The sequence below is a fragment of the Silene latifolia genome, chromosome Y (assembly GCF_048544455.1).
Source record: "Silene latifolia isolate original U9 population chromosome Y, ASM4854445v1, whole genome shotgun sequence".
Lineage (NCBI taxonomy): Eukaryota > Viridiplantae > Streptophyta > Magnoliopsida > Caryophyllales > Caryophyllaceae > Silene > Silene latifolia.
Window position 1 is genome coordinate 39999805 of NC_133538.1, and position 63396 is coordinate 40063200.

General features: G+C 39.0%; 1 protein-coding gene and 1 non-coding gene across 2 annotated transcripts; one reads left to right on the forward strand and one right to left on the reverse strand.

Annotated features, from left to right (window-relative positions):
• Positions 1-46543: 46543 nt before the first annotated feature.
• On the reverse strand, positions 46544-46651 carry LOC141636151 (small nucleolar RNA R71). Its single transcript, XR_012540783.1, has one exon. It is a non-coding gene; the product is annotated as a small nucleolar RNA R71 (small nucleolar RNA).
• A 1494-nt stretch (positions 46652-48145) lies between these two features.
• On the forward strand, positions 48146-60676 carry LOC141627897 (uncharacterized). The gene is made up of 5 exons (XM_074441098.1): positions 48146-48242; positions 48338-49023; positions 49493-49639; positions 59532-60213; positions 60360-60676. Exons 1-5 carry the CDS (start codon positions 48146-48148, stop codon positions 60674-60676), a joined length of 1929 nt encoding a protein of 642 aa, XP_074297199.1.
• The last annotated feature ends 2720 nt before the right edge of the window (positions 60677-63396 follow it).

Below are 63396 nucleotides of genomic sequence, written 5' to 3' on the forward strand. Positions count from 1 at the left end.
TGACTACTTCTCCAAGTGGATAGAAGGCTGAATCATACGAGCAAGTCAAGGAGAAAGATGTCATAGCATTCATCAAACATAATATCATATGTAGATATGGCATCCCCTCCGAAATAGTATGCGACAATGGCACACAATTTGTGGGAAAAAGAACAAAGACCTTACATGCCCAATGGAACATCAATCTGGTAACATCCACGCCAGGATATCCAAAAGCCAACGGTCAGCGAATCCGGTAATAAAGTGGTGATCACCGCATAAAGAAAAAGTGGAAAGAAGAAAAGGTAGATGGGTGAAGAGCTCCCCTGGTCCTTTGGGCTGACAAACCACGCCTAAAACATCCACCGCCAAACCCCTACTCCTTGGTCTATGGATGTGAAGCGATATACTGGTGAGGTGGACATTCCATCGGCCCGATGTAGCTGAACACAACAACAAACAACATACCTCTAATGGAGGATAGCCTGGACTTAACAGAAGAGCTAAGAGATGCAGCAAGCATCGATTAGCGAAGATACCAACAAAGAGTTGCAAGAAGCTACAACAAAACTGTCAAAGCCAGGGTGTTCGGGTAGGAGACCTCGTTCTCGGAAAGTATTCCAAAACACAAAAGAGAAGAATCTTTGGCAAATTGGCCCCAACCTGGGAAGGCCCCTATCTGATTGATTCAATAGTCGGCCAGGGAGCTTATAGACTACAAACCCTGGATTTGAGAAATGATCCCAAGAGCTTGGAATATTACACACTTAAAACTATTTCACATATAGAATATATTTGCACAATCCAGGTATAACTTTTTACTTTAAACACTTCTTGCCTGAAAACTACATGTATAATACTTGCAATTATATGAATAAATGCCGTATATGATTTCTTCAAATTATGTGCCCAAGTACTTACCTATACTCTCATATTTACTTAGTAAAATCTTCAACACTTGTTTTACATATTGCATCTTAGTTAAAAACAAATCTTAAAGATTGGGGGCCACCCCCACCAAATATCCAACTGATATCCAAAATTCAGTTGCAAAACAGGCCTTTAAATATTGAGCTCAACATAACATACAAACCTGGAAAATCTATTCCTAGACTGTATGACATAAATGGGTCATAAGCCCTCCCAGGCAGGCAAGGGACATAAGCCCTCCAGGCACAGGCAACAACCCCACCCATAACACATTAAACGGCCGATCGATCGAATAATCGGCCTGATCGATCGAAAAAATTGCTTTGATCCGATCGTATAATCGGCGAGATCCGATGACACGTCCAACATCACAAAAGTACTTTGTCAAAACACCAAAAGAAGCAAAACAAAGACCAAATATTTATTCACCCAAAATAATTGGCCCTACCTAATAACCATCCATTCCGGGGACATCCCCCTGGATGAGCCAAAAAAGTTTATGATATACTCTAAATATTCATTCCAGGGACATTTCCCCTGGATAGACCAAAACCCAAAAGAAAAAACTAAGCTATTTTTGAGCGATGAATCGACTCACAACCATCCACCATCTCCCGATCACCGGACTTTGCCTTGGAAGGAGGAGAATCCACTTCTTCTTCTTGACCCATGTTGGCCAAGTCAGGATACTGAGCATCCAAAGCTGTCTCATCTCGGTCCGGATTCCAATCAGCCCGGTCGGTTCTCGGGTCCCTCATAGCATCAACCCGACCTTTCCCGAAGAAGTGCTTGAGCCGCATCACCAACCTCGCCTCCACTAACTCCTTTTCAGCAGCAAGCTCCTCATTCTTTTTCAACTGATCCCGCATTGCCTTCTTCTCGGCCTCCAACTCCGGCCGACAGCCTTCTCGATTTTTCGCAGACCCACCTCACAAACTATAGCACCCTGGTTGACTCCTTAGTCATTGCCAACCGAGATTGGAGCACTACTTCATTACCCCCTGGATGTGTGCGGGTCACGGTTTAGCCTATCCACTTTTCTTCCAAATTGGTAATCTTGGCACTGGGCGTCCCTAAGGCGACAAGCGTGCTTGACCAAAGATCCAACCCCTGCGTACATACAAAATCAATTAGGCAAATACAAGGTAAAACAAAAAGCACATAAACAATTAAAAAATATCCCTCTACAACTAACCTCTCTAGCACTGGGAAGCGAGTTCAGCGGCCCTTGTTACAAGAGAAGTCAGAATAGAAACCACCCTGGTAGACGAATCAAGGGTACTAGCGGACAATAGTTGGTCGCTCATCTTTGCAAAAACTCATCTATCCGAGCCCGGCATCATCCATGTCATCAATCCTAGCAGCACTTGCCTTATACTCCCCGAGTGGTGAGCCGGGATAGGTCTGTTTCCCTCCTTCCTCCTCTTCCGAGAATATCATCCTCCCTCTTTCTTTTTTGAGCACAGGACGACCTCCGTGACACTATCACAGGCGGATCTTGAGGAGGCTGGACATCGAAATCGGGATATCCAAAGTCTTGTCACTCCCACTAGTTTCTGGCTCTTGGACTCGCCAAAGAATCCTAGCCACCCCAGCCTTCAAATCCTTTGCAGAAAAGCTAGCCAGCCTAGCAGAAGACCTAAACACTGGATATATAAAAAAAAATATATATACGTAAATATCAAACCAAAAAGCAACGGGAAGACAACACCAACATAAAAGCAAGCGAAGACGTACGGGAAAGAGCGGTAGAACTAGGCTTGCCTTTGGGTACTTTAACCCCGTCGGCTTGGTCTTCATATACCGGGCAACAATTCCCCCCAAGCAAGGCGGCCGTGCCCTCTCTTCCTCAGGAATGGCAAGGAAAGCATCTATCCTTGCAATAGCCTCTTCATCTAGAGGATCGTGATTCCAATCAGGAGCTACAAACATTACAGAAACAAAATATACAGGTAAGACTTATGTACCTCACTCTCATTCAATATAACTACAAAATAAAAGTACGGAAACCTACCACTCTCCAAAGGAGGATATCTCGAGTAATCAAAGCTTTGATCCCGAGTCTCGATCCGGATAAACGGGAAAGTCTTTGCCCAACTCTTGTCGTCTCCAGAATCCAGGTTAGTAATTAATGGAGTCATCTTTGACTTAATTCTCAAATTAAAACGACCAACAGAAGGATTTTTAAAATGATATATTGCCTTAATATCATTGAGAGTAATCACAAGATTGTGTTTAGCGCATAAATTTTCTATGGAATGAACAAGTTTCCAAACCATCGGCATAATCTGAAAAGGTGACACTTCCATAGCACGGATGGTGTCAATCATTAAGGGAGTAAAAGGTAACTTACACCGCTTTGAATGCCCATTCGAAAATACAGAACCAACCAGGTGATACCCATTAGCCCTAATCGGACAAGACTCGAGGAATCCATACCTCGGTCGATTCAGGAATTATTTTCTTCTCCCTTAGTATCTTGTCATAATTTGTTTTCAACAAGTTCTCTTCGGAAAGTAAGGATCCAAAGATTGAAGGGCGGTGAAAACGAATCCTGGTACTTAAAAGCAACAACGCGAAAGCGAGGATCAATCTCCATCACTTCTTCTTCCTGGACGTTTACGAGTTCGGGCTCAACAGCAGCAGCGCTTTTCTGGATGCGGGACGTTTTTTGCTCCCATATCTTTAAATGTTTGATTTATTATTGAAATAGTCGAGAAAATACAAAATAGCGAACAGGGGTTACTGAAGAAGGGAAGAATTTGAGAAGAATTTCGGAAGAATTTCGGAAGAATATGCAAAGAAAGAAAGAGGAGGAAATTTGATGAAAAATAACCTTGCCCTAAATACCGTATTTATAGGAGATGAATAACGGCATGAAAAACCTAGGGATTGCAAAACTCTCAAAGATGACATCACCTAGCCGTTATAGTGTTCAACGGTAACTAGGAGTCTAAGAGTCATTGATTAAGTGTAAGTCTCTTAAATATTTAACCCGAAATTTGACATCTCACCCCTGGCCGGATCCAAAGACGGGTAAAATGTCAAGGGGCAATTGTTAGGCCCGTTTAGCCTGGTCGACCATAACCTGCCTGACTCGGCAAAAGGCGATTGATCAAGACAGGAACCGGACAAATCTGACTACTATTTAGCTGCTGAAGAATATTATGGCAAGAAGACTACTAAATCCTGGAAAGGAAGCCTGATAGTCAGTATATTATAGCTTGGCGGAGTACTAAATACACTGGATTAAGCGGATAAACGAAATGCGATTGTATAAGCCAGATAACCATGCCCTATTCTCAAGGAAGACCAAGTCCAAACCTAAAACTATTTAATCCATGAATCTGGACGGAAAGAGGAGAAAAGGCTAAGGATTGGTTGAGTTGAGAACGGGTCAAGCGAACTAATAGGAAGCGTGCCCTATTATTCCGGCAACAACTCCTATCTTTGGGGAGAACGTTATACATTTATAAACGTTATTCATTGTAACGTTGGAAGGGCAGTAGAGTACTATAAATAGGAGAATTTAACAATTGTAAAGGACATGGATTGTGAGCTAATTTTATCGATACTTTATCTTTTTACTCTTGAGCATTCAGATATTCATACAACATTGTACCCGGTCTATCAAAATAATATAAACGTTATTCTTTATACTTACTTCATCATTCATTTACACCATTCCAATCTTATAGAACTAGATACCCTGATCACTATATAACTAAGCCGGATCCCTTCAGGAAAATCCTGCTAAAACACAGAGTATTCAAAGAAGGAGACCTGGTATTAAGGAAAGTTTTCCCCAACACCAAAGAAAAGAATGCAGGCAAACTAGCCCCTACATGGGAAGGCCCGTACTTAATTGATTCAATAGTGGGACAAGGAGCTTACAGGCTACAAACTTTGGAAGGAGAAATGATCCCCAGATCTTGGAACATTCTCCACTTAAAACTATTTCATATCTGAGAAGCAGGTAAAACTACTCACCCTATATACATGTGCTAAGTTTCATACCTGCTATGTGCTAAATTACTTGCCTATCATTCTTAATTTCACCTAAAACTTTATTTCAAATCCTGAAAACTTGTTTTACGCCTTCTTTTCACTTATTATATGTTATACTTTAGGCTTAAACAAATGTTCAGGATTGAGGGCCACTCCACCCAACCCGAACAAAGATTTCTAAAAATGCTCTAATTTGGCACCTGCCTGCCTGACCCGAAAAATAAACTGAGCTCAGTACATAAAAAGACAAGTACAAAGGTGGAATAGACCATAGTACTTGTCAAAAAGCCCTCCTGACAGGCTGAGGGCCATAAGCCCTCCTGACCGGCAACCACCCTCATTCTTAAAAGCCCTCCCGACAGCGAAAAAGCCACCATTCCCCATAAACACCGGAATGAGGGCCATAAGCCCTCCTGACAGGCATTATTCTAACAAAAATATCACATGAATATACAGGTACAAATTCCATCGAAACAAAGAAAAGAAAATCAAGAAGGAAAGGACATATATATTCAAACCTACCCGAGAATACATCCTTCCTGGCAAAAAGAACACACCGTTCATTCGGGCCAAGCCAACAAAACCAAAACAAATCCTAAATCATTTGTTCAGGGAACACCCCCCCTGAATAGGCCAAAACAACACAAACAAAAAACAAAAAATATTTCAAACTAGCCCACCTTGGACACGATGAGCAGAGCCAATCCCCTCATCAATGACCTCTTCTTCTTCATCTCCATCCCCTTCAACATCACTATTTTTCCCTTTAGATGGAGGAGAGTCCACCTCCTCATCAGCATGCAACTTACAAAGCTCAGGATACGTGGTATTGAGATCAGCCAATTCCTGATCAGGATTCCAAAAAGGCCTGACTTCAGCAGGCTCTTTCATAGCATCCACACGACCCTTGCCAAAGAAATACAGGGCAGCATCTTTATACCTGGCCTGAACCTCGTCCCTCTCCACAGCCAATTCTTCATTTACTTTTAACTGCTCCTGCATAGCCTGCTTTTCAGCCTTCAATTCCTCCTGGGCAATATCAAACTTGGCCTGAAGAGCTTTCAAGGCATCCTGAGCAGATTTCAGCTTAGCAGACTCCACCAGCAACCGAGCCTTCCCTGCCTCATTATCCTCCTTCAACGAATGATTCTCAGCCTTGGACACCTCCAAATCAGCTTTAAACTTGTCAATCTTTTTTCAAGATTTGTACCTCCCAATCCAAGGCATTTTTAGACCATGGACTGATTCCGGTTGACAGCACTCCTCAAAGACATCATTAACATTCTAAAAACAAAAGAAAATGCCCATCTAAGCCACAAAAGAAAGAAAACACACACAAAAACCCACAACAAACAAAGACAAAAAATATATACCTCCTGAAGCATGGTAACCAGGTTGGCAGCATAATCCCTGGAACGATACATAGCAGCCAAAGCACGAGCAGAAGCCTCCTCTGCCTGGTACTTAAAATAAGGATCATCAACCACAAAAGCCTGAGCCTGAATTTGATCCTTAGCAAACTGGACCTCATCCATACGAGCCCTGACTCCCCTGACCTCATGAACTCCTCCCAAAGACTCATCCACTCTCTTCCTCTTCTCAGGACGATCACTTTCATCCACAACCTTTTCAGGCGATACCAACTGAGCTCCCTGCACAGATTCCTGAATTTGAACAGCACTATCACTCCCCGTTGCCTCACTGCTCTTTGACTTCTCCCCTGTAATTTGAGAAACCCCTGCCTTCACCAAAGACAGACCAAAACTAGCAATCCTGGCAGAAGCCCTGGTAGCTGCACGACGAGTTTCTAAAATCAGCAATAAAAGCATGGATCCAATACAGGAAAACAGAATGACAAAACAAGCAAGAGAACTTACTCCCTGATGAAGATGCCCCTGGAACCTTAGTGCTCTTCACAGGCTTATAAGTGCTCAACTTAGCCTTCTTAAAACGAGGCATAGCAGCTTGCCCCAGACAGGCAGGCCAAGCCCTCTCCTCTTCAGGCAACGCCATAAACGCTGCTATCCGGTCAGCCGATCCTCAAAGATCGGGATTATTCACCCAATCATTTACTAAAAGAAAACATGGGCAAAGTAAGTAAACTCTCCAAAAAATACTATTACCAAACCAAAAATTATGCAGGAAAGAAAGATTACCTCCTTCAACAACTGGATAATTGAGATAGTCCAGTCGGGGGCAATTGAATCACCTTGATAAACATATAAGTTTGAGCCCGACCTTTATCATCCCCCTGAATCAAAATTGGTGATCGGGTGAGCCATCTTTGACCGACCCGAAAAATTGAACCTCCCAAAGAGAATGACTCTTCAGATGATAAACATTCTTAAAATCATCCAGAGTAATAACCAACTTATGCTTAGAACATAAATGCTCAATAGAATGGACAATCTTCCAAACCATTGGCATGAGTTGAAACGGAGGAACCCTAATAGCCCTAACCACCTCAGCCATAAAAGGAGAAAGGGGAAGTTGACCACCACCCCTGAAAGCCCACTCAAAAATACAGAACCAACCCGGGCTACTCCAATTAGCCCTGATAGGACCATTCTCAGGAATCCAAACCTCAGCCCCATGAGGAATGAGACCCCTGCCCTTGATATAATGCTCAAAAGCAGGTTTCAGTTGATTAGCCTCATGGAAAGAGACTGCTAAAGCCTTATTAGGAGAATACTCAACCCCCTTATAAGACATGGACAGAATCTCTGGAGGAGGAACAACCTCCACCACGTCATCCTCGGGAATGACTTCGGGGACCCCCTCAACCTCGGAAGCCATTTCAACTTCAACAGAACTTTTTCAATCTCGGCGAGAGCCTTTGAAGTGCTGCCGCCCTTCTCCCCCACCAGCCATATATTATTTTTTCTAAAAGATGAAATTTTGCAAAGGAAGAATTTTTTAGAAAGAGAAAGAAGAAAGTTAGAGATTGGAATGTGAAGACATACACGAAACAAACAAGATATTTATAGCCGCAAAACCATAACGGCTAGGAAAGCAAGTGGTTAAGATCAATCATGACTCTCCTAGGGTTTTGTGAACCTACCCTATTTATGGCAAGTAACCGTTACAAGAAGTTGAAGCAAACTCAAATTCTGAATCCGATAGAAAGTCCCCGCACACAAATCACTTGCACGCCCAAATTTTTATCTCCTCATTCCTGGCCGGACCCAATAAAGGAATAAGAAGATAAGGGGCAATTGTTGGGCCCTAAATTATCCCGCCTGACCTGATATAGGCCAGGCAATGCCCAAAGACAACTTCCAGGCTCTAGAGATCTAAAACCAGGCATTACTCCAAGATTGACACATTAAGCGGAGTTGATTAAAGACAGGCGAAAATAACCAAGCACTGAAAAGATAAAGCACCAGGCCATTGCGAGGCAACAAACAAGCGATCTCATATGTTCCCTACAAAAAAGGAAGACCAATTCCGGAAGGCAAAAATATAGGGAGCAACAAAGCAACGGCTAAGAAAGAAGCAACCATCTCCGGGTAAATAGGGGACATTCCCTATTTACCAGGAAAACCTAAACGGCACAAAGGGATTGAAAGCAACCACCTATAAATAGAAAGTGGGGGAAGACAAGAAGGATGATCGGAGATACCATCACTTTTACTCATATATTTTGTATTCTTAAGCAATATATTCGCACATCACGCCGATACAACAATACTCACGGGCTATCCAATCATAGTAACAATCACTCCTGGCTTGGTGCCCGTGGTTTTTTCCCTTATTCCCAGGGTTTTTCCACGTATAAAATCCTTGTGTCATTATTTATTAGTTTGTTTTACATTTAATTACACCAATCAGGCAAGTTATTCGAGTTAGATCACCCTACATATAAATCCCTGGCAGGACGCTCTAGATCACTGAAAATCCTGCTAAAACAGTATACATTTTATTTCATTTATTTAAGAAATATTAATATGCGTAAGTTTTTTAAAATAAAAGAATCACCTATATGAAAAACGTAGGCATCTTATCTTATACAAGCTTTTTTACATTATTTTACATTAAAATACGAGAATCAACCCAACTATATATTATTTTATTATCTTAATGTTTTATATTATTTTATATTAATTAAGTGAAAAATATAAAGGTAGACATGTGGTATTCCCGAGATAATTCATGTACAGAGTATGCATTTTGCATACACACTTCATATGTATTTCCAAGATACATATTCAACATAAATTATAAACATCGTTATCTTGAGTGCATTCAAAGTATTAAAAGACTATTGCACTACTTAATTACTCCGTAATGCTAAGTTCTATGGACATACTTGGTTTCTTAACCCAAGTGATATATATACGCACCTATTGATTCTATTGCACTATCTCCCTTTTTCTCACAACTTACTCATATGGAGTTTTATCAAAAGATCAACTGACTCACAGAGTATGTAATTTATTTTTGCTATTATCAAAAGATTTGTCAATCTGCAAATTAAAAAGTATGTTTTTTAATTGCTACATTTACATCAACCCTTTCGTCTCAATCATTTGTTTACCATTTTTATTTTTTGTGATGAGTATTTTAACCAAAGGTAAACAAATGATTGAGGCGGAGCCACAGAGAGGGTATTATTATTTTATCGATTACTTAGATTTGCAGAGTTTCTCATGCTCGCCAAACATGAAATATAGGCCCAAACTAAAACGTTCAACCGATGAGGATTACTCCGAGGTGAAAGCTCAAGTATCCATATGGAACGGATGTAAGATGTTGAACAAGTTATAGCGCAGTGGACGTCTCCATTTACGTTGTAAGAAAATAATACGAAGTACTCCGTAAATGGATAACCTTGAATCTTTCGTTCACAATTTCTTATTTTTATTTGCGTAAGAAATTGATTCTCCGACTGACAAAAGCGTTTCAAGAAATTATCTCGCTCGGATATTACGACATAGTGATAAAAAAATAATTCATATTCCAAAATCAATAGGCGGGATTTGTATACTCTAAATGCGGAAAGCAACTTACAAACATTTTCTTTGTTTCTCAATTTTAGCTGCAATTACCAATAACACTATGAGAACATTGGAAATCACAAATCAGTTTTGAAACCAATTTGTTACTCTTCGTTGTACAATGGACATTTGTAGTTTTGTTTCATTAAAGATAGCACAAATTCTCATTTGTGATAGGTGTGAACACGTCACAATTTATGACGGACCCAAAATATGACCAATAATGAGAAAATTTGATTATAGGTGGTTACATTTTATCTTAAAGTGGTAACATTTGTGCCGTCACAATTTGTGACCGTCACAATTTGTAACCGTTACAAGTAAGACGCTTTGTAAAGATAGAGATGAATATCAATAAATTCTAGAGAGATGAATATTGATGGCAAGCCTTCTTTGAGTACAAAGTAGTCATTCAATAGTTGGATCTTGAAAAAAAGGTAACGGATGTTGTAGACTGTAATAACATTGATACATAGACGAGTCCATTTTCTAGAGCAACCGGGGTGAGGGAAGAGATCAAGGGCGATGGGCGACGGCCATAACAACATGGATACCGTGATGAATTCCTAGGTTGTTTTTTGAAGAGAAATGGTTAAGAAAAAGGGGTTGATGAACTCCATGTCTTAATTTGGTTTAGATTATAATTAAGCTTTTTGCTAAACAGTAAACATGAACTTCAAAGTTCAAATCTCTTAGTGTTTCTTGCCAACATTCATTTAACTCAAAATGCAAGAAATTTTTCAATGAATATTAATTTTAAATAAGGTTTATTTTTCAAAAAGAAAGTTTTTTAAAACCAGGGAAATTCCTTTCATGATTAATATTTGTTGGAAAATATACAAATTTTATTTTGATAGAAAGAATTTTGATTAGTTATTCAAATGATGGTTTTATAAAAAGTAGGAGTTATGAATAAACTCTATCATTAGAGAGTAGTAGACTTACTACTACGAAAAAAACACCCACTTAAAAATGTGATAAATATTCACCATGCAATATCACATTTTAATGTTTGAATAAAAAATTAAAGTATAAAAACTGGTTGCCGAATTGTATATATACTATATTAATTATTATGAGTAACTATCATAGACACTTTAGTAGATAATTTATGTGTATAATAGTTTTTATTTCACATAGTAAAATTCACAGTCCAATAGTTAACATTTTAAATTATAAAATAAAAATAAGTGTCTCACCAAGGAATACACTTTAGCAATGAGAATTTTGTAAAAGTATATGTACTAAACGACACAAGTAGTACGAGAAATTTGATTTTTTAAATATGTACTTAGTATTTTTATTCATTATAAAATCAATAAAATTTTCAAATAGATAAATCATTAATTAGTAATAGACTAATAGCATATACAAACTTACCGTGCGAAGCACGGGATTTTACCTAGTTTATATATATACTCCTCTTACTCACGCTCTCATGGTAGCATCACACAATTCCATGATGCCTGTCTTTCATGTCCCCTAATTCTTGTTAAAGTTCAATCAACTTACCTTCATCCTTCTCTTTCCATTACTTCCAACAATCAAATTCTATTAGCCTATGTCATTATTTCTCATTCATTTCTTATCAAACTTCTCATCACACTTTTCACTCATACTCTCCACCAATAGATCCATCCACACAATGATTTATCCTTAATTCATTACATCTTCATCTAATAATTCTAGATACCCAAGCTTCACTTCATCCCGTGACCTCCCAAATGATTATACACTAGGCTCACCTTCTAGTAATAGAAATCTCCATAACAACTACTACCTATATATCCTTATCACGGCATCCCTCGATCTAAGCTCTCTAGACACCATTTTCATCTCCTTACCCAACATCGTCATAATCGTCTCTCTCCAGAAATCACCATATCTCCCAAATTACCATAATTTTCACATCCCTCATTTCAACTTTTGTTTCTAACATTCCTCGATTATAGATTACCGCTCTATCTTCACTTGACCATATACCATCATCACTACACCACTTAAGTCAAAGACCAAATTCACTCACCATAGCTCACAGAATATGCTCCTTATCTCAATAACTCGTCAACTTCAATTATTCTTTCCACTATCCATCACAATCCCGTATACTCATGTCCTCTCTACCCAACACATATCCTTCATAAGCCGGTATTCTCCACATCATAGTATCTAGTAACTTACGTAATAAGACCGTCACATACATAAATAATGCATCAAGACCCAAAACATACGTATGCACATAACCTACGACTCAAAAAATGTAAGAACATAGCCACCGACTCAAAATGACCGCCCAAAGAGGTACTCGGTCGAGTACATGGTGTACTCGGTCGAGTAACTATATTACTCGGTCGAGTTTTCGACTCCGAAGCCGACACAAATTGTCACAAAAGGATTACTCGGCCGAGTATTGGGAATACTCAACCGAGTATCCATTATTCGGTCGAGTATTACTTTACTCGGCCGAGTATCGACACAGTTCTCAGGAATGTCTAGTTTCCGTAAAACAATCATATCTCACTCGTTACTTGGTCATTTTGGGCGTGTGACCTATCGTTAGAATCATAAGAGGACAAGATATCACGTCCAATTAGAATCACAGAAATATCATTTCTAGAACTCGACTTATGACAGTTTTAAGACAACCCTTCCATAATCGGTTTTCATAGAAATCAATTTTTCTTAACAAAACAATTTAAACATGAATAAGACAAACAATAACAACTCAACACTTCTAAAACCAGTATTTAATTGTACTTTTATCATACCTACATGAAAACTAAACACGATATTCATATATATAGACGCATTACCTTAATCACATGCTACTACCAACAAACCAAACATTAACATCATCATGATCATATACACATACCCCACATCGCATTACATATACTCCAATAACTTCCATTCAACCCAAAAATATACTTCATCCAATATATACTTAAGGTACAAATACAACACAAAATACTTTCTCATTTCATCCAACAATTTCACAAAAATCACAGCTACCAGTACTACACACATGACTCGAAACATACAACAGTTCCCCAAGACTTCCACAAGTGACCGGCTCAAGATCATAGGGGCCTCAATACGGCTTTGGGACGTCTCCCAAGTCTTTGCGGTAACTCCAAACATCTCTCCCCAGGTTCATTTTATTTAGACTCCCTACATTCATTAGGTTCATTGGTTTAGGTTCCAGATTTGTTGCTCTGATACCACTTTATGACACCCCCACATACCAAGGTGCCTTACCAGGACCACCCTAACATGAGAGACCGTCACCATCTCGGTTTCCCGAGGTTAGTATATCAAATTTACCAATCTAAAACATAATTATTAAAGTATAAATGATTAACTGGTTACATAGTTGAAAATCCAAAAGCCAAAGTACATGTGTCTAGTGTTCAACAACTAAAACTGAAAACTAAAAGCTCTTGACAGCGGTAGCTAGACTCGAGTGATGACTCCCCATGACGACCCCATAGCTTAAGCACATCATCACCTGTCATAAACTGCTCACCATCCCCGAATGGACCACCACAGATTTTATAAAACAACAACGGGGTCAGTTACTGTATAACCAAAATAAGACAAGTACAGAAAGGGAAACTGCTGATCATCACACCTCTAACTCCCGATCTCACATAGTAACTGACTACACACTAAAGTCTGTAGCCCTGCCATATTACCCATCGCAACAGGTAATCCACACCGCTAGTGGGGACCGCAGCCAATCCCCACCAAATCCCCGCTCATCAACGAGCGATAACCCTGTTCATTAATGTGCACATCCCCTTCTGTGGCGGGTTCCACAGAGGGCAAAACTAGAGCGTGAAGCCACTCCCACAAGTGACTCCACTCAGCCAAGGACGCGCCTCACAAACATCATCAACAACCATTACATCACCAACATCAACTCCAACACACCAACAACGATCAGCAGATAAATAATCGTACAACAATACAAACATATACTTATAATGATTAAACAGTAAACCGAGTTGGGAAACCCTACCTTTTTGCAATCCAAGCACACACAAGCAATCAATAGCGATACTCCATGACACCGTCATCTACACACGAATAAACACATACCATCACTATAAACCCTTCCCCCAATTTAACCCAAATTAGGGTTTGCACAAATTCTAACAATAATAATGACAAACTGATTAGGAATACTAGAGACTTACTAACATAGATGACACGGACAACGAGATCCAAAAGCTCACAATCGATCACCCTTGGCTTAGGAAGATATGAAGATGATTAGAGAAGTTTAGTGCGTCGTTAGGTTTTGTAAAATAATGATTTAGAACCGATTAGAAATAGCTCAACATGTTATTTATACTTCTCAAATCATTTTAATCAAACCACAGAAATAATACCCGTCAGACCGAATACTCGGTCTAGTATTAAGAATACTCGGTCTAATATGTCGTACTCAGTCTAGTATTAATAATACTTAGTCTAGTATGCCATACTCAGTCTAGTATTAAGAATACTCGACCGAGTATTCCTGGGCAGTAGCCTGACCAGAAACACGCGACGCATTACTCGGCCGAGTAAGCCTTATTCGGCCAAGTGATAGACTTAGGAAAACCATAGTAGTACAAGTTCTTCTGCCTATCTGCCCCGTATACTTTTCAAGTTCTTCTTCAAGTAGTTGATGACTACCTTATTACTTGATTCAGCCTAACCCTTTGCCTTTTGGTAGCCAGGGGTTGATGTCACCAGATTGATATTCCATTCATCAAAGAAAGCATTGGTTTTTTTTCCAACAAATTGTGTGCCATTGTCACACAATATTTATGAAGGTACTCCATATCTACAGATGATATTTTTTCTGATAAATGATATTACTTCTTTCTCAGTAACTTGCTTGAAGGAATCAGCCTCTATCAATTTGGAAAAGTAGTCAGTTATGGCTAACATGAATACTTTTTATCCTGAAGCTACGGTTGCTTTCCTACTATGTCCCTGCCCCACTTCATGAATGGCCAAGGTGCGAAAATCGAATGGAGTAACTCTGATGGTTGGTGAATTATTGGAGCATGTACTTGGCAGGCTTTGCATTTTGTACAATACTTTATGCAGTCAGCCCATAGGGTTGGCCAGTAATAACCAGTCCTGAGTGTCTTACTTGCTAGGCTTCTACCGTCTTTATGGTTGCCACAATATTCGTCATGTATTTCCTGGAGCACTTGTTTGGCTTCATGTGGTTCAAGGCATCTTAAGTATGGTCCAGCTTGAGATCTTTTAAACAAAGTGTTATTGATGATAGAATAAGTATAGTTCTAATTTTAAATGCTCTACCCTCATGCCTGTCTTGAGGCACTATACCTCGCAGGAACCAATCATAATAAGGCTTAGTCCATGAATTATTTTCAGTATTGACAGGGTTCACCTGTTCAGGCTTGTTGATGGCAAGTTCAAGTATATACACAATCGGTACTTTGTCAAAAACTGCAAGGGTGAAATTTGAACCAAGGCTGGCCAGAGCATCGGCTTGGGTATCTGTTTAGGTCTTTTTTACCTAAGTCGATTTAGGGTCAATGTAGTCTATATTCGTTGGTCGATTGTATGATGATTTGTATGTCAATAAGTAAACGGAAAATAGAGTACATAATGAAAATTGACACGTAAGATTTTGGTGACGCGGAAAACCCAATGTGGGAACAACCGTGGGAGAGACGGTACCCTGCCAAGTATTGCACTATATGAATAGGAGGATGATTACAATGATAACGTTTTATGCTAATCTTGCTGGCGTTAGGAGTCAGGCCTACAAGATCTCGGACGGTATATATTTGTGAGTGATATGCAGTGATGTGGTTGTCTTGAATATAATCTTGAATGAATGTATAGATGAGTGAATCCCTTTCTTGATTTCCTTCCTTGGCTATTTATAGGGTAAGAACCCTAGATATGTCCTACCTCGAATATGGAAAGGGAATATTATTTCCATAAGGACTTCTTTCCAAATCCGAATTCCCTTACCAATTCTCCCCGATCTCCCTAACTTCTCCCTAACTTCTCCCTAACTTCTCCCTGACACTCTTTTCCTTAACGCGGGCACCTTTCATGACGGGCTCTTGATCCTTCTCAAGCCCGTTCCCCCTTCTCCTGACCGCGGGCTGCCTTCCTCCTCACCTCTTCTTTATAATCTTTATTTTACCAAGTGGGCTTCCTTTATTGTGCTATTTTTAGCCCAAACAGTTTGCCCCAAATTTCTTGTGAAGTACGCTTTCAAGTATCGAACAAGGAATTTACGTAACCAAATGTTAAAAACCCTACGCCGTCTTTTACTTCTTCCCATGCAACCCATCAATTCCAGCCGCCCTGTTCCTCTTTCTCTGCACCCAACTCCCTCTCTCCTCTTTATAACCCCAACGTCTCTCTTCCATTTTCATTTAATCACTTCAAATCATTTCAAAAGCTCTCCTCTCTTAAACCCTCAATCTTCCTTCTTTTTCACTCCTCGCCGGCTTCACTGTTCCCCTTCTCCATCTTCATCATCAGGTAATCCATCTTCCCTTCCCTTTTTAATCTTCATTTTCTCTTCCACCATGGGCAAAACTCGGCAGTCTTCGTCAACCTCAACACCCTCCGACCGTAATCTCGACCGCACTTTCCCTTCTCGGGGACTTTTTAGACATCCACATGATTGCGATTCCACCCTTACTCCGGCCGACATTCCTAGGATTAAGAGTCTGCTTGGTCTTGGTGACGGGGTGGATATCGCCATCCCTGAACCGGGACAGAAAGCTGACGCCCTCCATCCGGGGTGGGTTTGTTTCTATCTGTACCCATTGAAATACGGCCTTCGCTTTCCTTTCCCTAAACTCGTCCAAGATTTCAGTTTTACCAACAATTTCGCCATGGCACAAATTTTTGCTACCATATGAAGAGTTCTTCTCTATTCTCTGGCCGCTGGTCAGAGTACTGGCAAATCTGTCACTCTGGGCGATCTGGCCCACATGTACAGCATCAGATCCCTGGGCAGGGGTCAGTTCTCATTCCGGGGCCATGGAGAGGCTCCCTTCAAACATGTGTCAAAATCCCGTGACGAGAAATGGTTTGAGGACTTCTTCTACGTGAGGAAGGACTCCATCCAGCCTCCTACTGATTGTATTTTCGAGAAATGGGCTCTGACTTAGAGTAAGTAGCTTTCCTGTCGCCTGAATTATTTTATCTCGCTGCTTACTAGCTTACTTCATCGTCTTCGTGCAGGCCCCTGTGACCTTACCCGTATTGGTGCCAAGATCCTGCTGCCCGCAAAGCAAGTCGTTCTCGCATCTCGAATCGAGAGAAAGTTTCCAGACCTGCTTCCTGGTTTTTCACCTGCTTCTTCCTCCAATCCTCCTCAATCAGCCCACAGTATGTCTTCTGGTAAGGTTTCAGTAGCCACTCTCGTTTGCATGTTGTTGCTACTGATGTTTTATGCATTCTGCCGTCTGAGACTGTATATGTTTGCAGGTTCAAAAGTTGATCAACTGGAACTCATACTCAAAAGTGCTAAAAGAAAAAGACCTTCTGCCAGCCCCGATGTGGCCTCTGCCTCCAAGAGGAGTGCTCCTGCTGCCTCTTTTCAGACTCTTCCTGTAGTTTCTAGTTCTGCTGCTCGCGTGCCCCTGGAGGTTAATCCGTTATCTCGCCATCCGCCTACTCCTCCTGCCAGTCCTCGTGCTTCTACTAGTGGGGGCATCATTGCTTATTTCCCAGAAGGCTTTGGGAATGTGGACAAGGTGCCGTACTGGCCGGAGATCGATCAACTGCTCTTTCCTCCTGTTGAGGAAACGTTTTCGGAGTTCACTCCAGAGGAGATGGCTGAGAACGATGTGCACAATGCCTTCATGGTAAACATTCTTCGTCTTCTACCTGTCTGTCCATCTGCTTCTTGCTTAAATTCTTCCTCCCAACTCTTTTGCTGACTTCTGATTATTTGTGCCCCAGACTCTTCAGTCTGCACTCTACAACAGGAAGATGATCAACATAGTGCAGACCACCAGCCGTGCTACCAGCACTAAGAACAAGGAGCTAAAGGAGACTGTTGCGGATCTGGCACAAAGAAATGGGGTTGATCGAAGGAGCGTGTGGTGGAGCCAAGACCGAGCTTGCTTGTCACCAAGAAGTAGTTGAAGGAGGGGGCTGATCAGCTGGCTCGAACCCAGGCGGTGTGCAGCACCTTTTCCGACTCTCTGAAGTAGTCTGAGGAGAAGATCAGTGAGCTGATCTCCCTGGCCACCAATGTCGTTGCATATGCCACTTGGCGGGGAAAGATCAGTGGGATTCGTGCTGCACTCGCAGAGGCTCCCACCCAGCAGGCCATAGAGGAAGAGGAGAAGCAGCTGGAGATGCTCTACCCTACCCAACCTGATTTAAGAGTGCTGATGCCTGAAGTTGGTGAGGTGAATTCTCCTGTGTTGGCTGAGCAGGCTGCTGGGGGTGGTGCTGGAATGTTCCAGGATGCTGCTGATGGAGCTCAGGGAGCTATGGCGGCTGAGGATGCTCAGGCTGAAGCAGTTCCTGAAATGAGAGTTCAGCAGGCAGAGGAGATGCCAGAGGTGGAGGTCATTAATGTGACCGATAATTAAATTTTTATGTTTTGATAAACTTTTTGGCAGTCTGGCCCAGAGGTGGCAGACTTTGTAAGTTTTAAACTTGTTCTTGTGTTTGCTCCGCCAGGGTGGCGGTTAAACTTGGGGCCGTATTTTGGCCATATTTTGAAATGCCCCTTGTCATAGTTTTGGCAAAGTTTTAGCTTACATATCGTGTGTTTGTTTGTTTATTCTCCCTATTTTTAGGAAGTTTATGCCGTGTCAGTCTGTTTGACTGATTTAGGCGAGTCCTGTCACCCTGAAAAGGATAACGTTATGACTCAGCTAGCTGCCGTGTCAGCCTGATGGCTGATTTAGGAGGAGTGGCCGTGTCAACCCAGGGGGCTGATTTAGACCAGGCTGGTCAGCCTGAAAAGACTGATCCAGATCCAAGCTAGCTGCCGTGTCAGCTGGCTGGCTGATTTAGGCGTATGCCGCAATGTAAGGAGGAGTGGCCGTGTCAACCCATGGGGCTGATTTAGACCAGCTTGGTCAGCCTGAAAAGACTGATCCAGACCAAGCTAGCTGCCGTGTCACCCGGGTTGATTTTAGGCGTATCTGCGCGGTTTGTGGACTACTTAACCTTGTTCATGACGCAAGGTGTGTTCATCTCGTTTTATGCCGCAGGGCGTCATTGAGGCAAGTTTATCGTCATTCTAGGACCGGATGGAGACGCTGCGGGATTCTGGTAGCGCAGATATCCCTACGTTCCATGTTCGTTTTGCATGCATGCTGGGGCCCTGATTAAGTGCGATTAGTGCGAGCTACGTCTAGGGGGTGGTATCAGGGGTAGCTGGATAAGCGTATTCAGCTATCAGCCATGCTCCCTTTCGTATGTTCCACAGTCCGCCTGGTGAGGGTGCTCCTTGTGGAGAAAATAGGTTAGGCATGTTGGAGTGCCATGTGCCTTGTCACCCCGCGTTGGCAGTTGACAGTCCTGCTAGACATCCTTTCAAAGTACCATAGATACCAGCATTCAAAGTGATGTACTTAGAGAAGCCTGAAAATAGAAAAATCTATCAGAATGGTGTGAAGTACCTGTCGCCATCTCATGGGGTAGCCGAGCAATTGTGGTCCCAGGACGCTGCCAGACCACACCATCCAATAGTAGTTTAAAGTTTAAAAACAACTAAAGACACCAGAAATAAGAGTGAAACTGGCAGTATGCCTACTACCGAATTTTTTATTTTATCTTTTAAAAAATGATTTGGCTTCTCATAGTACATTATTCTGAAAACTAGAGTCTACTTATTATTAAAAGTAATATCTCTTCAGGTGAAGTATGTTCCATGGGCGTTGAATGATTTGACCGTCCATAGTCATCAGTCTGTATGCACCATGGCCAACAACTCCTTCTACCTGGTATGGTCCTTCCTATTTCTAGGCGAATTTGCCTGCTTTTCGATTCTTGGTGTTCTGGAACACCTCTCGGAGAACCAGGTCTCCTACCTCTAGGAACCTGATTTTTACGTTCTTGTTATAACTCCTGGCCACTGACTGTTTGTAGGCAGCCAGACGAATTTTTGCGCTTGCTCGTAACTCGTCAATTGTGTCCAGACTTCTGGTCATCTCTGCACTATTCAGTTCCCTCGTCATATTTTCATAGCTGTGGGTGGGAACTAGAACTTCTGATGGAATGACTGCTTCCGCGCCAAACACCAGGCTGAAGGGTGTTTGACCTGTTGCTATCTTTGGCGTCGTTCTGTTTGACCACAACACTAGTGGCAATTCATCTACCCACTTTCCTCCTAACTCCTGTAACCTCCTTCTCAGATTGTCCATAATGATTTTATTGCTGGATTCAGCTTGTCCATTGGACTTTGGAGTCTTGGGTGCTGACTTTTTTAAGGTGATGTTCTACCTGTTTGTCCTTTACTTCCGTGAATGCTTCTGCCTCTATCCACTTGGAGAAGTAATCTGTCATTGCTAGCATCCAGGTTCTGTTTCCTGTGGCCCGTGGTAGAGGGCCTACTATGTCCATGCCCCATGCCATGAATGGCCAGGGAGAAATAATAGGGTGCAGGGGCTCTGCTGGCTGGTGAATCATTGGTGCGGAGCGCTGGCTGGCGTCACATTTTCGTGCATACTCTGCTGCATCTGCCTTCATTTTAGGCCAATAGTATCCTTGTCTGAGGGCTTTATTTGCCAGACTTCTGCCCCCTGCATGGTTTCCACATTCTCCACTGTGGAGAGCATGCAACACAGTCTGTGCTTCTTCTTTGTCCAGGCACCGTAGGTAGGGGCCTGCTAGTGACTTTCTGAATAATTTGTCATCAATAAGTATGAATCTGGAGGCCTTTATTCTAAAAGCTCTTATTTCCTTCTTATCATCTGGTAGCTTGTTATGGCGCAGCCAGTCTAGGTAAGGTGTGCGCCAGCCGTCTGCTGGATCGGCTGCCTGGTCAGGCGTCTGCCCTTTTGACCGAGAGCTCTCACGTTCCTCTGTAACTGCTTGGATTTCCTTTTCACTTTGCGGATCCTCCAGTTCACCCCTATCCATTTCGTCTACCTTCTGGATAGAAGGTTCCAGCATATCTGCTATTGGAATGCTGGACAGCTCTGTTGGCTTGAATGTTGCCCCCAGGGTTGCTAGGGCGTCTTCTTCCACGTTCTGATCTCTGGGGACCTGTTTAAGCTTGCAAGTTTCGAATTTTTGTTTTAATTCCTTTGCTACCTTTAGGTATGCTATCATCTTCGAATCTCTGGCTATAAACTCATCATTCACGTGGTTGACTATAAAGAAAGAGTCACTGGATATGAGCAGATGTCTGACCCCTAACTCCAGAGCTAGCTTCATTCCCAAAATCAAGGCTTCCTATTCCGTTTCATTGTTGGTTGCCTTGAATTCACATCTTACAGCTTGTGCTATCAGATCTCCCCGTGGTGATCGCACTTAATCCTACACCGCCCCCTTTGGTTGGAGGCTCCGTCGATATGCATCCGCGGACTTCTGTCCGCTTGCTTCCTTCTAAAGTGAGGATCTCGGTATCTCCGCGGATTCGGATGGCTGGACTAAAGTCGACACGAAGTCGGCGGTGCTCGTGATTTGATTGTTTGTTCTAGGTCGTATCCACCGAGGTGTACGGACCATTTAGACATTCTTCCTGACAGTTCAGGCTTCCTCATGATAGCTTTTAGCGGGTAGTTTGTCACAACATGTATGATGTGTGACTCAAAATAGGGACGCAGTTTGCGAGATGCTATTACCAATGCTAGTACTAATTTTTCAAGGGATGTGTACATGGTCTCTGCCGGCAGAAGAGACTTGCTTACGTAGTATACCGCTTCTCGCTCCTTTTCTTGCTCTCGACCAGACAAAGACTCATCGCTATACGTGACACCAGGTATAGGAATAATGGTTCACCTGGCTTTGGTTTTGACAAAGATGGCGGGTTTCTTGAGATAGTGCTTCAGTCTCTCGAAGGCTTGCTCGTGTTCAGCGGTCCACTCAAACTTCTGGCTTTTCCTTAGCACGTCGTAAAATAGCCTGCATTTGTCTGAAGATCTTGAAATGAACTTGTTCAGGGCTGCTACCTTTCCAGCTAATCTCTGAACATCTTTAGGCTTCTCGGGTGATTCCAACTGTAAGACAGCTTTGATCTGATCGATGTTGTCTTCTATTCCTCTTTGAGTCACAATATAGCCCAAGAACTTGCCAGAAGATACCCCGAAGGTGCATTTAGATGGGTTTAGTTTCATCTTGTATTCCCTGAGGGTGCTGAATGTTTCTGCTAGATGCCGCATATGATCTTTGGCTTTTTCTGACTTCACCACCATGTCATCAATGTACACCTCCATGGTTCTTCCTATTTGCTCTTTGAACATGCGGTTAACCAGCCTTTGATATGTGGAGCCTGCGTTCTTTAGGCCAAATGGCATGACGTTGTAGCAATATATTCCTCTCTCGGACATAAATGTTGTCTTCTCTTGATCTGCATGATCCATTTTGATCTGATTGTATCCACTCCATGCATCCAGAAATGTTAGCATCTCGTGTCCAGCTGTTGCATCTACCATTGCATCAATATGAGGCAGCAGGAATGGATCTTTAGGACATGCTTTATTGAGATCAGTGAAGTCCACACATACTCTCCACTTCCCATTCTTTTTAGGCACCACCACTACGTTAGACAACCATTCTGGGTATTTCACTTCTCTTATCTTCTTTGCTGCCAGTAGGCTGTCTACTTCCTGGTTGATTACCTTATTTCTCTCTCAAAAACTTTCTCCTTCTCTGCTGGATGGGTTTACACTTTGGGTCCACGCTAAGCTTGTGTGTTATGATGGATGGATCTATGCCTATCATATCATCGTGTGACCATGCAAAGCAATCCATGTTATCTTGTAAAAACTTGACTAGCTACTGTCGTAAGCTTCCTGTACATCCTGCTCAAATGAGCACACGGTTCTCTCTCTGGTGCGGCTTGTCCAGTTCATCCGATCCACTCTTCTATCAGGGGCTCGATGTATTCGTCCTGGATAGGTGGGTTCAGAATTGCTATCTTTGGAGGGTCTGGCAAAGTGCACTTGAGTGCCTTCTTGTAGCAGCCTCTAGCTTCCTCCTGATCTTCTCTTATCGTTTCTACTCCCCATGGGGTGGGGAACTTTATGCACTAGTGATATGTTTAAGGGACTGCTTTCTCCTGGTGCAGCCATGGTCTTCCCAGGATGACGTTATAAGTAGAGGGGCCATCTATAACCAGGTACCTGACTTGCTTGTTGACTCCTCCCACATAGGTAAGGATGATTATCTCACCTAGCGAGCTGGCTGTTTCTCCGCTGAAGCATACTAGCGGAATAGTCTTCTTCCGTAAATCCTTCTCGCTGAATCCCATGTTCTCTATGGTTTTCAGCATGATTAAGTTGACCGAGCTTCCTGTATCTACCAAGACCTTTCTTACTGTGCAATTGGCCATTGACAAGGTGATAATAAGTGCATCATGGTGTTCTCGTTCATCGTATGTATCCCCTTCATCAAAGCCGACCGTTTGTGCGATCACCGTGAGATATTCTGCAAGAATTGGCTGGTCTGTCTCCTTTGGTCTCGGTGGCATGTCTCTTGGCTGCTGAGTATATCAGGCCGCTTAAGTCTGAGCCGCCTGTTATCACGTTTATAATTTTAGTGCATGTGGGTGGATCTGCCGGCTTGGCGGAACCTACCTTATCCTGCTGCTTGCCCCACGTGGTAACAGGTGGCTCAACTTTTCTTGTTCGTACAGGCGCTTGATCTCTCTTCTCAATGTATAGCAGTCCTCAGGATTGTGCCCAATATCACGGTGAAATTCGCACTTCTTCTTGCTATCCTTTCTCCATGCTTGCTCTCCTACTGGTGGGTTAGGCCACCTGACTCCATCTCCCATCTCTCTAAGTGTCTTCAAGATTCCTCAGATACCTGTAGTGAATCCATATTCTGCCAGGGTGGGGAGTAGCTGGTTTTCCTCGATTCTGTTGACTCCCCTCCCATATGGCCTGTATCTCTCGTCCTTCTTGTTGGTGGTTTCCTTTCTTCCTGATTTCTCAATGGCTGAAGTACTAGAAATACTTGGCGTGCTCTGTAAGCTGGCTCTGGCTAGGATATCCTCTTCCAACCTGATTGCGGCAGCTGCCTTCTCCTGTACTGCTTCGAAACTATAGCATGGATGCATGGTTAACTGCTTGTATAGGTCAGAGTCGTGGTGGAGGCCTCTTCTGAAGGCTTCTACTGCTGTTGAGATATCACATTCTCGTACTGCTACCTTCTCATTGTTAAATCCGGTATTGTATTCTCCAATGCTCTCTCCTGCCCCTTAGACGATTCTGTACGGGTCCCCTGCGTGCTTCTGTGGCCTTCTGCTGCTTGCGAACTGTTGAGTAAATGCGTTTACCAATTCAGCAAATGTAGATATCGACTGTTTTGGCGTGCTTACGAACCATCGAAGTCCGGTCTGTTAAGGTGGACCCGAATCCTTTGCACATGCATGCTTCCTTAACTTGTCCTATGGTCATTACCGTCATCATTTTCTATTTATACTTTGGTGATATGATCAAAGGGGTCATTGTCTTTGTCGAAGAGAGGCATATTTGGGTTTGTGAACCCCTTTGGCATGGTTGTGATGGATATGGTGTCCACGAATGGCGAGTCGGCATAACTATCTAGAGCTGCTTTCTCGAGTGGAGGTGGTAGCCCTGGAACCCTGCTCAAGATCTCCTTTAGTTCCAATCTACTTGATTAGTTATATTGGTCGAATCGGGGTCCGCCCGTCACCGTCTCGCATAGTTCCTCCCGATCCGGGTTCTTGAAGACTCGATAAGTTCCGCCGCTGTGGGGGGTTGTGGCAACGATTGTCCCTGCGCCGTTCACTTCTTGGTTTGACTCGGATCCTGCTACATGTGATCGATTGTTGCGGGACTTGTGACGGGGAGGCCACCTGTTTGTATTCCTACGCAGTGGTGGGTCGCCGGCTATCTAGTGTGAGGTATCCTAACCTCGTGGAGTTATCCTTCCATCCGACGGTGTCGTAGCCAAATCCAATCTTGTAATTATTTCACCGTGTATCTGCCGTCGCTTTCGCTCCTTGTGTCGGATCTACCAAGGAAAATCTTCCTTCACCGTCCCGTTGCCGGAGTCTTTGGATTGCTGCTTTAGGAGATCAATTTGTGCCCAAAGCTCTCTGTCTCTCCTTCTTACCTCGGCATCTGCTCTCCTTTGGTCTTCTATCATGTTTTCCATAGCTTTCTGAAGATTTTCCACGCCGGCGAGCAGAATCTGCGTGGGACTGGGCGGCGGAGTGACGCCTGAGCTTGATGTTCCTTTGTCCGATCTGTCCGCCGAGACAACAGGGTCCTGGGAGGTAGAGAGGCTTTTGTTGTCGGTATGATTCTTGGGGTATGTCTGGGAGCCTGCGTGGCCACTGTCGATGTTGGACTTTGGGTAGACGATGGTGGTGGCGATGGCTGCCTGCTCCCTGACATGGCTTCAGATACTTGCTTTTCCATTGTATATTCAGAATATCAACGATTGACGACCACAAAGCCCCACGGTGGGCGCCAAACTGTTTAGGTCTTTTTTACCTAAGTCGATTTAAGGTCAATGTAGTCTATATTCGTTGGTCGATTGTATGATGATTTGTATGTCAATAAGTAAACGGAAAATAGAGTACGTAATGTATTTTGACACGTAAGATTTTGGTGACGCGGAAAACCCAATGTGGGAACAACCGCGGGAGGGACGGTACCCTGCCAAGTATTGCACTATATGAATAGGAGGATGATTACAATGATAACGTTTTATGCTGATCTTGCTGGCGTTAGGAGTCAGGCCTGCAAGATCTCGGACGGTGTATATTTGTGAGTGATATGCCGTGATGTGGTTGTCTTGAATATAATCTTGAATGAATGTATGGATGAGTGAATCCTTTTCTTGATTTCCTTCCTTGGCTATTTATAGGGTAAGAACCCTAGATATGTCCTACCTCGAATATGGAAAGGGAATCTTATTTCCATAAGGACTTCTTTCCAAATCCGAATTCCCTTACCAATTCTCCCTGATCTCCCTAACTTCTCCCTAACTTCTCCCTAACTTCTCCCTGACACTCTTTTCCTTAACGCGGGCACCTTTCATGACGGGCTCTTGATCCTTCTCAAGCCCGTTCCCCCTTCTACTGACCGCGGGCTCCCTTCCTCCTCACCTCTTCTTTATAATCTTTATTTTACCAAGTGGGCTTCCTTTATTTTGCTATTTTTAGCCCAAACAGTATCCAGGTTTCTTGGTATTTGTTCAATATCAAATGAATGGAATGTTGGGATTCATTAACCTCGTATGTTTACATATTCATAGTATGATAGTTTAATTTAGTCATAAAATTAAAACGGATCTTATGCATGCAAAACTATTACAAAGTATAAGGAGAAAAAAAATCAATTCTTACATTGATAATTTCGGATAAATGGGCACTAGTAAGTTCGCCTACTTACTAGTTCTTGAGCTTTCCAAAATGGAAGAATAAGATTCAAGTTGAGAATCTCTCCTAAGGAATTATACCCAAGGTAACCCCTTAATTATTTTATTAATATAAGACCAGTATTAATTAAAACAAGCTTAAAATTTGACACAAAATGGTGTTTTGTTCTCTTGTATTTCGGTCAAGAGAGGAGTATTTGTGAGGTTTATTTCTCTATGTTTTATTTCACAAATTGTAGAGAGTAATATTATATCTAACACTAGAAAACATTTGTAGTGAAAAATGTGAATTAAAAAGAGAAAACCCCTTGGCTTTTCTATGCATAAAACCGGTTGGGGGGAGGGAAAAGAGCCAATACATGAGCTTCACATTCTACCAAAGGCAAACAAGGTATGCATGGCTATAAGCTAGAATAATCATTGTGTTTTCTTATTTAAAATAATCAACACAATTTTAAACCCTAACCCTCCCCATTTTCGGTACACTTAACATAAAATGGATGGTCCATTTTATTTTGTCATTTGTCAATTTTGTCATGTGTCACATGTTACATGACACGTTACACTATAGTGTATTTTTAACATATTAAAAATACACATATTAATAAAATATGTCACATACAAAATTTAATTAGTAATTCTTGATTACTTGTACCAAAGTGGTTTATCGAATTATAAATTACAACGACTTGTATTTATAATAAATAATTCAACCTGTTTCAATTGTTTCGTAAACAATAATTTAATCTAAGTAATAAAAAAATTCGATTACGTAGATCGTATCTAATTTAATCGAATTACAATGAGACACGTAAATTTTACTCACAAAATAATCCGTCAAATTTAAGCAATTTAATTCACTCGTATCGGTATACGATTAATTAAATAATCAATTAAGAGTATTACCCTATAGGTATGACCTCAGGGTATCAACTGATCACCACCATCGCACGACAATAATGTCAAACTCTAGTCAGCCAATCATTACCGATATGTGTGGACCAGTTGACTGTTAAATATTACTTTCCCTCATGCATTCTTAAATATGAGATTTAAACATGTGATCATCATGATCGACAATTGTGATCGCATTATTATCGGGGACACTTACTCCAACAATCTCCCACTTGTCCTCGACAAGTGTGCGTCATCAATTCTTTTGTCCTATTACTATCTCCCACTCAATGCAAGGTGTCTTTCGGGTCGTACTTGCAAGTGATCATATCGAGAGTATTTTCCTCGATCTGGAGAATAACTGATTGACCGGAATTATATACCATAGATACCTTCCGAGCGTGGCCACGCATTTCCAGTTCATTACTCCTTGAGTGGCCCTGAGAAATTGTTTTCCCTGACAAAGGGGTGGACAATTCCTATCGCACTATTCCCTTCGACTAGCCACAAATCAAAGTGACTCTGAAACTGTGCCACCTTGGGCGAACAGTCTTTAGTCAAAAGAATCGACTCATTAGAATAATATAGTAGCTATTGCCACGACCAGGCTATATAAATTTGCCAGAACTCTATAAGCGGTCATTAGGCCCGACAAAGTGTTCATAACAGTCTGCCTATGTGATCGACTAGTCATATCATATGACTCTGTGGCACTTGAATTTGCCATTAATCGCATCACACTCTAGTCACTTCGAGACGTCACCTCATACAAGTGACTATGGGCAAATACCATGTTAATTCGGGTTCACTTTAATGGGGTTCAATATTGTCTCTACAACCCGTTTGGATGTAACAAAGTACAAGATGAGTTAATGATAACTCAAACGATAAATGTAGACATTTCATTTAAGTAGTCAATACCATATTAATACTATATGTCTTATAAGTGTGTTAACACTTATTGATGCAATAAAAGTTTAGCACACCATGTGTCCACGTGTTCAACCTTTCGAATTGCGATTTCCCTTATTTTCATGTTTTCTCTCAAGCATGAACTCTACCAAGCACATGTCTAGTCTTCAAACTAGACCTTGGGTCTTTAAACTTGTAACAAACCCTTTTGTTGTTATCACATAACCAGCAATTTGGATTATGGTGGATGATACAACTTGCATTAGTCAAGTGTTCCACCAACTCACAATGTACTGAGTATATGTTTTATAGGATCCTGCAACAATTGTCAAGAGGACAGGTCTGGGACTTCTCACAAATATTTCCCTTTAGGGAAAAATACTAGTTTTGTGTAACTTCTTACCACAACTAAGTATCCCTCTAAATTCTTATTTCTCTCTTATCGTAATTGTCTTAGGATATTCATAAATCCTTATGTGTTTGGAAACTCCAGCATGTGTAACTTCTTATCACATAACTGAGTGTTCTTCCAAACTCTAGAATAGCTCATTAGTTCTCCTTGAGAATTCATGACGATTCTTATATGGCTTACCAATGACTCATCATGCTCTAAGCATGTGACTTATTTAGGACATGTGCATGATCATTCTAATGGCGGAAACATTAGTGATCTCAATCATGTAGTCAACAGTTCTTAGGTTCAATTGTAAGAAATCTATATCTCATTATACTCAACATATTCATATATGTTTTAATCAATTTAGTCATAAAATTAATTTAGATCTTATGCATGCAAACATAAGTAAATATAGAGAAGAAATCATTTTCCTTACAATAAAATTCGGATCAAAGGGCACAAGTAAGATTTCCTTTCTTACTTGTTCTTGAGCTCTCCTAATATGGATGAACAAAGATTCAAGGGTAGAATCTCTCCCAAAGATGAATACCCAAAGTAACCCCTTAAAAGATTAATATTATTAATACTAGAACAATATTAATCTAAATAAAATTGACCCAAAATATTGAATTTGGTCTCTTATTTTTCGGTTAAGAGAAGGGAGAAGAAGGAAGGAATATTCTCTCTAAAACTCTATATTTTTAGATGTGCAAGAATGAAATGAATATCCACTAGAATGCATGTAGTGTATATTAGGAAAAATAAAAAGCAAAAACCCTTGGTCTTGCACAAGGAAAACTGGGTAGGAGGGGGTGGGTATGGCCAATGCATGAGCTTCAATTCTTCCCAAGAATTATAGGCATGTAAGGCTATGTATTAGGTCTTATGATTATGCCTTCCACTTAAACATAATTAACACAAATAAGCCTAATACTCCCTCCTAATTTTTGGCACATATAGTGTAAAATGGAAAAACCATTTTACACATTATTTTGTCAATTTGTCACATATAACATGTTTCATGACATTAGGTATATAAAATGTATTTTTAACAATTAAAAATCAACATATTAATAAAATATGTCACTTATAAAGTTTACCTAGTAATTCATAATTACTTGTACCGTAATGGGATCCCGAGTCATAAATTACAACATTATGTATTTATAATAATCAATTCATTCCTTTTAATTGTTTCCGTAAACAATAATTTCATCTAAGTAATAAAACAATTCGATTACTTAGACCGTATCTTATTTAATCAAATTATAATGAGATACGTAAATATTACTTCCAAAATCGTCCGTCAATTTTAAGTAATTTAATTACCCCTCTCGTCATACGATCAATTAAATAATCAATTAAGAGTGTTACCCTTTAGGTATGACCTAAGGGGATCAACTGATCACCACCGTCGCACGACAGTAATGTCAAACTCTAGTCAGCCAATCATTACCGATATGTGTGGACCAGTTGACTGTAAAAATACTTCCCAAATGTATTTTTAAAATGAGACTTAAACATGTGATCATCATGATCGACAGTTGTGATCGCATTATTGTCGGAGGACACATATTCCAACAATCTCCCACTTGTCCTCGACAAGTGTGTGTCACCAATACTCTTGTCCTATTACTATCTCCCACTCAATGCAAGGTGTCTTTCAGGTCGTACTTGCAAGTGATCATATCGAGAGTGGTTTCCTCGATCTGGAGAACAACTGATTGACTGGATTTATCTACCATAGATATCTTCCGAGCGTGGCCACGTATTTCAAGTTCATTACTCCTCGAGTGGCCCTGAGATATTGTTATAACCCTGACAAGGGGTGGACAATTCCTATCGCACTCATTCCCTTCGACTAGCCACATCCATCATAACCCAAAATATGCCTATTTGACCCCATTTACGAAGGTCGTAGTAACACAAATCAAAGTTAATCTGAAACTGTGCCATCTTAGGAGAACAGTCTTTAGTCAAAAGAATCGACTCATTAGAATACTATAGTAGCTCTCGCCACGACCAAGCTATATAAATTTGCCAGAACACTATAAGCGGTCATAAGGCCCGACAAAGTATTCCTAACAGTCTGCCTATGTGATCGACTAGTCATCACACATGACTCCATGGCACTTGAACTTGCCATCAATCGCATCACACTCAAGTCACTTCGGGACGTCACCTCATGTAAGTAACTATGGGCGAATACAATGCTAATCCCTGTTCACTTTAACGGGGTTCAATTATCTCTACAACCCGTTTGGATGTAACAAAGTATAAGGTGAGTTAATAATAACTCAAACGACGAATGTCGACATCACATTTGGGTAGTCAATACCATATTACAACCTTGTGATGTATATCATAAGTGTGTAAACACTAGTCGATTGCAATAGAAGTTTAACATACCATGTGTCCATGTGTTCAAACTTCTTGTATTGTATTTTCCTTTATATTCATGTTATCTCTCATAGCATGAACCTTACCAAGTACACATATAGGTTCTCGACCTAGGTTTGGGTTCTTTATCTTGAAAGAATTTTCTTGTTGTTTATCACATAACCAACGAATTTGTGGTGGATGATATAACTTGCACTGGTCAAGTGTTCTATCAATTCACAATGCACTAGGTATACGTTTTGTAGGGTCTTGCAACAATTGTCAAAATGATTAGCCTAGCACTTCTCATAAGTCCTAGTATATTAGAAAATATTAGTTTTGAGTAACTTCTTGCTTTAACTAAGTATCTTTCCAAACTTCTTATTTCTCCTTTTAGGTTGAATAGCTTATGATTTTCATGAATCCTTACGTGTGTTCGAACTTCAATATGTGCAACCTCTTGTCACATAACGGAGTGTTCTGTCCAACACTGCAATCGCTCATTAGTTCTCCTGGAGAATTCATGACGATTTTTCTATGGCTTGCCAATGATTCATCATGCTCTTATGCATATGATTCATTATTGGACATGTGCATGATTATTCTAATGGCGGAAACATTAGTAATTAATAATCATGTAATCAACCATTCTTAGGTTCAACCAATAACCATGACTGCTAATGGCAATTCCATTTTCATTGACATGAATAACCTACATTTCTAGTTGATTCGATGTGTATATCTCAATACCCATCCAACATCTCATGATGTGATTGGATTCATCATAGTCCATTTTCATCCAGAATTGAAAACTCAAATACTTCTTTGTGAAAGATAGTATTAGCTCGTCATTCTCAATGAGTAATGAGTTGTAAATTTTTACAAGATGATTGCTCCCACTAAATTCCATGTCTTCACATGATAATTTCAAACTCCCACTTAATTCCACATGTTTCGCAATTGACTACTCAATCAAAACATTTCAAGAATTGAAATATATTTTGCTTTGCCAAGTTATTAAGATAAAACCAAATGTTCCCAACATATCTTTTCAAAAAACCTATTTAGAAAAGGTTTCAATCTTAAACTTATGGAAAGAGATTTTTAATCTCTAACTCATTGATTTTATAATGATGCGTAACAATGTCATTATTTAAATGTGAATTTCATTTAATATACGTCCTTCTCAAAATACCCTTTTCCGGAAGGAGGTTTAACTATTTCATTTTCATAATGAGGTTACGTAATGACACTAGCGTGGTTAACACTTAACTTAGCTCTTGTGGATATCGGAATATCATTCTTTGCAACTTTTAGTCATAAATCTCATTTATTTTCGAGGATGCAACTTTGTTTCATTTAGGCTCTTAAGTAAATATCAATATTGAAACTATTGGTTAAAGTCGTTCATAAACTAGCCAAATCTCTTGTTAAGACTTTACTTTAGTCATTCTTCTTCCAAAACTTTCTTTTGGTCTCCTCGTGTAGTTATCTTGAGAACATATTCTTTTGATTACTTCACTTGGTCTCTTTTGTCATTTAGATTTCATCTATTCGAGACCATAGATCTCATCTATTCGTGTACACTATCTATATAGGTATACAAATCATTCTTTCTTGGATAGATCTCATTTACTCAAGTATACAAATTTGCTTTGTGTTATTTGTGTCTTAATTTTTCTCCCACTCTATCTTTAGAATAAATACACTAGAGATTCAAAGATAGCTTATGAGACACAAATAATGATTTTTGAAGTATAAGGAGGACTATCTCATAGGTTGACTAATTGTTTTAGATTTGATAAGTGTACTTTCTGATTGACATTCCTTTAAGAGAGTTCATCAACTCAACATCACTTTATAATTGATCATACACAAGCCTTAAGCTTGTGGACATATAATGAATCCCATCATTATATTTGTCTATTAGATCACTTTAAGTGGATGATCATATGTTTCTATGTGCAAGCATATAAAGACGAATTTTTAGAACAGAGAAAATACGATAAAAGGGGTGACTTGGGTTGCAAACCAAGCCACCATAATTCAAAATACAACAATTGTTTAGAAAGGATCAATCATTTCCATGCCGAACACGAAAATCATAATAGTTCTAAAAATCCGAAACATAAATTAAAACAAGACAATAAAAAGCCAAGCTTCATGGAAGCTACTCCTAGCTTCTTGATGATTTATCAAGCTTGCTTTTCCTTTCCCTTGTCCTTGCTTGGTGGAGGCCCTATTTACAATAAAAAGGGGATACATTATCACAACTTTGTATCAAAATACTATAGTTGAATTAGAAACTTAAAAGAAAGGACAGTCATTTACCTACTGGAGTGATCTTTCCAGCTTTGATGTCACCAAGATACTTGGAACAATTCCTCTTCCAATGTCCAACACCATTACAATAATGGCATTTGTCAAGAGGACCCTTCTTGGTCTTGGAAGTGCTAGCTTCAAAAGTCTTAGCCTTGGTGAATGTGGGAGCTTGCTTCTTACCCTTCTTCCCATTCTTTTTGAACTTCCCCTTGCTCTTGGTGCTTATGTTAAGCACATCCTTAGGCTCTGATACCACTTGTAATAAATCTATATCTCATTATACTCAACATATTCATATATGTTTTAATCAATTTAGTCATAAAATTAATTTAGATCTTATGCATGCAAACATAAGTAAATATAGAGAAGAAATCATTTTCCTTACAATAAAATTCGGATCAAAGGGCACAAGTAAGATCTCCTTTCTTACTTGTTCTTGAGCTCTCCTAATATGGATGAACAAAGATTCAAGGGTAGAATCTCTCCCAAAGATGAATACTTAAAGTAACCCCTTGAAAGATTAATATTATTAATACTAGAACAATATTAATCTAAATAAAATTGACCCAAAATATTGAATTTGGTCTCTTATTTTTCGGTTAAGAGAAGGGAGAAGAAGGAAGTAATATTCTCTCTAAAACTCTATATTTTTAGATGTGCAAGAATGAAATGAATATCCACTAGAATGCATGTAGTGTATATTAGGAAAAATAAAAAGCAAGAACCCTTGGTCTTGCACAAGGAAAACCGGGTAGGAGGGGGTGGGTATGGCTAATGCATGAGCTTCAATTCTTTCCAAGAATTATAGGCATGTAAGGCTATGTATTAGGTCTTATGATTATGTCTTCCACTTAAACATAATTAACACAAATAAGCCTAATACTCCCTCCTAATTTTCGGCACATATAGTGTAAAATGGAAAAACCATTTTACACATTATTTTGTGAATTTGTCACATGTAACATGTTTCATGACATTAGATATATAAAATGTATTTTTAATAATTAAAAATCAACATATTAATAAAATATGTCACTTATAAAGTTTACCAAGTAATTCATAATTACTTGTACCGTAATGGGATCCCGAGTCATAAATTACAACATTCTGTATTTATAATAATCAGTTCATTCCTTTTAATTGTTTCCGTAAACAATAATTTCATCTAAGTAATAAAACAATTCGATTACTTAGACCGTATCTTATTTAATCAAATTATAATGAGATACGTAAATATTACTTCCAAAATCGTCCGTCAATTTTAAGTAATTTAATTACCCCGTATCGTCATATGATCAATTAAATAATCAATTAAGAGTGTTACCCTTTAGGTATGACCTAAGGGGATCAACTGATCACCACCGTCGCACGACAGTAATGTCAAACTCTAGTCAGCCAATCATTACCGATATGTGTGGACCAGTTGACTGTAAAAATACTTCCCACATGTATTCTTAAAATGAGAATTAAACATGTGATCATCATGATCGACAGTTGTGATCGCATTATTGTCGGAGGACACATATTCCAACATCAATTAATGAACATCACCTTCTCATGGTAATTCGATCTTCATCGATATAAATAACCTACATATCTTGTTGATTTGATGTGTGCATCTTAGTGCCAATCCAACATCCCATGTTTTAATTGGATTCATCTTAGTCCATATTCATCCAGAATTGAAAACTTAAGTGCTTTCTTTATCAAAGATAGTATATGCTCGTCATTCTCAATGAGTAATAAGTTGTAAAATTCATGGAGGATGATTACTCCCACTAAATCTCATGTCTGCAAATGAAATTTTCAAACTCCCGCTCAATTCCACATGTTTCACGATTGACCACTCAATCGAAACATTTCATGAATTGAAATCATTTTTGCTTTGCTATGTTGTTCTGACAAAACCACATATGTTATCAACATATCCTTTCAAATACCTATTTGGAAAGAGGTTTCGATCTCTAACAATGGAAAGAGACTTTAATCTCTAACTTATTCATCCTTAAAATAAAGCGAAGCAATGTCATTACTCAAAAGTAAAATTCAACATGGAGTTCATATGTCCCTTTCAAAATACTCATTTCGGAAGAAGGTACAACTTGTCCATTTTCATGAAGTTTAGCAATGACTCTAGCATGGTTAACCATTAACTTAGCTATTTATAGACATCGATATGTCTTTCTATGCAATTCTTAATCATAAATCTCATTTATATTCAAGGATACATTTTTGTTTTATTAGGCTCTTAAGTAAACATTAACGTTGAATCTTTATGTTAAGTTTTTTTCATTAGTCATGTTCCTTTAAGTACTTTCTTTTGGTCTCCTCACGTAGTTTCCTTAAGAACATCTTCTTTTGATCTCCTCACATAGTAGAACAACTTCTTTTGATTTCCTCGCGTAGTTACCTTAAGAGCGTCTTCTTTTGGTGTCCTCACGTAGTTACCTTAAGAACATCTTCTTTTGGTTTCATCACGTAGTTACTATGATTAGAAATGTATATAAAATCTTGTCTCTTACATAGATCTCATCTACTCAAGGTATACAAATCATAGGTATACATAGATCTCATCTACTCAAGGCATACAAATCATAGGTATACTAGACTCAAAGCATTCTTTGTGTCTTAATATTACTCCCACTCTATCTTTAGAATAAATACCCTAAATATTCAAAAAATAGCTTTCGTGACACAAATGATGTTTTGGTGAAGAAAAAGAGATATCACATAGATAAATAGACTTATTTATAAAGATTTAATGGGTGTATGTAGGTTATTAAGTTTCCCCTCAGTGAGTTCATTAACTCAATATCACTTTATAATCGATCATTCACAAACTTCAAGTTTATGTACATATAATGAATCTATCATTATAATTGTCTATTGGATCAATTTTAAGTAGATATTCATATGTTTCTATGTCAAGCATATAAAGATGAATTTTAGAACAATTAGAAATACGATAAACGTAGTGACTTGGGTTGGAAACCAAGTCACTATTAAACCAAAATTACAACTATTGTTCAAAGGATTAAAACAAATTTCCATGTCAAACAAGGAAATTGAAATAGTTCTAGAAATTCAAAATACAACATGATAATAAAGACAACAAACAAAGCCAAGCTTCATGGGTGGCTACTCCTAGCTCCCTCACGATCTCTCAAGCTTGCTTTTCCTTGCCCTTGTTGTTGCTTGGAGGAGGCCCTAATTACAATAAAAAGGTGGTACATTATCACAACTTGTATCAAAATACTAAAGTTGAATTAGAAACATAAAAGAAGGGATAGTCATTTACCTACTGGAGTGATCTTTCCAGATTTGATGTCACCAATATATTTGGAACAATTCCTCTTCCAATGTCCAATGCCATTACAATAATGGCACTTGTCAAGAGGACCCTTCTTGGGTTTGGAAGTGCTAGCTTCAAAAGTTCTAGCCTTGATTTTCATGGGAGCTTGCCTCTTGCCCTTTTTGCGTCTTCTTGAAGGTTCCGTTGCTCTTATTGCTTATATTGACCACATCCTTAGGGGAGCTAGCATTTAGCCCCATGTCCCTTTCGGCTTGCACAAGTAATTTGTGCAACTCTTCAAGGGACACATCCTTGTCTTGCATGTTGAAATTCACCCAGAATTGCACATATGCTTTGACTTTGCTTAAGGAGTGAAGAATTATATCAATGATGAGTTCTTTGGGAATTTCAACCTTTTGAATCTTCAATGTCTCGACATGCTACAACAATTTGAGCACATAAGGGCTAACCTTTTGGCCCTCTTTGAAGTCGAGATCAAAGAATGCCGAGGCCGCCTCATATTGGACGATCCTCGGTGTTTGTGAAAACATTGTCACAAGCTTAGAGTAGATTTCATAGGCGGTGCCCATATTAAAGGCTCTTCTTTGGAGATCCGCTTCCATAGCAAAATCCAATACATTTTTTATAGCGGCGGACTCTTTGTGGTAAGCTTCATATGCTTCCTTAGTGGCGGCACTTGACCGAGCATTAGGTTCGGGTGGAGAGGCCTCAATGAGGTAACGAAGCTTGTCGTCACCTTGAGCTGCTAATTTGAGTTGGGCATCCCAATCGGAGAAATTTGACCCATTCTTTTCAAGTTTACATCGATCCATAAAGGATCAGAGACATGAAACATTAGTGAGAGTGTTTGCGTTGGTGTTTGGTACGGCCATTTTTATTAAGAAATAAAAGCGGTCTACAAAACAAAATAGAATGAATAATAAAACATTTATCGTTTTAATAATAATACTTCTAGATTATTTAAACAAGTTTTATTGCATTTATCTAGTGACCTCTACCTCACTAGAATAAATGATCCCGAGATCCAAATTCATATTAACTCGGACACGGTGAGCTGATTCATCCCTTATTAATATAACTCGGTGGATTAACTCTTTAATCGATTCTACTTTTAGAACTCTTGGTTGATAAAATTACCCTAATATTTATCTTTAGCCCGGAACACATGCGACTAAGGTCACGAATACTTCCGTTGAGCTCAATCCAAATTTCGATGTAATAACATTTTACTATCCCACTTCGCCAATGTAACAAGGTTTGTATTACGGTAAAGCCGGCTCAACTCCCTTATGAAATTGGTACTTCATGGGTTCTACTATTTGGTAAGGTTATTTCTCAATTATTAATTTAGTGAGAGGTCATGTCAATTTATTATCTATCACGTTTTAAGTGAACTAAAGCGGTGAACTACGATAATTATAATTGACACGGTCGATGTCTCGATTAAATAAAATGCATGTTTAGTTATGGCGATTTAGCGATGCATGCAAACATATAAATAAAATGCAAAGCATAAATATAAAGTCCTAGTATGGCCTTTCTAAAATAGTAAATCTAATAAACTATTACAAATTCGGAAACCAACTCTTTTGGTCCCTTGAACTTCGGTCTTGGCACGCATCTCGAGGTAACACCGTCTTCATTGAAACTCCGAGAAATTACAAAATAATAAATAGAATTACATAATTTCCTATTATACATTTGTAATAAAAATTAAAATCTATTAAATTATAAAACGGTGATACGAGATCACAATAATTACAACCGAATCAATATTCCCATGAATTTCGGGTAATATCAATTAAAAACTAAGGCCATACTAAGTAAAATTACATAATTCAAAATTATATAAATCAAAATATGACAATCATAAATAAAATGCAGCATTATAATATGTATGAACATGCTTAATTTTATATTAAATCGCCTTTTAAGAGCCAATATCGTATATTTTATCGGTTTTTATGGATTTGCGTGATTATAAACTTGTTAAAATCACAAAAATTACATAAATTCATATTTGTGTTCAAGTTAATTACCTTAACCATATTAGGACTCAAAACTTAGTCTTCACTAATATTTTGACAATAATTCAACTTGATTTCTTAATATTGTTCATTATGGATCCAAAAAAACAATATTATACTATAAACTCAAAATTTAAATTATAAAAATTTTAAATAATTTCAAAATTTGAAATTCAAACTCATGAACATTATGGAAAAAATATCATGACACTCATAATGTTCAAAACATAGGTTAAAATTTTCGAAAATTTTTCGAGAAAAACATCGTTGCGGATTATCAGTTTTATCAAATATGACCATTAAAAAATGAGAAAATTAATTTTAATAAAATTTTCATTTTTAGATCTGAAATTTGGGATAAAATTAAACATATGACATTTTTCTTTAGTCATGAAATATGTTTTAGCATAATAGGCTAATTTAAGTCACTATTTATTGAATTTTTACTCAAAAATTCATAAATCATGCAAAAGAAGTTCAATTCATCTAAGATTTTTAAACACACTGAGTAAATATGCATGTGACAACATATCAAATGTTCATGACCAGATTCAAAATATAACTCATATTAACCTAATAAACCCTTTAAATTCGATTTAAACTTAAAAAATCCATATTTCATGTAAAATAACTTAGTTTTTCATGAAATTTAACATGAAACCAGTAGATAATATATGTCAGAATATATCCAAAAATCACTTAAAAATTCGAAGTTTAGCTATTTTTCGACCAAAAATGACATTTTCCTCATAAAAATCACATTTTAATGCCAATAATATATAAAATGAACAATAAAATCCATAAATCGTCCCATATGACCTAAAATCTATTTAGGACCAGAAATTTTTAACATGCAAAATTATTTCATGATTTATCTTCATAAATCCTAAATAACAAGTTTTATATGTTAACTAATTAACTCAGAAAAACAAACCCGATTTTGCATGCAATAACCATGTGCTCTGATACCACTTCTTGGGATTCATTAACCTCATATATTTACATATTCATAGTATGATAGTTTAATTTACTTATAAAATTAAAACGGATGTTATGCATGCAAAAACTATTACAAAGTATAAGGAGAAAAAAATCAATTCTTACATTGATAATTTCGGATAAATGGCCACTAGTAAGTTCACCTACTTACTAGTTCTTGAGCTTTCCAAAATGGAAGAATAAGATTCAAGTTGAGAATCTTTCCTAAGGAATTATACCCAGGGTAACCCCTTAATTATTTTAATTAATATAAGACTAGTATTACTTAAAACAAGCTTAAAATTTGACACAAAATGGTGTTTTGTTCTCTTGTATTTCGGTCAAGAGAGGATTATTTTTGAGGTTTATTTCTCTAAGTTTTATTTCACAAATTGTAGAGAGTAATAATATTTCTAACACTAGAAAAATTTTGTAGTGAAAAATGTTAATTAAAAAGAGAAAAGCCATTGGCTTTTCTATGCATAAAACTGGTTGGGGGGAGGGAAGAGAGCCAATGCATGAGCTTCACATTTTACCCAAGGCAAACTAGGTATGCATGGCTACAAGCTAGAGTAATCATTGTGTTTTCTTATTTAAAATAATCAACACAATTTTAAACCCTAACCCTCCCCATTTTCGGTACACTTAACATAAAATGGAAGGTCCATTTTATTTTGTCATTTGTCAATTTTGTCATGTGTCACATGTTACATGACATGTTACACTATAGTGTATTTTTAACATATTAAAAATACACATATTAATAAAATATGTCACATACAAAATTTAATTAGTAATTCTTGGTTACTTGTACCAAAGTGGTTATCGAATTATAAATTTCAACGACTTTTATTTATAATAAATAATTCAACCTGTTTCAATTGTTTCGTAAAAAATAATTTAATCTAAGTATTAAAACAATTCAATTACCTAGACCGTATCTAATTTAATCGAATTACAATGAGACGCGTTAATTTTACTCACAAAATCATCCGTCAATTTTAAGCAATTTAATTAACTCGTATCGGTATACAATTAATTAAATAATCAATTAAGAGTATTACCCTATAGGTATGACCTCAGGGTATCAACTGATCATTACCGTTGCACGAAAGTAATGTCAAACTCTAGTCAGCCAATCATTACCGATATGTGTGGAGAGTTGACTGTAAAATATTACTTTCCCTCATGCATTCTTAAATATGAGATTTAAACATGTGATCATCATGATCGACAATTGTGATCGCATTATTGTCTGGGACACTTACTCCAACATGGAACTTAGAGCAAAGTTTATTTTAACATATTCATAAAATCATTTTTTCATCCTTTGTTGTATAAATTCTTTTTATTTGATTGTCAATTAAAAGTGAATCAGGTTTTACCTTCAAGTTCTAAACACCAAGGTCTAGACTTACCTTGTGTCCTGCTATGAGAGCTTCATACTCAGCTTCATTATTGGTAGCTTTGAACTCACAACTCACAGCTTGGGCTATTATGTCCCCTTGTGGCGATTTTAGCACTAATCTTAACCCTTTACCCCGTACATTGGATGCCCTATATGTGAAGAGGGTCCATTCCTGGTCTGGTGTTTTATTTTCTAATTAGTTAACTTCTTTGGCCAGGTATGATTCTAGGTTAAGGCTGAAATCATCCACAAAGTCTGCTAAGGCCTGTGATTTAATTATGGTCCTGGGTTCAAAGGTGATATCATAGGTGCTGAGCTGGACTGACCATTTGGAGATCCTGCCTGAGAGTTCAGGCTTTCGCAGGACAGATTTTATGGGTAGGTTTGTCCTGACTATTATGGGGTGACACTCAAAGTAAGGACGCAACTTCGCATATTACTTATATATTAGACAGGGTGTTGTTGACCTTCTTGCTCTTTTACCAAGACTGCACTTACTGCGGTGTCTCTAACAGTGAGATACAGTGTCAGGGGTTCTCCCTTTTCTGGCTTGGCTAGTAATGGTGGGGACGAGAGATATAACTTTAGATCCTGGAAGGCTTCTTCAAGTTCAGGTGTCCTTTGAAACTGTTTGTTTTTCCTGAGCAGGCTGTAAAATGTTTTACATCTTAGAGAAGATCTGGATATGAACCTATTCGAGGCAGCCACCTTGCTTGTCAGTTTCTAAATGTCCTTGACAGACTTGGGTGACTGTAATTCTAGTATAGCTTTAATCTGTTCAGGGCTAGGTTCTATCCCTTTTTTTTGTCACCATATAGCCTAGGAATTTCCCTGCTGAAACTCCAATGTGGCATTTTGCAGGGTTGAGCTTCATATTATATTTTTCCAGAATTTTGAAATGCTTTTTCGAGGTGCTTCATTTGAACTTGTGCATTTTTGGATTTCACCACCATGTCATAAATGTGGAATTCCATTCTGTACCCAATCTGATATTTGAACATCGTGTTGACTAGGCGTTGGTATGCTGCCCCTGCTTTCTTTTGACCGAATGGCATGGCAGTATAGCAGTAAATGCCTTGGTCAGTAATGAATGCAGTACTCTCTTGGTCAACAGGGTGCATCTTTATCAGGTTCAATCCACTTGAAGCATCCATGAATGCTCTTAGAATTTCGTGCCCTGCTGTTGTATCTACCATGGCGTCAATGTGTGAAAGAGGAAATGGGTCTTTAGGACAGGCTTTATTCAGGTCAGTGTAATCTACACAGACTCTCCATTTGCCATACATCTTTTGCATGACGACCACGTTTGCCAGCCAATCAGGGTGCATTACTTCTTTGATCATACCCATATCCAGGAGTTTGTCTACTTCGTCATTAATGATAACATTTCTTTCTGGTGCAAACTTTCTTTGTTTTTGCTGCACAGGCTTGAAAGATGTATCAATTTTGAGTCTATGAGTAATAATATCAACAATAATCCCAGTCATATCAAAGTGAGACCAAGCAAAATAAGAGGATTTATTTTTGAGAAAACTTACTAAATTAGGCCTGACTTAATCAGGGGCATCATACCCAACTAGAACATACCTGTCAGGATATTCAGGGTTGAGAATTATCTGGCCTGTTTCCATCCTTGGAGGTACTATGTATGTGCTCCTAACAGGGTGCGGTAATTGCTAGCAAGGAACTTACCTGCCTTGGAAGGCTTTATGGCCTCGGTATAGCATTCCTGGGCTGTTTTATGCTAGACTTTGATGGTTTCTACTCCCCAATCTGTTGGTATTTTGATGCATTGATGATTAGTTGAAGGGACAGCGTTGACATTGTGAATCCATGGCCTGCCTAGGATGATATTGTAGGAGGATAGACAGTTTAGGACTCAAAATCTTTCATAGGATGCAAAGCCTTCAACATAGGTGGGAAGAAAGATTGGCAGTCCCAATTTGTATGGATCACCAAGCCGTCATGATGTAGGTCAGAGATGTCCACCAGGTCACAGTCACTAAAGTTGATAGGCGGTATATTGCCAGGCTTGTAGGGTGACTTTGTCTAAAGAGTCATGGCTATCTTTTTTTGCTGCTGAACTGGTTAGGCCACAAATTTTTGATACCCCATTTAGGAATTTTACTTCATAAAGTGGAGGTGGCGGGGGAAGATTGCGCTCCTGCTTTTGATCTTGATTGCTTTTACTCTTGATTACTTTTGCTATGACCTTCATTCCTGCCTCTGGTTCTAATCAGATCTTTGAGGTATCATGCCTTTAGTAAGTAGGCCACTTCTTTCCCGAGTGTAAAGCAATCCTCCGTTGTATGTCCTATATCCATATGGAATTCACACCATTTTGCCGGGTCTCTCCTTGGATTAGGATTGTTAACCTTTCTAAGCCATCTGACCACAAGTCCCATGTTGTCAAGTCACTGGATTAGGCCTGCAATATCAACACAAAAGTAATGTTCAGAGACAAGTGGATGAACTTTAGCCTTACCATGATGTTCGTGTGTTTGGTTGACTTCTGAATGGTCAGGCCTGATATATAGGGTCGTCCTATAGTTGTTTCCTCTTTTGTAGTTGACTCTCTTCCTGTTCGTCTGTTCATATTCTTTTGCATTGCTAGATGCTCCAATCTTGTAGGTCTTGTCTTCCTCTAGCCTGATATATGCGAGTGTTTTGTCCTGAACATCCTCGAAGGTATGACAGGAATATTTGGTGAGTTCACCATGGAGATCACTATTGGGTAGTAATCCCTGCCTGAATACCTCCACTGCTATTCCAACGTCGCATCTGGGAATAGACACTTTTTCCTTGTTGAATTTGTTGAGGAAAGCTCTAAGGGTATCATCTGGTTTTGATGTGTCTAATTTATATATGATTTTACTCCGTATTTTAGCTCGGTTTGATTTGATTATTGTGCTTTTATAAGTGTATTTGTGAGCTAATTCCGTGCTCTAGGTGTCTTTGCTTGTATTCATTGCATTTTGTAGGAAATGAACCATTCAATAGCTTTTTCCTGTCAAATTAGCAATCACTAAAGTTCACGAGGCTAAAAGAAACAACACTTGACCATGGAGAGGTGCTTTAGGAAAATCCGAGCATGGAAATTCCCAGCATGAAGAAACTAAATTGGGTTGATGCACAAGTAAAGAAATGAAAATAAAGCCCAAATGAAGTCCAAACAATCATGTGGAGTTGCAAGCTTAGGACTCCTAATTGTGCAATAAGTCGGAATAATTAAGGAGCATTAAGATGGAGCTTTGGATTCCATTTACCAATTAATCAAGCATTTTAGACAATAATTTTGGATTACTGCGTCCCCGATCGGGGTCACCTACATTTAAGATCTTTACGTTTCACCCCTTGAGTCCTATATAATGGGTGTCTAATCCGTCATTAGGAGACACTTTTCATACACTAAGCACAAAATACTCTAGTTTTCAGAATAGTTTACATTTCCTTTAAGCATTTCCTTATTGTTATAAACAATTTACTTTAGCATTTCAAGTTATAATTCAAGCTTTCCATTCAAGCTACCCGGGTTTTTCATTTGTGTTATTCATATTCAAGTTCTATTTCCTTGTTACGGTAATTTCATTTCTAGCATTATTTCGTTAATTCAATCATCATTATCGTTGTTACATTGTTTTCATTATCGTCATTAGCATTTTCATTTTGTTACTAGTTTATTACATTTTACTATCTAGTTATTATCGTCATAGTTTATTCATAGCATTTTCATATATATATATATATTATCCTATTTATTTTGCTAATAACATATCATTATCTTTTTTTTTTTATGACGAGGGAGTTGAATCCCCCCCGGGTCCATGCATTCCCACCACATGGACATGTAAGCCACCCCCTTTTAGGGGCAGCAGTGGCCAAGTGATCATCGCCCCAGCTGGTAGTCGAACCCGGGACCTCTCAACTCCTGCATTTCTGCAAGTTTCAAGGTTTAACCCGGCTACCACTGGACTAACACTACTTGGTTTAACATATCATTATCATTCCTTTGTTATTTGATTAAGCATTATTTCTAATATTTATGTTTCTATCATCATTTAGCAATATCTTAATTCCCAATATAATTATTCATTTAGTTATAATTCTATTATCATCGTGTTTATCATATCATATGTTATTAGCTTAGTTTTCAATATGAGTGAGTAGTTCATTTTGTCTACGGATTAGGGAAGCCATGCATAAAAATTATTTGTAATTGTTAAATTTGGATGTTATAATATCGTTTAATCGTTTCTATCACATGGTTGTATTGTTTGCTAATCTTTGGTAATTGATCACTATCTTAGATTAAATTTGTTAATTCACTTTTAAAAGTCGAGAGGCACGAAATTGAATTAGACTAAGCTTGTTTTAGTAGACCGATCTAGTAATAGCGAGAGTTCGCTAGAACCCGTTCTATGGTTGACAATAAGGCCGAGAGGTGGTTGTCATTAGACCTAAAAAATTAACGTTATTATCTATTCCTAGTTTAACATGAGCATTTACGTAATTGCATGTGTGACCCGACTCCCCTAGACTCTTTTATCATATTAATTTTACAACATTTTATTACAAGTTTAACAATCAAACCAAACAAACAATCGTAACCGACCTTGATACAATTCTATTCATAACATTTCACTACGCAACTCCCGTCTACTTGTGTTCGACCCCTAATTTACTACACTCATTTGTAGCCAAGTGTAGGGTATTTTTGTTAGGTAAGTGATAGCCTATCAAATTTTGGCGTCGTTGCCGGGGAGCACGGTTTTGTTGCATTTTGAATTGTTCATTTCTATCATGTTTTCTTTTGCCTTATAGAACACTTGTTCCTTATGACCGTTACTCACAAGATTCTTGAAGTTGTTGTCTTATGCCCAGGTCCTCTCGCACCGGAGAATTGCTTCCTTTTGATCCGGAGCATGAGAGAACATTCCATAGCTGACTCAATTATGTCGAGGAGCTTGCCCAATATTCTAGTCCTGGTAGTTTGGGTCGTATTCGTGCTAATTATCCACTTCGTGACGAAGAAGAAGGTTCTAGTTCATCATCTCCACCGCCACCATCATCACCAATTAAGAAGATGGTGAAACTTTCCGATCAATCCAAGCCCACCGCGGCTATGCTTCCTAGGGGTATCACTACTACCCAAATTGGAGGCACCAATTTTGAGGTCAAACTGGCTTTCATTAGCCTTGTGGAGAGAAAGCAATTTGGGGGAAGTCATTTGGAGGATTCCAATTTACATGTGCAAAATTTTTGTGACTATTGCCCAATGATTAGGCAAACGGGAGTCACACAATCTCAAATAAGGGAGATACTTTTCCCTTTCTCATTGGAGGAGAAGGCTAAGCTATGGATCAATAACCTTGATAGAATCGCCATGGAGATCACCAATTGGGATACTTTGGCTCTTGCTTTTTATCAAAAGTATTTTCCACCGGAGAAAATAGAAACATTGAGGAGTCAAATCACGGGGTTCCGTCAACAAGGGCTAGAGAGCCAATATGAAGCTTCGGAAAGGTACAAGAAGTTGCAAAGACAATGCCCACATCATGGGTTGGATCCTTGGTTCCTCGCTATTACATTCTACAATGGATGTTGTGACGAGTCTTGACGTGTTCTCGATTCTGCTAACAAGGGGTGGTTTGATCAACTTAACACCGATATTTCTCATGCTACAATTGAATCCATGGCGATTCATGATTTGCAATATGTCAAATCCCGAAGTACACCATTGAAGACAACTAAGGAGGAGTCTTCCGATACATCCGTTTTGAAGACTCAAATTGCCTTGCTTCAACGAAAATTGGAGGCCCAAAGTGCAGTTTCATCTCTTCAACAAGTAAATGCTATGTCCACTACCGGCCAAATACTTGTATGTGAAGGTTTTGGAGGTGCGGGAGATTGCACCGCCTTGTGTAAGTTAACCATTCAAGAGGTAAATGCTTTTCAAAGTTTTAGACAAAATTCATTTCCACTGATTACTTTTTCAAATACTTATAATCCTAATACAAAGTACCACCCAAATTTGTCTTATAAGAGCACAAATGTGCTAAATCCTAAACCACAAAATACTTTTGTGTCCCCATAACCACAAAACAGTTTTGTGGCTCAACAACAACAACAAAATACCTTCATTCCACAACAACAAAGGTTTTACAATCCACCAGGCTATCAAAATTTAAATCAAAATCAAAGGCCACCTCAACAAAACTTTAAACAAAACCTCCAACAAGCTCAAGGTCAATCTTCAAATTCTCAACAAAATTACCAGGAGGGAGCAAACTTGAAGCTTTAGTGATGCAAATGGCTAAGACCCAATCCGAATTGTTGGCTCAAATGCAAAAGAGCGATCAAGCTCACAATACCGCCATCAAAATGCTAGAGAATCAAATGGCTCAACTAGCCTCTTTTAGCTCTCAAAGGAAGACGGGTCAACTACCACCCCAAGGTGAGACACCTTGTGATACCGTTATTGCTATTATCTTGAGAAGTGGTACCAAGGATGATGATCCCCCTATGCCCAAAGAGAGTGAGAAGGTACTTGTTGAAATGAAGGTGTCACCTATTTCAAAGAAGGTTGATGCTATTCCAAAGAAGGTTGTTGAACCCATTGTCATAGAGGAAAAGAAAGATGTGGAGGATGCTCATCCAAAGAAAGATATTTAAGTCTATATTCCGGAAAAAGTCAAAGTGCCTTTCCCTCATAGATTGGCCAACTATCAAAAGGAGACTCAATTTGATAAATTCGTGGAAATGGTGAAGAATTTACAGGTAACCGTTCCTTTTACCGAATTAATCACTCAAATTCCAGCATACACTAAGTTCATGAAAGACATTTTAACTAAGAAGAGGACTTTTGATGATGTTGAAACTATAGCATTCACCACCGAGGGTAGTGCTCTTTTACAAAATAAGTGCCCTCCTAAGTTTAAAGATCCTAGTAGCTTTTCCATTCCATGCACCATTGGCACCTATACTATTGATAAAGCTTTATGCGATTTAGGTGCTAGTATGAGTGTTATGCCATATTCCAATTGTGATAAACTCAATATGGGAGTCTTGAAATATACTAGTGTCACTTTGCAAATGGCGGACCGTTCAATAAAATGCCTTTTAGGAGTTTTGGAGGATGTTCCCGTTAAAGTTGGTAAATTTTTCATTCCAGTTGATTTTATTGTTCTTGACATGGCCGAAGATGCGTAAATCCCAATAATTTTGGGTAGACCTTTCTACATACCGCAGGTGCGGTAATTGATGTCAAGGATGGCAAGTTAACTTTGGAAGTTGGTGATGATAAGGTCACGTATAACTTGAATAGTGCCATGAACAGTCCAATGCTTGAAGAGTCTTGTTATCCTATTGAAGTTTTGGATATTGTTGATGTTGTTATAGAAAACTCTATACCTCGATCTTTGGCTAAAGATCCATTGGAGACACTCTTGTTATTGGAATCATTTGCAGTTGATGATGAGATTGGATGTGAAGAAGTGGATGCTTTAGAGGTTGATTTGGATGGAGAAGAGCTATCATTGGAGGAAAGCTCACAATTTGTAGGTTTGGTTTCTACTCCTCAAGATCTTGAGGTACAAAAACCCGAAATTAAAGCCCTCCCCTCTAATTTGAAATATGCTTTTCTAGATAAGTCGGAAATGTGTCCGGTCATTATTAGTTTTCATTTGAGTGAGATTCAATTGTCTTCATTGTTTCTAGTTTCAAGAACTCACAAGAAAGCCATTGGTTATAAACTTGATGATTTGAAGAGCATAAGCCCCGATTTTTTCATGCATAGAATTTATCTTGAAGAAGATCATAAACCAAGTGTTCAAGGTCAGAGACGTTTAAATCCAAACATGCAAGAAGTGGTTAAAAAGGAGGTCATTAAATTGTTGGATGCGGGAATTATTTATGAAATTTTCGACGCTAAATGGGTTAGTCTGGTCCAAGTGGTTCCTAAGAAAGGAGGAACCACCGTAGTCAAAAATGATAAAATGAACTTATTCCCACTAGAATTGTGACGGAATGGCGCATCTGCATTGACTATAGGAGGTTAAATTTGGCCACCAAAAAAGACCACTACCCATTACCCTTTATTGACCAAATGTTGGAAAGGTTGGTATGTCACAAGTACTTTTGCTACTTAGATGCTTATTCCGGTTCTTTCAAATACCTATTCACCCCGATGACCAAGATAAGACTATATTTACATGTCCCTATAGTACCTTTGCTTATAGTAGGATGCCTTTCGGTCTTTGTAATGCCCCCGCTACCTTCCAACGTTGCATGATAAGCATCTTTGTTGATTTCATTGAATCTATCATGGAAGTGTTTATGGATGATTTTAGTGTTTATGGTTCTTCATTTGATTCATGTTTGGCTAACTTGACTAAAGTTTTGCAGCGTTGTGAAGAAGTTGACTTGGTTTTAAATTGGGAGAAGTGCCACATCATGGAGAATGAAGGCATGATGCTTGGCCATATTATTTCCGAAAGAGGTATTGAAGTGGACCGTACTAAGGTCCAAGTTATTGAACAACTACCCCCACCGGTAAATGTCAAAAGTGTAAGGAGATTCTTAGGCCATGCAGGATTCTATCGCCGTTTCATTAAATATTTTTCTAAGATTGCGAAACCCTATACGGAGCTTCTTTTTAACGATGCTCCATTGGTGTTTACTAATGAGTGTCTTGAGTCTTTTAATAGGATCAAGAAGGCTTTGATCTCCGCACCTATCATCCAATCACCGGAGGGGAACTTGCCATTCGAACTCATTTGTGATGCAACTGACTATGCGGTAGGTGCCATGCTCGGACAAAGGAAAGACTAGGTGCTCCATGCTATCTACTTTGCTAGCAAAACCTTGGATGCGGCTCAAATCAACTATGCCACCACGGAGAAATAGCTACTTGCAATTGTCTATGCCTTAGACTAATTCCGCTCTTATTTGATTGGGTCCAAAGTCATTGTTCATATTGATCATGCCGTTTTAAAGCATCTCTTAGCCAAGCAAAAGGCTAAGCCAAGGATTATAAGATGGATCTTGCTTTTGCATGAATTTGATCTAGAGATTCGTGACAAGAAGGGGGCCGAAAATGTTGTTGCCAATCACTTATCCCGATTAAAGTATGATGATGGAGGTATTGATATACCTGATGTGAACATTATTTGCGCACATTTAGTCCCCTAATTGAGCCTATTTTGCATACTTTTATAACATTTCATGACCATTTTATCCGTCAAATCCTTCCTATTTGCTTTCCTAGTGCATTTTACATGTTTTGTAGGAAAGAAGATAATAAGGCGGAAATTCCCGTCTTTCGTGCATATTTGGAAGCTTATTGACGATATTTGATGGACTAAGTATGAAGAGGAAGCAAGAATGATGACCAAGGAAGAATAAATAAAGAGTATATGGAGGAATCTTAGGCTTAAAAGCAAAAAGAAAGGGAATAGCAGCTCAACCCGCGCGGGTCAAGTCTATCTGGAGCGGGATACTGTGAACCCGCTCGGGTCGATTTCAACCCGCTCGGGTTGAAGCTCAGGACGCTGGGATTTCGCTCGGGACGGGCGTATTCCTGGACAGGGGAATTTTCCTTGCTACGTGAACTACAAATCAGCCCGTCTTCACCCTTGGACGCCCAGATTTCTTCACATCACGAGATTTTCATTCCTCAAGCATCGATAAGAGAAGCCCTTCTCTCGGATAATCCCGGAGGCTCCTTGCTCAACTTAAAAAGTGTAATTACTAGTTTAGCCCTTAGTTAACCCTAATGCATCCTCCCTAATTTCCACTATAAATACCCCATTTGTAATAATCAAACCATAAAGTTTTATTAGATTAGAATCAAGTTTTCATTAGGTGGAATCAATCTTTCCTTAGATTAGATTAGTAGTAGATTAGAATAGATTATCATTTCATCTTTCCACAAAATATACATTAATCTTTCCTTTAATCATTGTTCAAGTTTATTATTGAGGAATTCAAGTTTATTATTGGGTAATTAGAAGATTATTGGGTTTATTGGGAGATTGACAACCTTCCATCAATCATCAAGTTCTTCTATTATTCTTGCTTTGTTATTGGAATCATTAGTAGGTATAATCTCTTAATCTCTTTTTAATTATTGCTAATTACTTTTATTTGTTCATCATGTTTCACTTTGTTAGTATGATTGACAACCTTGCTAGCATGTTCAATATGATGATAAGTGAGTAGTCTCTTAGCTAGGGTTAATGGGTGATTAGGGAAACCAACATGGGGAATGATTCATGCTTAAATTAATATGCTTTCATGTTTTATTTGCTTGCTTGTTTTGATCTCAACTCATGCACATGTTATGTTTGATGAAATGCTAAGCCTATGAATCCTTGCATTTACTATCATCTCCTATCTTTTCAATGAGACTTGTAAGACATAACCCAACTCGAGTCTCATTAGACCATGCATGTTGTTGAGTAGGGAAGATTAAGTCAACTTGTAGGTGTTGTACAATCTAATCGATTCGGCTCCGGGACCCAAACTTTCCTAGGATTGTAAGATATAACCCAACTCAATCCATCACAACAATAATTGCTTGCTTATAATTTGAGAACATGTTTGTATGATCATATCCCATGATTCCCCTATAATCCCATGACACCCTAGTGCTTTTTAATCAATTGTTTACATCTTTCCTTTTGTTGCTTGTTTATTGCCTTTATTAGCTTAGAATCATCAACCCATTATAATTGTGACAACCCCAAGCATAACCATAATTAGATTGAATAATTTGAGTAACCACCGTCCCATGGATCGACCTCGACTTACCACTAGCTAGTTGTTTGTTGAGTTTTATAAATGTGTTTGATTGGATGAGCGACGACATCACCCCATCAAAATGGCGCCGTTCTTAGGGACGGTGTTGTTTATTTGAATTGTTCTTTTGTCTAGTTTTAGTTGTGCTTCTTCTTGAGGAATTTTGGTTCCTTGGGAATTTATTTCTTGTACTTGTTCTTTTTCACATGCCCAACATGTCTACATTCACTTTTTGGCAATATGAAAATGAATCATTTGATAAATATGTTGCAAGATTTGAAGATTATACGACTCATGCTTGGCATCATGGTTTTACTATTTCAAATTATGAAGCATGTTGTGTTGTTTATAATGGCATGAACCTTGAAACCCGCAACTTGGCATTTCACTTGAGTGGTGGTAGGATATGTGAGATGAGTTGTGAGGAATTTTGGGAATTTGTTGAGTTCATGACCACCCATTGTCTTAACCAAACTATACATGACATCTTTGAGAATGTCAAGGAAGGTATGGAAGTGATAAAAGCCACATTTCAAAAATTCATTGAGGAAAACTATGATGAAAATGAGATTTGTGAAGATGAGAAACCTTCCTATAACCTTGAGCCAACCTACTATGCCCACAAAATTACCCCACCTTGGGAAGATGGAGTGCTAGATGAGGAGAGTGATGATGAGGAGGAGTACATTTTTGATTGTGAAACTAATGCTTGGATGCCGTCATCCTACTCTTCTTGTGTTTCAATGAAATCAACCTCCATGGAATTTGATGTTAATGGGCAAAGTGAGAGTGATATGGATGAGAGCTTGAGTGAAAACTCACCCTTTGAGGATGACATATTTGAGGGAGACAATTGTGTTGAGCTTGGTGAGCCTTGCTATGACAACCCCTTTGATAATGGACCTTGTTGGGATGAGGAATTTGATGAGGACATTTGGGAACCTCAAATAGACACCCTTAAAATCACCTTGGATGATAATGAGAGCACTTGCATTGAATGTGGTGATTTTGACTATTTGGAGGATGGGTTGAGCCAATTGCCAACCAACTACCCATTTCATGTTCCTTCCATCCATTTTTCTTATGATTTTTGTCATAATACTCTTGACATGCTTGTTCGGTCTTTTACTTGGGCATTATTTCATTGCATAATCTTGTGTTGCTATGCATGCCTATTCATGTCCCACTCCCAAGAATTTGACCGACTTCTACGTGCTTTGAGTGCTAGTGATAATTTTCAATGAAATTGTTAATTGATAGTTCTTGGTTTGATGGAGTTCCTCAATAACCATTAATTTGTATATATGCATTTAGTGTAGTTTTGCATTCATTTAATTGCATGAGAGATGAAAGGGAGGGATCTCATATTTTTAATTGAGTTTTTGAAGGAAATTCATAAAAATGAGAAGATGAAAAATGTCAAGAAATGAAGAAAATGGAAAAATTGGGCTTATGAGTAAGTGTGTTATCAAGGGAAAGGTGTTGGGCCATAATTTCAAAAAAGACGTCCATCCCGAGATAAATCCGGGCGGGTTGAAGGCCAAGAAAAGAAGAAAAATTCTCTGCCCAAGAATCCGGGCGGATTTTAAGAAAAACGCCCTTCTTTACTCTCAACCCGCGCGGGTTGAAATTATCTGGAGCGGGTTCACAGCCAACCCGAGCGGGTTCATTCTGTCCCGAGCGGGTCCACCTTCTGATTGCTGGAATCTCACAGTATCACGGGCAGAATATTGCTACCCCACCCGTGTTCAGCCTTTAACCCGTGAATGCCTTGTTTTCAGCTATAAAAATCACTCTTCACTCAAAGCTCACCTACCATCTTCATCTTCTACCTTCAAACTCAACCTCAACTCACAAAACTCACCCAAATAACCATAAAATCCAACCAAATCACCATCTAATTACTCTAAAAATCATTCTAAACCATTTCTACACAATAAAAACCAACTTTCCAACCTTCTATTTGCTCAAAATCACCCATTTTCATCATTTCAAAAATTGGAGCTCCAAAAATCCGTGAGCAACAATTGATTTTCGGGTTTGATTTTTGCCTTCTAGCTTCACTACATTGCTTTTAGTGTTCTAGTAAGGCATTTTCAAGGTTGTTTGGCTCTTATTTGTGAAGATTTGTGGCATTCTTGGGTAGTGATACTTGGTGGATTTCAAGGCTACAACAATGAATTTTTGGGGCAAGAGTAAGGCTACTACTTCTAAGGGATCAAAAAGAAGGAAAGGAAGCAATTCTAATGCTCCACCGGAGTACCAAATGCAAGAAGAGGAGTTAGTACCGGAGATTGAGCAACTTGATGATTTCCCGGAGGTAGTATTCATCAAAAATGAGCATAGGAAGCGATTTTTGAAACTACTTGGTAAGGAGTTCGAACCCACTCGTTTCATTTGTCGTCAAACTTTGGATAAACTTGGTATTGAAGGACGAACCGAGTCCTTATTTAGAGAAATGGGTCTTGAGACTTTATTTAATATGCATGAGGAAACATATCTTAGCCTCACCTTGGAATTCTTGTCTAGTCTCAAAGTATTTGAAGGAGAGACATATGGGGTGTCTTTGGAATTTAGGTTGTGTAATGAGACCCATCAAATGCATTTGGGTACCTTTGGTGAAATCTTTGGGCTTGCGATACCCGAGACCGACCTTGAAAAGCCCGTGGGGTTCACGGAGTCACATTTGTGGAGAGCAATCACCGGGTTGGAATTAGAGGGTTTTAAGAGGTGTCATGCCTTTTACATTCATTACCCGGTTATTAGAATGTGGCATCAATTTATAGCGGGGACTATTCATGGTAGAAGTGACACGGGATGTGTGAGTCAACTTGACATGACTTTTCTTGAGTCATATTTGAATGTCCAAGGTTTGCCAAAGTACAACTTTAATCCCGCTCTTGAATTACTTGTCCGATTTCGAAATCTATCAAAGGGTAAGACAAAATCAAAGGGAATTGTGATGGGTGGTCTTGTGACTAGGATGGCCAATGCTTTATGTCCGGGATTTAATGATGATGGGAGGTATGAGGCTCTACCCGGAGATACTTTACTTAATGAGAGGGTCATCTTTAGGCATCACAAATGGTGCAAACATAATGATTTGGGAGGTATTGATTGGTACACCAAGGGAAGCACTACATTCACCCTTCCTTGTTGGGACCTTCCTCCTATCACACCTAGGTCGAGTTACCTTGCACCCATGCCGAGCTACCTCCTCCCCATTGAGAGGATTAGGGTTCCACCACCTAGGAGACGTGAGGAGGCACCTTCTACTCCTTCCCATGCACCATCACCGTCCCAAGGTCCAAGCCTTGGATTTCCACCATTCCTTCATGGTGTTCGGCCCTCATATGCGGAGATACCTCCATACCCCCATGTCTACCGACCCTTTTCACCTTCTCCCCCTCGCCCGAGTAGCCCGCCATCGGCCATGGATATATTGATGGGTATGATAAGCAACATGGATGTTAGGATGCACCGAGGGCAAGAAGACAACTATTTGGCCCTCTATCCTCAATATTATCATATGGCACAACAAGGGTTTATTGATCCTAATGGCCCTAGGCCTTCTTGGGTGCAACCGCACCTTGTGTTCCCAAACCAAGGCTTGAATGAAGATGACCAAGGAGGAGGAGAGGAAGAAGAAGAAGAAAGTAATGAAGATGATGATGGCCTTAGTGATAGAGGCTTTGATTGAGATCGTGATTGTAAGACCCTTCCTTCCCTATTTCTCATGTATAGTTTGCATTGTATTATACCTCACATGATTAGATTAGTTTGCATTGTATTTATCCCACATGATTCATGTAGATAGTTGCATATAGACTAGAATTCATGCTTAGTTACTAATGGCCAAACCTATTCATTTCTACACTAGAAATAGTGTTTAAATCGGTTTGGGGAGGTTTGATCATAGGTGACTTAAGCATTTATCATGCATCATATAGTATAGTTTAGATTGCATTCACTTGTTATATATGTCATATAGAATTGCATTTAGTTAGAGCATACATTCATTCATACCATATCATTGCATTTGTACTTCAATTTCAAAAAAATCAAAAATCCAAAAACATGCTTTTCTTTTTCATTCCTACTCCTACATGTACATTGAGGACAATGTCCAAAATAAAGTGGGGGATGGGAATTTATATTCCAAAAATGCATAAAAATTGAAAAATTTCGAAAAATCACAAAAATATGTCTTTTAATTTCATAAAAACAAAAACCATAAAAATTTGAAAAATTGAAAAATCCAAAAACATGTTCATTTCCTTTGTAGTGTAGTCTTGTATATATTGTTATTGTATATATTGTGTTTGTTCATCCTTGTTCACATTGATTGACTACGCCACATCCGAGACATGAGGATATTGAAGACCGCATGGTATGATCTTTCCAATCTCCTTTTTCCTCTTTATGTTAATGACTATGTGGCTTTATTTTGATTGATGCGGTATAACAATGTGAATTTAGGACTTTCATTTAGTTTATTTGGCATATTAGTTGGTAGAATCATTTGCATTAGGATGTACAAATGTTAGTTGCATCATGTCATGTAGTTTGCATGTTAGAAAATTTTGCGAAACCGTCTATTTGGGAAGCTTGACAAGTGTATATAGGCCCTAGTAGATGCTTTTTATTCTTAAGACTTTGCTTGTAGAATACTTGTAAAACACCCTAGGATGTGTCATGCTAGTATCCTTTGACCCATGGTTTAAGGCCTAGTCGAGAGTACCTTGTGGTGTGATAACTCCTTGGCTACCGTTTATTCCAAGGTGACCCTTGAAACCATGCATACTTCTATCACTCATCCATGTTCTACCACATTTTTGTCATCAAAGGGAATGGGCACAAAACAAAAAGAAATCTATTTGAGTTCAATGAAATGAAAAATGAAAGAAAAGTTTGCAAAAATGCATCAAAAGAAAAGAGGAGCAAAAATAAACTCCTAAAGCTTCAAATACAAGGCACCCTCGTTACTAATTGGGGTGACTTTGAAAATGTTCAAAAAAGAAATTCAAAAAGTTGTCAAGTATTGAAATGCCAAAAATCAAAAGAAATGGCAAAGAAAGTGTTCTCAAAGGTCAAATGCCAATGAAATTGGGGGGAAAACAAAAATGAAAGCAAACTCCCAAAGTGAAACTCAAATATCTATTGATCCCTTTATCCATCGTATCCATTTTTGTGCATGGTAGAGAGGGGACGACCCTTCTTCTTGTCTAGGCAAGAGGGGGAATTCCGCGATCCTCCAGTGTTTCTAACACCATAGGGAGTCTACTCTTGACAAAAGCATTTAACGATTGAGGACAAAGGTACCCTAGCTTGACACATTTTGGAGGTGATTTATTGGTATCCTTCTAGGCTTAGTAGTTTGAACAAATTGCATCTATGAAGGATTGTGTACCCTTGAATTGCTTCCCTTGTAGATAATTTCCGCCACTTAGATGAGGAAAGTGGCTATTCTTTTGTAGATGCATCCATTATGTGATTTTGTGTGCTTAAAGTTTGGATGTGTCGCCATTTTGGCAAGACCCACCTTGCCTTGCAAGAAGGCATCCTACCTCATGGTTGTCTTGTTGTGAGTTGAAGGGGCGGAGTGAGACCCGCTAATTGTCTCATATCGGCTATATTATTAGGTTAGTTTAAATAAAGGTCTAGTTTTTTTTCACCTCTTTACTCGGGACGAGTAAAGGTTCGGTTTGGGGATATTTGATGTGAACATTATTTGCGCACATTTAGTCCCCTAATTGAGCCTATTTTGCATACTTTTATAACATTTCATGACCATTTTATCCGTCAAATCCTTCCTATTTGCTTTCCTAGTGCATTTTACATGTTTTGTAGGAAAGAAGATAATAAGGCGGAAATTCCCGTCTTTCGTGCATATTTGGAAGCTTATTGACGATATTTGATGGACTAAGTATGAAGAGGAAGCAAGAATGATGACCAAGGAAGAATAAATAAAGAGTATATGGAGGAATCTTAGGCTTAAAAGCAAAAAGAAAGGGAATAGCGCTCAACCCGCGGTCAAGTCTATCTGGAGCGGGATACCGTGAACCCGCTCGGTCGATTTCAACCCGCTCGGGTTGAAGCTCGAGACGCTGGGATTTCGCTCGGGACGGGCGTATTCCTGGACAGGGGGATTTTCCTTGCTACGTGAACTACAAATCAGCCCGTCTTCACCCTTGACGCCCGATTTCTTCACATCACGAGATTTTCATTCCTCAAGCATCGATAAGAGAAGCCCTTCTCTCGGATAATCCCGGAGGCTCCTTGCTCAACTTAAAAAGTGTAATTACTAGTTTAGCCCTTAGTTAACCCTAATGCATCCTCCCTAATTTCCACTATAAATACCCCATTTGTAATAATCAAACCATAAAGTTTTATTAGATTAGAATCAAGTTTTCATTAGGTGGAATCAATCTTTCCTTAGATTAGATTAGTAGTAGATTAGAATAGATTATCATTTCATCTTTCCACAAAATATACATTAATCTTTCCTTTAATCATTGTTCAAGTTTATTATTGAGGAATTCAAGTTTATTATTGGGTAATTAGAAGATTATTGGGTTTATTGGGAGATTGACAACCTTCCATCAATCATCAAGTTCTTCTATTATTCTTGCTTTGTTATTGGAATCATTAGTAGGTATAATCTCTTAATCTCTTTTTAATTATTGCTAATTACTTTTATTTGTTCATCATGTTTCACTTTGTTAGTATGATTGACAACCTTGCTAGCATGTTCAATATGATGATAAGTGAGTAGTCTCTTAGCTAGGGTTAATGGGTGATTAGGGGAAACCAACATGGGGAATGATTCATGCTTAAATTAATATGCTTTCATGTTTTATTTGCTTGCTTGTTTTGATCTCAACTCATGCACATGTTATGTTTGATGAAATGCTAAGCCTATGAATCCTTGCATTTACTATCATCTCCTATCTTTTCAATGAGACTTGTAAGACATAACCCAACTCGAGTCTCATTAGACCATGCATGTTGTTGAGTAGGGAAGATTAAGTCAACTTGTAGGTGTTGTACAATCTAATCGATTCGGCTCCGGGACCCAAACTTTCCTAGGATTGTAAGATATAACCCAACTCAATCCATCACAACAATAATTGCTTGCTTATAATTTGAGAACATGTTTGTATGATCATATCCCATGATTCCCCTATAATCCCATGACACCCTAGTGCTTTTTAATCAATTGTTTACATCTTTCCTTTTGTTGCTTGTTTATTGCCTTTATTAGCTTAGAATCATCAACCCATTATAATTGTGACAACCCCAAGCATAACCATAATTAGATTGAATAATTTGAGTAACCACCGTCCCATGGATCGACCTCGACTTACCACTAGCTAGTTGTTTGTTGAGTTTTATAAATGTGTTTGATTGGATGAGCGACGACATCACCCCATCAATACCTATTGATGATTCTTTCATTGATGACTCCTTGATGATGTTGGAGACCAATACATCATGGTATGCCAACATAGCCAACTTTTTAGCTAGAAAAGAGTTACCACTCGACCTTTCATATCAACAAAAGAAGAAGTTCTTGCATGATGCCAAGTTCTTCTTTTGGGATGATCCTTATTTGTTCAAACATTGCTCCGATGGGCTATTCCAGAGATGTGTCTCGCAATGGGATGTGAAAGGTGTGCTTGAAGGATGTCATTCTTCTCCTTATGGTGGTCATCATAGACCATCCAAGACCATTTCAAAGGTGTTGCAATCCGGTTTCTATTGGCCTACCATGTTCCGGGATGCTAAAAATTATGTGATGACATATGATGCTTGCCAAAGAACGGACTCGATTTCAAGAAGGCATAAGATACCTTTGAATGTTATCCTAGAAGTGGAGGTGTTTTATGTGTGGGGTATCGATTACCTAGGTCCGTTTCCTACATCTAAAGGTAATCGTTACATATTGGTTATCGTTGATTATGTCTCTAAATGGGTAGAGGCAATTGCTACTCCCACCAATGATGCCCGAGCCGTTATTAATTTGTTCAAAATGATCATTTTCCCAAGATTTGGCGTGCCTAGAGCGGTCATTAGTGATTATGGTACTCACTTTGGTGAGAAACAACTTGGTGCATTGCTAGCAAAGTATGGGGTATCCCATAGAAGAGGCTTGGCCTATCATCCACAAACATGTGGCCAAGTAGAAGTTTCAAATCATGAGCTCAAGTCTATACTTGAGAAAGTTGTTGCCAAGTCAAGGAAAGATTGGAGGGTGAAGCTATATGACACCTTATGGGCCTATCATATACCGCATTCAAGACACCTATTAGTACCTCACCATATAGGTTAGTTTATAGAAAAGCTTGCCATCTACCGGTTAAGATGGAGCACAAGGCTTATTGGGCGGTCAAGGAACTTAATATGGATGCCAAGTTAAGCAGAGAAAAATGATTATTGCAACTCAATAAGCTTGATGAGTTCCGCTTACAAGCCTATGAAAGTTCCCGTCTTTACAAAGAGAAGACAAAGAGGTGGCATGACAAGAAGATTCTCAAGAAAGAATTCAAAATCGGTGATAAGGTATTATTGTTCAATTCCCATTTCAAGCTTTTTCTGGGAAAGCTACGATCAAGGTGGCCTGGTCCGTTTAGCGTCACTAATGTCAACAAGTTTGGTTCCGTTGAAGTTATGACCACCAATGGAGAAACGTTTAAAGCTAATGACCATCATTTGAAGGTCTATCATGATAGTGTGATCGTTGGAATTATAGAGGAGGTCTCCGTGAATCCTCTACATATGGAAGCATAACTCATTCAAGCTTCCTACGTCGTGCGGGACGTAAAATAAGCGCTTCTCGTGAGGCAACCCATGGTTTTGTTTGCTTTTGTTTTTAGTTTTTGAACAATTTACTGTTTTCGTAGAATTATAAATAATTTCTAGACTAGTTGGTATTTTGAATTGTGATTCGTAGGTGTTTGAAGATGAGAAGAAGGCCATTTGGAGGGTTAGCACGCTTCCCCATGCTAGGAACCCCGGTTGGGGTCGTCATTTTTAATTTTCGAGACAAGAATAAGAACTATGAAGGAAAAAAGTCAAAGCGGCAAGACTCGGTCAACCCCGATCGGGGTGGGGCGTCCTCGATCGGGGTCGTGGGTATTTCCACTCGTGTGCTTTTATTAAAACACGGGACTTAGCTTTTGTTCCTCATTTTCTCTTCATCACCTCGACGGTACTACCTTCCCTTCTTCTCTCTATTTTCTTCATTTCTCACCTAAATCACAACCAAAAACCTCTTCCAACATCAAGAATTAATGGTTTGTTTATCCATTATCATCAACAAGTAAGTTTCTACTCTGTTTCTCTTTGATTTCATCCATTTAATCTCTTTAATTCCAATTTCTCAAACTCTAAATCAATTTGGGGGTTTTTGATTTGTCACTTATTTATACTAGAAATTGGTTTTATAGTGTTCTATTATTGTTTGTAGGATGAATTAGTTCACTAATTTGTTCTATTATATTTGATTTGGATGATTACATGCTTGTTTTGAGTTGAAATTCTTGTCTTAAATTTCAGAAATTTAATGGCACCTAAAAAGGGAAGCAAGCAAGGTCCTTCAAAGAGGATAAGGAGTGAACCAGAGGCATCCTATGCTGCGGAGGATGTCGAAATGCAAGAAACACCGGAATGGAATGACCCGTCTTTCCTACAAGTCATCTTCAATAGAAAAAGACAATGGGAAAATTTGAGGTCTCTAAGGAGCAAGGGTATGAAAGCTACTAAATTCATTATTCATACTTCTTTAAAAAGCATTGGTCTAGACAAACATGTGAAATCTTTGTTTAAGAGTCTAGACATGAAACTTGCATATACTATGAACTATAAGACCTTACCTGAACTCACCCTTGAGTTCATTTGAATTTCATAAGTCGAAAAAGAAGGACTTTGTTTATAGTGTTAGTTTCCGGTTGTTTAGTGATGATTATAGGATGACTCTGAGTGCCTTTGCGGATATATTTAGCTTCAAACATGAGAACTTGCATATTGAGTCACCCGAGCATTTTAATCCAAGGAATACTTGGAATGCTATTTCCTGCCTCCCCTTTAAATATTGGAATCATGTGCCTCACCAATAAATTCACTACCCCGCCATTCGCATATGACAATGCTTCATGGGTTGGACCTTTTTGGTTATAAATGAGCCTCACTCGGTGTGGATGTTAGAGGTGGAAATATTTAATGCCTTTCTCAATGTTGATGGTGATGACAAATTGGGAATCAATCTCCCCTACCACTTTTCGGTTCATTTGACAAAACAATGCAATCAATCCACTAGCTCCATTGTGTTACATTGGGTGGGTTGATAACTAGGATTGCTACAAAGGTATGCCGGTTTAATCAAGAGACTACCCATTTGCGACCTTTGCTTTCAAAGGGGGAGGCTGGTGATGGACTAGATTATGAAGATTTCTCTCTTTGAATTGGTTTAGAAATTCTCACCCTAATATGATTTGGAAAATTGGTAAGAACGACTCAATTAGTATTCCGGGTGAAATTTCTAAACTAAAAGCTATTGTCCACCCAAAACCCCGCCACGAGGGTACCCCGTTTAAAAGACCCACTTATCTCTTACCTTTAGGTGCGGAGACACCTAATGCACCCACTCTTGAGCATCATGAAAGACGTCAATCCTCTAATGCTCCTCCTTCCACCTCTAGCAATGAGATGATGAATATGATGCGTGATTTAAGCTTTAATATGACCAACATGCAAAATGACCAAAGACTTGTCTTGCACCCAATTTATAATCATTTTGCTAGGCAAGGAGTTATTCCACCCGAGGGCCCTCACCCCTCATTCTATAATTGGCCTGAGGGTGGGTATCCGTCATCTTCTGGTTTTGATGCAGGTACTTATGAGACCGGTCCGGACTATTGTGGTTCGGATTATGGAGGGGAGGCCATAGGTGGTGGTTATGGTGGATATGGAGGCTATAATGGCTATGGAGGAGAGCCTACTAGGGGAAGGGATATCTATGGGCATGTCAATCCTTTTCAAGTTGGTGACCAAAGTGGAAGTTCTCATGATGGTGCGTCGGGATCCGGTAGAGATCAAACACCGAATGAAAAGTTGGGTTATAGCTTTTGGCCCTTTTCTTGATGAAATGACGATTGAAAGGATCCCCCATATATATACTAGCTTGGGGGAGGCTAGCTAGTTTAGTAAGTTTGCTTTCCTTTGCACTTTAGTTATATTTCCCGCATCCCATTAGATATAACCTCTTATCTTGCTTATTTATGTGCTTTGAGCCGTTCTTTGGGTTAGCTTGGATGATTTACATATTGGCACATGGAGGACAATTTTGTGTTTAGCTTGGGAGGGGATTGCATTTGCATTTTAGTTAGCTTGCATTGTAGAAAATTCTGAAATTTTTTGAAAATTGTGTTTGCTTTTGCTTCTTATGCTTTACTTGGCCTACTTTTTGTCTTGGTAAATTTGTTTATGCCCTATTGCATGCCCCAATGACA

Bases quoted from the DNA above. Each gene is read 5' to 3' on its own strand.
- LOC141627897 (XM_074441098.1), top strand. From the start codon at position 48,146: ATGGGAGTCTTGAAATATACTAGTGTCACTTTGCAAATGGCGGACCGT. The intron at 48,243-48,337 runs GTAAATTTTTCA...TACATACCGCAG, and splicing joins GGATGTTCCCGTTAAAGTTG to GTGCGGTAATTGATGTCAAG. The intron at 49,024-49,492 runs GTTAGTCTGGTC...AAAGTTTTGCAG, and splicing joins AAATTTTCGACGCTAAATGG to CGTTGTGAAGAAGTTGACTT.